A 72,089-nucleotide genomic window follows, 5' to 3' on the forward strand; every position below is an offset into this window, starting at 1 on the left:
TTTTATTACATGCATGATATCTCTCTGGCAAAGACACAAACCTACCTCAATCCAGTTTTCTGTCATTCTGAACACTCCTAAGGAAATCACTCAACTGGGCACATTTGAGACACTGGAAATGGCTAGTCTCCCACTTTGACTGGGCCCTCTGGGCTGCTCAGCAATACATCTATGTTTTCCTAGCAAGGTCTTTCTCAGCTTTCCAAAGTGACAATTTCAGGTCCCCCATTCTTCCCCAACTTCTGACGCTATGACTTCCACTTCACTCACAGCATCTAATCTTGCCTCTTAACTGACAGAAACAGTAGAAGACATCAGATTAGAATTCTCTCGACTTCTTTCAATTACAATGGCAAAATTACCTCTACCTATCTACCTTCTTCCCTTCGCTTTGGCCATTTTACGAAGAAAGTAGCATGATTCCTCTTGTCCAAGTGGAACTCCCTGTGCTCTGGCTCCTGACTTCTCCAACTATTTTGGTAAGTTGGTTCACTCAATCACCAACTCTGCCGCCACCACTCATCCTTTTTATATCTCTAGATTTTTTTGTTGTAATGGATCCTTCTCTTGAGTGTTTGAAGATAAGCATCTTTGAAAAATATCTCTTATTTTTCATTCTCACATTTCTCTTTCAGCTAATGTTAACTTGCCTATCCATTGAGAATCACATTTCTTGAAATAGTCCTCTGCATTCTCTGATTCCCCAACTCTCACTCTTTATCTCATATTTCTCATCATTTTTTGGTCTTCTACTCAGATTTTCTTTCTCTCTCCTTATCCTAAACATAAGCTTCTTGAACTCCTGTCCTTGGTTCTTTTCTTTCTCTCCACTCTATACACTATGCCTGTGTGATCTCTTCTTTCAGTAACCATTTAAATAGAGATTATTCAGATAGAGTCTGTTCAAAATTGAATATCTGCTCCAGCAAAGCTGACTTTTTTCTCTCTGGGAATGAATATCACACTAACCAGTTATCCAGGCAAGAAAACACCCTACATCTCTACAACCATTTACTAGTACGAGTCATTGCAGTTTTCTGCCAGGATTATTGCTAAAGCCCTTGGCTCATCTTTATGAATTTAGTATTGCTCTTCTTAAGATGTTCACCCTGAAACCAGAGTCATCCTCTAAAGAGCACATCTACTCCCATCACGTTCCCAACCGAAACCCTTAAATGGCTCTCCACGGATCCCTGATATAAACCCAACTCTTTTTCAGAGTTTACGAAGTCCTGAATGATGTGATTCAGGCAGGAAGGCCAGCTTCCTCTCATGTCACCTTCTCTTTATAGACTAAAAAAACTTAATTTTTCATTTCTGAGGTATATAATTCATCCTTTACTTCTGAAGCTTTCTAAACTATTCTTCTGGGTGGAGTAAGTTTTCCTCTGTGACCCACAGAAAACTGGCCTTCTCTAAAAGCACATATTGCATTGTGGAATTGCCTGTTTTCTTGCCTCTGGTCTCTGATAAAATTCCTGGGACAGAAGCTGGGCAAAGTTTGTTTAACTTTATATTCCTAGCACCTAGCAGAGTGCTGGACACAGCGAAGGCAACTCAATATAAATGACATCTAATTTCATTGTAAAATGATATCTAACCGGTCTGGTTCTTTCTACAATACCACATTCCTGAGTTTAAATGCACATATTAGGTGTTAAATGATTATTGAATGGATGCTTACTGAAAATTCTTAGTCCACCTCTGGTTGAAATAATTTACACTTCTCCTCTTTTTCCTTTTTGTTTTTATTTGCTAGGAATATTAGCTTCATTTCAGGTTAGGGTCATATGTTTTTCTATCCCCAATTCAAACTCTGCCAAATGCCTCTTTCTTTTCTTTCCCCGTGACCACAAAGAAAAAATATATACACCTTGTTATGTCAAAAATCTGTGTAATTAAATGCAGCTGCTCTCCTTTTTTTCCGGGATCTTTCTTTCTTAACTATATCCATTAATTCATTCAGACTTATTCTTTCTAATCAGTTTTTTATATGCTGTCGTTAATTTACCTATATCCAAGTTCTACCCCTGATTTAGATAATTAGAAAATAAACTACTTGGATCAATCTGAAGAAGAGAAAAAAGATCAGAGACAATACAAACTCTGAGCTTTTCTTTACAATATTGTGAATTTCTTAGAACAAAAGTTATGCCTTATATATCTTTATATCCTTAGGACCCCAGCTTTGTCAGGCCTATAATAGTTGTTAAATAAATCCTTGTTGAGTGAATATCAGTTTAGTGTCCTTGAATTTAGACCACATTTTGTCCCCAGCTAGCTTTGTGACCCTAATCAAATCATCTTCCAAATGAAACAAGACTAATTCATTTTTTAAGTCCTTCCAAGTTCTAAACTCTAAAATTCCATTTAAAAAATTTTCTACAGTAGGGCCTTCCCTGCTTTACCATTTAACATTCTCTCTTTGTACAGCACCAATTGAGGAATCGTTCATCAAACAAGTGTGGCAGTAAAATTAATCTATTAAAACTTAACCACAGATTAACTTAGCAGACTTTTTTTTTGACTAAAATTTAATCTTTGTGGGATGGAGTTAGTGTATTGGAAAATAATGATGATGGTGATGGTCATTTGCACTGGCTTACTAATTGTGATGAGTTCATGTGATTTTGTGATATTTGGTGAACAATTTAACACATTTAAAGACAGAAAAAATGAATACTGAAGTTTTCATATACAATATACATTAAATGTCAAAAATCTTCAATACATAATACAACTTAATTTGGAAAAAACTTGTTTTCCCACATAAAATATAACAATACAAGGGGCTCTGAATTATTACATTTATTTTAGGTAGATATTTGCTTTGCAGTTTACTCCAAGAGTAGAAGGGTGTATCCATGGGAAGTGCCTTCTCTTGTTGGCAGGGCGACAAAATCACCAAGGTACTAGTTGACACTTGTGAGCTCAAAAAAATAGTAGGGACATTCATATTCTGCGGAATCCCCAGGGTAACCATGGATATCTTGAATATACAGACAACCACAGAGTTGCTAGGTGTGTTCGGTGGAAAATTCATCTTCATGTCATTTCTATGGCAATCATAAATAAATCTAACTACTCAGAAATCAATACAGCAGCTGCACATAAAATGGATATGTTCAGCAAAATCTGGAGAGTTTTAGTGTACGTCAGTAGTTTGGCTCTAGGCCTGCTTGTTTACAATAACAGAATGAGTTGTTGGGTAACTCTTACTTCCTATGTCAACTACCAGAGCTTCATTTTAGACTTGACTTTGTTCATGTTCAATAAATATTTTGAAAAGAGGACTGATGAGTTTAATTTTCCATGTAGAAAGACTGGCTTAATAATGTCTCCATTTATCAATGTAAGAAATAGTTAAAAAAAAAAAAAAAGAAAAGAAAAAAAATTGGGTTCTTTGGAAAAAATGGTCATTGGTCCAGCACTCATTTCATTCAACAACAAAACAACTTATTATTCTCTTGTTAGTATAAGATAAACATTATGCTAAATACACTAAAGCTATTATCTTATTTAGTCCTCCCCAAACCCTATGAATTAGATGGTATTGTTACTCCATTTCACAGAGAAGGAATAGGCTCAGAGGAATTAAATTATTTGTCTAGATTACACAGCTAGTTAGAGGAAAACCTGGAATTTGAACACAAGCAAGCTTTGATTATTTTTGATTGAGAAAGTTTTTTCTAAGTAATATACAAAAAGCTAATGCCAGAAACCAGAAGGTAATACATTTGTTAACATAAGACATTTAAAAAAAAATGTTTGTATGATAAAAAAACATAGTAGAGTTAAAGAAAACAATAAATCATGAACAAATACTTACAGCTCACAATGAAGCATTTATTTCCCTAATACATAGAGAGTGCTTATAAGTCACTAATAGAAAGATCACACGTTCAGTGGAAAAATAGGCAACAGATATGGAGTATGTACAAAAGGAAATACACTTAGCTTTGAAATATACAAAAGAATGCAAACATCGCTCTCAATAAGAGAAATGTAAATTAAAAAACAATACCAAATGATTCTCACTTATCAGATTGGCAAAGATCAAAAAGGGATAAGAACATGAATTGACAAAGGTGTGTGAAAAAAGGCACTGGTATATCGTTGGTGAGACTATAAATAGGTACCAACCATATGGAGGATGATCTGGTAATAACTATCAAAATTACAAATTCACTAACACTTTGACCAAGCAATTCTCCTCTAGGAATTTATAGCAAATATACACATTTGAAATGAAGTGTACATACGTTTCTTGTTGCAGTAATAGAAAAATACTGGAAGCAGCCTGAAGGCCTGTCAGTAGGGGACTGGTTAGGTGAATTGTTGTAGACAATGAGGTGGGTTATTTGTTACTTCGTAACCCCTAAGGAATCCCCATTTACTGGGACCCTAAGGCTGGGTACTGACTTGACCTCATTCTATAGTTTCCTCATTTACCAGCTCATCTCCTGCTTCTCATAGGACAAGAGCCTCCATCCACATGACCAGACCTTGATACTCTGTCCATTTCTTTTCCTCAGAAGATACATCATGTCCTAAGTTAAAGACACCTTCATGGATGTGGGAAAAACATGCACACCATCTTGAAATGGTGTTCCAGGGGCAACCCATACCCTAGGCTCCCCATTTGACAAATAGGACTGTAGTGTCTTTTTAGGACACTGTGTACCACAAATCTCCAAATATTCCTTTGTAATATTTTCTTCCTGGGTGCAAAGTTTTAGGCCTTTTAAATATATTGTGCTATATCTTTTATTTTTTCATTTTAACATCTTTATTGGAGTATAATTGCTTTACAATGGTATGTTAGTTTCAGCTTCACAACAAAATGAATCAGTTATATATATACATATGTTCCCATATCTCTTCCCACTTGCGTCTCCCTCCCTCCCACCCTCCCTATCCCACCCCTCCAGGCGGTCACAAAGCACCGAGCTGATCTCCCTGTGCTATGCGGCTGCTTCCCACTAGCTATCTACCTTACGTTTGGTAGTGTATATATGTCCATGTCTCTCTCTCGCTTTGTCACCGTTTACCCTTCCCCCTCCCCATAGCCTCAAGTCCATTCTCTAGTAAGTCTGTGTCTTTATTCCTGTTTCACCCCTAGGTTTTTCATGACATTTTTTCCCTTAAATTCCATATATATGTGTTAGCATACGGTATTTGTCTCTCTCTTTCTGACTTACTTCACTCTGTATGACAGACTCTAGGTCTATCCACCTCATTACAAATAGCTCAATTTCGTTTCTTTTTATGGCTAAGTAATATTCCATTGTATATATGTGCCACATCTTCTTTGTCCATTCTATATCTTTTTTTTGAGAGTATTATTTTAGCTCCCATTTTAAATGGGTAGGAAATCTTGATTTTATATTCACGTGTTCAGTAAACATTTATTGCACACTTGAATACAGCACATGTTAAGCATGGTGTTAATTGGGGAATACAAAGAAGAATAACATGGAGGTTCCTGGTTCAATGACCTAACAGTCCAATGGGGAGTCAGGATAAGACAATAGGTGCCGTAATCAAGGTGGTCCAGGACAGTGGGAAAGGGCGCATAATTTAGCTTAGCAGGCGGGAGGTGAGGCACTCAAGGTTTTGAAGACAAAGTGAAAGTCAGGCAGGAATTGGGAGCAGAAAGCTAAGTGGATAAGAGAGATTCAAGTGAACTTCTAAGATAATTTCATATAAATGACTTCACAGGATGTTTAAAGGGCTGAGAGATTTCTTGTTACTTAAAGTTCACTAGCTGATGACATATAGTAAATGTTATCTGCTTAGTTATTTCAGACTTTGAGAACATCCACATTGGAGCAAAATGAAACCTTTGTTCTTTTTAGAGCATAATACCATGTTTGTTGATTTTGTGTCTCTGTGCTTAAAACTGATGACAATCATGAATAAGTTCTCTTGCTGAAACTACATTATCAATTTTATGTAGACAGAAATGTAATTACTGAAGATGGATTTTAGCCAGGCCACCTGAATTAATAACCAGCCCGAATCTTCTTGCTCTGGGAGAGAGTGGAACAGAACTTTATTGACCACAGATGGTCATGACCTTTGCTATCTTCCGCACTCAGAATACCACAGGAGGAAGTCATCTAAAACACCATGACATTTAAACCAAGTGAGAAATACGTGTGTAAAATTTATGAGGACAAACTAACACTTTTCTTAATTTGCACCACTGTTTTTTAGGTACCATGATTAAAATATGCCTATTTAATACCTCCAGAAAAATACTATAAATTTTTTTCTTTTTGATATATTGCTACTACCTTTAATCTATTTTTGCCCCACATGAAAATTTACCTTCTTTTGTTTTGTATGACTTTTTATGCCAGGTGGATGTAAAAGAAAATACTCAAATTCTCACTTTGCAGTCATGCATAGTGGCTATTCAGTCTTGGCTGGAAAAATGCATTCTCAATAGGCATATTCAGCCAATAGTCTAGTCATAGCTTTGATTGTATTTGCTATAGCTGAAGCCTAAATAGCCAAGGTGAATATGCTCTAGGGCTTCACTTAACTCTATTTTGATTGCAACAATAGAAATACAATTCAAAGTAGCTCAAGTAATTAATAAAGTAATTTACAGTTCACTTTACCAAACCATTACAAGAACGAAGAGTAGCTGGTCTTGCGGGGAGTAAAAACCAGAAATTCAAATACCATAAGGACTTCTTCTTGGTCTCTCGATTGTATTTCCCTTTGTGTTTCATCTTTGTCATTCATCCTGGCACCTCCATGTGGCTGAGACTTGGTGCATGGGTAGAAAAACACCTGTCCCTCAGCTTTGTTTAGAAATATACCAAGAAAGGGTATTGTTAAGCCCAAATTAGCTCATAACTACCATAACATTAGGTCAGAAGACTAGGGCTGAAACAAACAGGGAAAAATAATTTCCAAACAGACAGAGATGCTGTTTTCATGAGAAGCAAGAGTACTGGGCAGACAAAACTGTCAACAGTCTTTATGACTGTTAACGCATCAAAATTGCATTTGTTCAGGCTGTAAACATAACTCTCAAGGATTATTTATTTTTCATTTTTATACACAAAATAATCACTAAGGCAGCAGAATTGCTTGAGGACAGATGTATCATTAAGGGTAAAATCTGTTGATTTGCTGTTTATGAGGGATATTAACTCCTCTTCAAAGCATAACAGTGTGTATTAGTGTGAACATCAAAAAATTTCAGAAAACCATAAGTTGTACTCACATTTTCAGCCTTCTGGTAGTTATTATCCTTGAAAGCAAACGCATTTGAAAATAAATATACAGGAAAGAATCAAATTACTGGAGAAAAAAAATGGTCATGAAGAACTTAGGGGCAGGATGGGAATAAAGACACAGACGTACTAGAAAATGGACTTGAGGACACGGGGAGGGGGAGGGGTAAGCTGGGACGAAGTGAGAGAGTGGCATGGACATGTATACACTCCCAAACGTAAGGTAGATAGCTAGTGGGAAGCAGCCGCATAGCACAGGGAGATCAGCTCGGTGTTTTGTGACCACCTAGAGGGGTGGGATCGGGAGGGTGGGAGGGAGGGAGACATAAGAAGGAAGAGTTATGGGGATATATGTACATGTATAGCTGATTCACTTTGTTATAAAGCAGAAACTAACACACCATTGTAAAGCAATTATACTCCAATAAAGATGTTAAAAAAAAATTACTGGAGAAAGAACTGATATTAAAACAAAACTCATTATGATGAGTCATTCTTTGCAAAGTCCCTTTCAATCCAAAAAATCAATTTCATAAACAAATAATCCAGTCTATGGCCATACCACCTTGAACACACCCAATCTCATCTGATCTCAAAAGCTAAGTAGGGTCGGATAGTACTTGGATGGGAGACCGCCTGGCAATCCTGGGTACTGTAGGTTAAAACAAAACAAAATGAACAAATAATCCTATGCCTTATTTGCTGGGAAAAATCAATTCAGCATCCATTCATTTATAATAGAGCAATATTTGTTGAGTGCCTTATTAATAGTAAAGTACTGTGCTGGAGGACAGCTAGTATCTGTCCTTGAGGAGTATATAGTAATTTAGGGACAGTAAGACGTGATCAGAAAGAGATATAACTTTAAAAAGTAAAAAAAAATTGCCAAAAAGGGCATATGGAAAGATAAGGACAATTGAAATTTAAAAGAGAATGAAACATATTTCCAGATAAAAGAATAGAGGATGACTTTCATGGAAGAAGAATATCACAGTTTGTTGTCCATGGTAATTTTTTTTTTTTTGCAGTACTCAGGCCTCTCACTGCTGTGGCCTCTCCCGTTGTGGAGCACAGGCTCTGGACGTGCAGCTCAGCGGCCATGGCTCACGGGCCCAGCCGCTCCGCGGCATGTGGGATCCTCCCGGACTGGGGCACAAATCCGTGTCCCCTGCATCGGCAGGCGGACTCTCAACCACTGCGCCACCAGGGAAGCCCCATGGTAAGTTTTATTGCTATGAATCTCCTTGTATTTAATCTTGAAGGAATTGCCCACCAAAGCAGAAGACAGTGCTGTGGGCATCGTTGTGGCACCCAAGGCATCTTGGACAGTCCAGCTGTTCATCTTTCTCTTTAACTTCCACTCTTGAAGATTTGTCATTTGGTGGTAAAGAGTGAGGGTGGGAATATTTTCTATATATACTTGAAATATATATATTTTTTAACTTTCAGGTTTAATGCACACGAGCATACATATGAATGTAAATATGTGTTAGCATTCATTGTTGAAGTAATTATTGAGAAAAGTACTGTATTCATTCATTCATTTATTCATTCAGTGAATATTTAGTGAGGATTGAGGACATGCTGGTAAACAAGGCAAGGTTTCTGCTCTCATGAAGATTACAGTGTTGTGGGAGAGACTGGCATAGTCCTATGGGATGACAAACCATAAGTAAATACAATACAATAAATAAACACAATTGGAGATGGTTAAAAGTCCTTTGAAAATAATAAAACACAGTAGAGGGATAAGGAGTAACAAGAGGAAAAGGCTCTAGGATGAACCATATAAACAGAAATGTCTTAATGATGAAACAGAAAAAGGACAAGACTGTGTATGTGCAGTGTAATATCATAAGGCACTATGCTAGTTGCTGAGATGTATAACAATATATGTTTGGCATGATGTTTACTTTAGCAACCAGAAGTTCTAAATTAAATTGGAGAAACAGAGCACATGTGTAGTAAAAAAAAAAAAATGGAATAGTACACATGACTATGAACCTGCGTATGAAGTATGAGAGTTTATGCAATCATGCAGTTATAAGGCTGTGAAACATAATTCATTATTTCGTGAACATATTTGATATGAGTGAATGAACTACCAAATTAGTATCTAAGCAAACATTCCTTCCAGTTAAACCCAATATCAGTATTTTTGCCAGTGGGTCTCTCACATGTTGTTGAAGATATACGGATGCAGAAGTATGTCTTCCTCCATGAGTGCCTGTCTCAGAAATCACCCAAATGCCTCAGCTAGAACAGCAGAGCTTAATGTTAACACATCTGCACTTACCCCCCATATTGGGTGCATCACTGAGGGCTTCTACTTGCTGAATTTCCCCCTAGTATTATTCTCTGCATCTTCACAAACTTTCCCAGCAACTTCTTTTATGAGCTGTTATGAAAACTAGTGCAATGTTCTTCCTATTATTCTCCTAGCATCCTCTCTTCCCCATTCCATTTTTCTTTCCTAGGCAGCCAATGTGAGCTTAAAAAACTGAAATCTAATTGTATCTACACCCTTTCATCACTTCCCTTTGTTCATTGTACTGAGACCAAATTCTTTTTTTTTTTTTCTTTTTTTTTTCTTTTTTGCGGTACGCGGGCCTCTCACTGCTGTGGCCTCTCCCGTTGTGGAGCACAGGCTCTGGATGCGCAGGCTCAGCGGCCATGGCTCACGGGCCCAGCCGCCCTGAGGCATGTGGGATCCTCCCGGGCTGGGGCATGAACCCACGTCCCCTGCATCGGCAGGTGGACTCTCAACCACTGCGCCACCAGGGAAGCCCCCTGGACCAAATTCTTTATCGCAGACTACAAGCCCTTTGGTCTGACCCTTTCCTGCTCACATATATGCCTGTTCTCTGCATTCCAGCCACACTGAGTTTCTTCCAGGTCCTAGAATATGTGATGCTACTGAAGCTGAATCTGACCCCTGTACCCAGACACCAAATTAAATCTAGGAGACAGAGTCTTGCGTGAAGTAGAAAAGAACAGCTTTATTGCTTTGCCAGGCAAAGGGGGCCACAGTGGGCTAATGCCCTCAAAACTGTGTGTCACAACTTGGAGAGGGTAGTGAGGAGTTTTATAGTAATGGTTCAAAGAGGGCGTGATCAGCTCGTGGACTGATTGGTTGGTGGCGAGGTAAGTGGGAGTCAACATCATCAACCTTCAGGTTCCAACCGGTCTGGGGCCTACGTGCTTGTGGACAGCATGCCGCCGTTAACCATTAGCTTTTTCCACCTAGTCGTGGTTTCAGTATCTGCAGAACAGCTCAAAGATATTGTTGTGTGTATCCCTTGATAGGGAACCAGGACGCAGCCCCAAGTCTGCACTATTGTTTCTCTTGACTGTTTATTTCTCCCTTGTCTTGCATCCCCTCCCTTCCCTAATTAACAACTGCTTGAATCTGCCCGTTGGAACTCAGGGAAGGTCATAGAGGCTGAATGAAGCCTATTTCCTGTAATCAAAGAAATGGGGGCACAGAAAGGCTTTTGTGCCCAGGAGCCCCACAGGGCCCTGCTTGGTATTGCTACCTCTTGCTTCAGGACTGTGCCAGGCTCTCTTGATTTTTTTACCCATTTCTGCTGCCTCACCTTGCTTGCTTTTAATGCTTGCTCATCTTTCATATCCCAGGTTGTTTCTTTTCCTCTGGGAAATCATCCTCAACACCCCCAAGAGGTGCTGTGTAGCTTCCCCCAAAGCTGTTATTATAATTTTATTTTTTTGTGTGATTGTTTTAGTAATATCTGACTATTAGGATGTAAGATCTAATGAGGATGGGAACTGCTTGTTTTGTTAACTTAACACAGTGCCTCTCATACTGTTTGTTGAACAATTGACAGTATTTGAAGGTATTTGTTGAATGATTAAAAATCATTAATTTAAATTCTTTAAAGCTGTGTTCAACTTTGCCACCTCCTGCATTCTAAGGGTATAGTAGTGAATACACAAAATAATAAACTTTTCAAAACTATTGGGATACTGAGTTAATATGATTGAGAGATCTATATTTATTGGGGGTGAGAAAATGATAACCTTTCAGCATGATGTTTCTCTAATGAAGAAGACATTTTATTTCCTCCAATGTCTTTTCATTGACTTTGAAGAAAACTGAATAAGATGTCAAATCACCATAACAGGTTGTATCTTACTTCAAATATATGACTTTCTACTTGCTAGAATGAATCCAGATTAGCGTTTCTGAATGACTAGACTTAAACGGTCATACCATTTTTTTTCACCTGTAGAAACAAATGATGCCTGATATATTGCCAAAGATATCTCATTTATCTTTAAACCTCTCATAAGCTGGAAAAGACACTAGAAATGCAATATATTTATATAATTCAGACAAGTAGAGTGGATTCCAGGAGTTCCAGCTATTTCCACCTCAAAGATTTCTGTCCCCCAACCTGCAGGCTCCTTCCCAGCTGCTCAGTTATTATGTTTGTACTCATTCTACATATGACCTCAAGGATTTAACAAAAGCCCTTCTGATAAGGACCCAAGTGTATATAAATAAATTCTATTTCTCCTGAAGTCATGTAGATCAACTACCCTATTATAACTTGAACAATACAAAATCAAGGATGACTGTTTTTTCCAATTTTACCTTTTAAGAACTCATTAGCAACACAAATTGGAGATCCCGGTAATTCTTCTCTTTGCTGGAGATTTTGTTTGTTTTTTTTTTTTTTTCTATAGATATCTTAGAATAAACAAGCATACCAAAAGCATCTCCTGGTTACTTTTTTAAAAAAAATGTAATGACTAAATGGACAGAGCAGTTGTTGATTCCAGGAGGGTACTGTTAATCAAAAGTAGTGTTTTCATTTAATTTTTAATATATTTATATCTCACCTGGTTTCACAAAAGATTTGGGGGTGTTTATTTATGTTCAAATTATTCAATCTTCCTAAACACACCCTAAAACTTAGTGGCTTAGAAGAAAAACTATCGTTGTTTTGCTCATGGATCTGCAGTTCGCCTAACGGGATGGTTTGATTTGCTTCTTATGGCATCAGCTGAGGATTATGTATATATTAGGGGAATATGTGTATATTAGGGACTGGAATATCTACTTCACATGGTTGGGAAGCTAGTACTGGCTGCTGACTAGGAAGACTGTAGACTTGGAGCTTTTGTTCCCCCCTACATGGTTTTGCTTAGGTTTCTTCACAGTATAGCATCTGAGTTCCAAGAATAAGTATCTTTTTTTTTTTTTTTTTTTTTGCGGTATGTGGGTCTCTCACTGTTGTAGCCTCTCCTGTTGCGGAGCACAGGCTCCGGACGTGCAGGCTCCACGGCACGCGGGATCCTCCCAGACCGGGGCACGAACCCATGTCCCCTGCATCGGCAGGCGGACTCTCAACCACTGCGCCACCAGGGAAGCCCAAGAATAAGTATCTTAAGAGAGCAAGTCAGATATGCATGGCATCTTTATAATCTAACATCAGATGTTACATGGAATCATTTTTGTCACATTCTGTTGAATAATAATTAAATCCCACCCAAGCTCATGGAATGGTGGCATGGATCCCATCTTTTGATGGGAGCAGTGTCAATGTCAAATCCTCAGAAGAACATATAGAGTGGAAAATGTTGTGTCTACCTTTGGAAAATACACACTTTCATCTTTGTCCACACAATTTATATCCCTCCCACATGAAAAATACAGCTATCACTCTCTCAAGAGTCTTGAAGTCTCATCACATTATGGCCTCCACTAGAAGTCCAACATGTCATCATGTAAATCAGAATTAGTCACAGATGAGAATTCTTAGGTACAGCTCCTTGGATAGTATTTTCTCAATCTAAAAATCCATAATCTAACAAGACAAGTTATTTGACCATCAACACTCTTTATACTATGGTGCAAAAGGATTGAATTACTGCTATAGACAAGTCCATTCCAAAAAGACAGAAAAATGATATGCACACAGCAGACATTGGTCCACAGCAATTCTGAAACCCATCTGGGTATCTGTTGCCACCTTCTTAAATATGGCTCACTCCTACTTCCTGAGGATTGTTTTCCCCAGTCTTTGGCTCTGCCCTTTGAGTTCCTGTTGCCATCCTGAGTCATCTTTCCTTTTCCATACAAAATAGGTCTTCTTTGTAGCTGAGTAAATTTCTTACAATGCCTCATTCTTAGGGAATTTTAAGCTTCCTAGTCTTCAGTTCATTTTGTATTCTCCCTGTACTCTTCAGTCAGAATTGGCATAATTGTTTTTAAATCTGTGTTTCTTTTGTATAAATTTATAATTCACTCCATTAGAAAAAAATGGATTTCTTCCATACCTTAACCTCCTTGTGAAATTGCTGTATAATATCATTCTCATGATTTCTAAAATCTCATTATTAAATAGAGAGAATTTGTGATACATATTGAAGCTTCTTAGAGGACTTATTTGTGTGTCTGGAAGTTTCTATGAGGTATTGCCTTCAAATTTTCTGATGTCTTAACAGAGAATTTTATAGTCCAATCCTGGATTTGATCTTTGCTCTGAAGCAAAGATTTCTTAATTTGAGAATTGCTTGTCATACAGAATGGCTGAGAATGAGAAGTAGTTTTATTTTTGAACTCAGAAGCTCCCAGTATCTTATATTTTACAGCTTTTTTTAAAATTTAGTTCATTTCTCTTGTGCTTTATTCATAGGTAGCAAGATCAAGTCAGAGGTCACTTTTTCTCCCCCACAAGGCACATTTCTTTTTTTTTAAATTTCTTTATTTTTAAAAAAATCTTTATTGGAGTATAATTGCTTTACAATGGTGTGTTAGTTTCTGCTGTATAACACAGTGAATCAGCTATATGTATACATGTATCCCTGTATCCCCTCCCTCTTGCATCTCCCTCCCACCCTCCCTATCCCACCCCTCAAGGTGGTCACAAAGCACCGAGCTGATCTCCCTGTGCTATGAGGCTGCTTCCCACCAAATATCTGTTTTACATTTGGTAGTGTATATATGTCCATGCCACTCTCTCACTTCGTCCCAGCTTCCCCTTCCCCGTGTCCTCAAGTCCATTCTCTACATCTGCATCTTTAGTACATGACTCTTTTTTTTTTTTTTAACAGCTTTCTTGGAGTATAATTGCTTCACAATAGTGTGTCAGCTTCTGCTGTATAACAAAGTGAATGAGCTATAGGTATACTTATATCCCCGTATCCTCTCCCTCTTGTGCCTCCCTCCCAGCCTCCCATTCTGCCCTTTTAATATTCTGCGGGATTCTCTCTTGCGATGTCACTGAGTTGGCTCCCTCCTTTCCACCTTACTGCAGGGACAGTATGGCCAGCCTTTCTACCTCCACACAACGTCACACTTTCCTGCTAGTACTAAAAGCATCCCTCTGGCTCTCCTTTAACATCTTACCATCAGCTTTCTCAAGTCTTTTTAGGCATCCATTCACACCATCCTCAAAGACTCTTAGTCTTTTCTTAACAGTATCCTCAAAGTCCTCCCAGCTTCCATGAATCTCTTGATCTCCAAGCCAAGACTGCAAATTTCTTTTCTTTTCTTTTTCATCCTTGCACTTTTATTTGTTCTTATCAAAGTTGCCTTATTTTCTCAGGTCTGTTTCCATAATCTGTCAATCTTTTAAAAAAATAATTTATTTATTTTTTGGCTGTGTTGTGTCTTTGTTGCTGCATGTGGGCTTTCTCTAGTTGCGGCGAGAGTGGGCTACTCTTCGTTGTGGTGTGTAGGCTTCTTGTTGCAGTGGCATCACTTGTTGCGGAGCTAGGGCTCTAGGCGTGCAGGCTTCAGTAGTTGTGTCACATGGGCTCAGTAGTTGTGGCTCATGGGTTTTAGAGTGCAGGCTCAGTAGTTGTGGCACATGGGCTTAGTTGCTCCAAGGCATAGACCAGAGCTTGCACCTGTGTCCCCTGCATTGGCCGGCAGATTCTTAACCACTGCACCACCAGGGAAGCCCATAATTTGTCGTCTTCATGTAGACTAAAATCAATTTCAACATCTTCAAATTAGGCTCTTCTTCTCGAGACCAAAGCATTAGTTCTTTATTGGCTGAGCACCTGTAGTTTGGATGGGGCTGAGTTTTCCTTTTCCCCTACCTTATAATCAATCAGTGCTTAAAACTTTATTGCTTCTCAGAAGTAAGCTATGCTACCCAATACTGAACTAGATCTATCTTATCAGGATTATTCTGCTTTCAATGACTCTGTTAGAAAACCTGGGAAGTTGGATTGATACTATATGCTAGGTACTATTTTAGGTGCTGGAGATAAACAGGTAAATAAAGAAAATGTAGTGGGCATGAATCTCAATTTAGGGCTCTCCCTTTTAGCTTTTTACTTTCCTCAATTTTCTTGCTCAGTTTCCAGCCACTCTAGCAGGCAACATGAAACTCTGACCTCTAACTTCTCAACCAAATAAGACTACTGATTTCTGCCTGATCTTTACTCTCTGTGGAATACAGAAGACGATTATCTTCAGGTCAAAGCTGTTTTCATGTGGATCTCACTCACTGTATTTGCTTCTTTCAAGGGCCTTATCCATCCAGTTTCTGTCTGTGTTTGGTGCTATCTAGTTGCTTCAAGCTATAGTTGATTATATATATACATATATATATAATCAATAACTATTATATGTATAATTATATATATGTAATTATAACTATTAAATTATTATTAGGATCATCTGATACTAGGTACTCTGCCTTTACTAGAACTCCTATCTGTATTAATGTTTAAAAATAAAGTCTCATCAGTGACACTAACAGACCCATATTAATAAATTTAAATATCAACTACTTCACTTCTTGCAGGTATTGTGGTGAAGGAGTTGACAAGAAGCAAATTAGCCAATTTTCCAAATGTAGGAAGGAATAAAACGGGTTAATACCAATGAGATCCTTGGCCAACAGGCTAGTGATGTCAAGAGTGTAGATTCATTCATTAAAACACTGACTATAAATAGTTCTTTTAATTTATTGTCTCCGTTAGGGATTCCCCCCCTCTTGCCAAAAAACATGTTTCTCTGACATTTGACTCATATTTTGCCAAGCCTGTTAATGAAAAATTTTGTCAAGAAGCATAGTTTTTCAAAATTCTTAAAATTCTCTAGGCAAGTTTTTATTTAAGATCTGTTTCCACAAGAATTGCATGATGCATATGAACATGAGTTTTGGGGTGGAGCCATAACTGATAAGAAATAAAAGAGTTCCTTTGCTATTTAGATATTGAGTTATTAACATACTTCTTGCAGTCAAAAGCAAATATCTAAACCAGAACTCACCATTACACTTAAAGAAAACTCCTGTTTTTTTATGATCTGTTTAAATGAAATTAGCACCCAGGTGAAAGATCTGTTGAGACTTCCATGTTCTGAAAGTTTAGCCCTGAAGTTTAATTTTTCTCTTTATGAAGGATTGGAACTGTAGTTGAAGCACTAACTTTCTAGAAAGAGAGGTCCCTGAGACATGCCCAGATGGATGTTGGTGTATACATGCATAGGCCCATGTGGGAGGTGGATTTGGTGGATAAAAGTTAGCCATCAACTGAAGATATTATTTTTCATATTTTACATAAGACTGATGAAACTTCAGCTATTCATAGAAACATATGGATGAAGATGAATGTTGGGGCTATAACCATGTGTATGTGCCAATTTTTTATGCTATCAATGTTGATAAGATCACAATCTACGGGCACAAGACCAATATCTCATGGGAGGATAGAGAACTGAGATCTTCCTGAAAAAAAAATATAACATAACCCATAAGAAAGATTATTATGGTCAGACTTGGGGACTTCTTGTTCCACTTCTAGTTCTGTCACTAACTGGTAAATCATTCACATGGCAAATTTTAACATCTTTCAATACTTGAGGGTTTTTGGTTTTGTTTTCTTTTAATAAAAGGAGGAAATTAGAATGGAAGGCATCTAAAACCTACTTCATCTCTATAAATTTTTTGAGTGAAGAAACGTAAAATATTAAAAATAAATTGTCCCAGGAACTTTCTACCTTAGGTTTTTTGAGTATTGACAGCCACTGAGCAAAGATAAAACAAAACCAGGGATGATCAAAAGCTCGTGAGTCTTTACTTAACAGGGCCAAGTATTGCTTTTAGAGGGTTTTAACACTTATAAGGCTTGATTAATATCCTTAAGCATCTCAAAAATCTAAAAAGAAACATTTAAACATAATTATTCTTTAACACATCTATTACCTGGTCTAATCTTTCTAATTTTTGTTAACATGGCAAATCACCTATTGAGAGACACATTATTTTTTCTCATTTTAACACCACTGAAATCGAAATGGGCCAAATAATAAAAGATGTCTTAACATTGTATCATTGTTTATTTGCTGGTATTTTTTTTTCCTTCTTGGTGTTACATAAAATAATGATGCATCTTAAAAATCGATGGTATTGGGCTTCCCTGGTGGTGCACTGGTTGAGAATCTGCCAATGCAGGGGACATGGGCTCGAGCCCTAGTCCAGGAAGATCCCACATGCCGCAGAGCAACTAAGCCCGTGCTCCACAACTACTGAGCCTGCGTGCCACAACTACTGAAGACCGTGCACCTAGAGCCCGTGCTCCGCAACAAGTGAAGCCACTGCAATGAGAAGCCCACGCACTGCAACGAAAAGTAGCCCCCACTCACTGCAACTAGAGAAAGCCCACGTGCAGCAACAAAGACTCAAAACAGCCAAAATTAAATAAAATAATAAATAAATTTAGTAAAAAAAATCGTTGATATCTTAGATTAGGTGAAGTACAGCATATGCATCTACCTTGAAATCCACTTTAAAAAAATTTTTTTAAATGGATAATCTATAAAATGCCCAATAAATTCTCATTCAGATATTCATTATGAAAAACCTAGCAGATAGGCTCAGATCTGTGATACCTTGACCTTATGCTTCCCACCAGTGCCATCCAATGTCAAATGTCAGCGATGCCAGAAAGGAACAAATACCTCCATGATTCTGATTGGATCACTGAGTCCTTCTCAGAGTTTAATACTCAATGTTTTACCAAATGAGGTCCGAAAACCTTTATAACTGAAAAGCTGAAGTTAATATTTACAATAATTATAATGATTGTTATATATATAAATAAAAGAAATTAGTACTTCTGTAGAAGTTAGTAAACTAGTCAATGTGCCAGGCACAACTACTGTGATATTTTTTGTTTTATATTGCACAATAACCTTATGAAAGAAGTATTACTGATACCCCTACCTTACAAATAAGTGAACTGAAGCATAAACTGAGTAACTTATTTAAAGTCCCAGAGTGAAGAGTGGGGAGAGCAGAATTCAAAGCCAGACCTCTGCCCCTTAACACAGCATGTTACTTTCTCCCAGAAACATACAGAGGAAAACAAATAAATATAAGCACTAAGATAATGGAACCGGTAGAAAATAATTAACTATTAGATTGTTTGCTCCAAGAGGGAATTAATTTCAAACAGATTATTCAATCAATAATCCCTCCTGATTTAAAAAATGAATTCAGCAGTGTGGAGATTAAGGGCAGATCCAAATGGCATGGTAGGGTCAACCACTCATAGAAATCTATCCAACTGGAAAATTAATGGAAACAAACCTGTAATTAATGAAGATGACATGTCCCTTAGAGCTGCCAGAAATGATATCCCAACTCTGAGTGCTCTAATGGAAAAAGTAAACAAAGGGCGAGGAGCCACCAACAAAACTCATGGCCTTATGTATGTCCTTAAAAGCCCTTTGCTTCCTGATGTTTCAGTGACTTTAGAGAAGTTTTCACTGAGATGGCATGAAATTGAAGGCAGGGAACTCAAATAGACTACTTTTTCTACTTGGCAGAGTGTCAAAAACAATTTCCAATATCTTGTTTGTCTTAGTTTAAGATAGACTTTTTTAAAAGGTTTACACACTAAAAGATACAATGGGGCATCTTATGTTGCTATTGGTCAAATATACATGTTAGTTTCTATTTCTTTTAAAGGTATATTATTGTTATTTGGATTTGAAAAGAAAACCATAAAGCTCTTGATATTTGAAACTGCTAAAAATAATCAGGCTCCTTCTGTCAGATGACAGAAGGTCATATTTGTGACGCAAACCTTACAATTACATGCAATTCAAACTTTACAAATGGAAGGGTCGTTGAAATCAGTGATTAAACTTTTATTTATGCAAAAATATTAACTAATATGTCAGGTAGTCTTCCCCAGTCTTTTTCAAACAAGTTGTTAAATATACTGAACCTTAACGTATAAATCCTTGGGATTTTAGCAAAAAGAATATTTTGTTGTTAGTATATTTAGCCATTTTCCGGGTTAAAATTTTTTTTGATTTGAGTGCGTAAAAGCTGAATTTTCTTTTTACTCACGAAGCCATTACTGTTTCAGAAGGATTCCCCTTTAAAACTATTAATATATTTGATTTCCACTTAAAACCATAAAGGAATTCTAAAGATTTAAGAAAAGTCTAGATTCCAGCTAGGCTGAATGTATATGTTCTTAGGCTGCATTTAAATGTCTGAATTTATTCTGAAACACATTGTCATTAGAGAAATGTATTATAACAGTATGTCTATTTATTTCATTGTTTATTCACTATAGCTTCATGTGTGCACAGTATCATTCATATAGTGGACCATTACAGCATTCTGCAGAGTGTCAAAACAAATGAAATCCCTGTAGAATATTTTTTGACAGAGAGCAAAAGATTTTACATGGTCTTATGTTAAGGCAATGAATGAATGAATGAATGTTCTGTCATTCCCATGTAAAAGTGAATTGCTTTTGATTTTCCTTATTGATATATTTTTTGAGAACTCATTCACCATGTTAATAACTGCATAAAGAGTTTCAGAAGCTGGGATCATTCCAGTAAACATGACTTATCTTGTATGGCAACTGCAATTAGGGCTAGCATTATACAGACTTATGATAGTCTACCATCACTCACCATAATCAGTCTGGGTTTTGCAGATTTTAACAAAGAAATGGTAGAAATCATCCCCTCTACATTCTTTAAGATTTTGATAATCCCTCCTACAATTTTATTTTATCTTAACTGAGGGTTAGGAGAGGTTTTATATTTATAAATTCTGTATCCATTCATCTGTCGATGGACTCTTAGGTTGTTATTTCCATGTCTTGGCTATTGTAAATAATACTGCAGTGAAAATGAGGTTACAGGTATTTTTCCACATACTGATTTCACTTCCTTTGGTTATATATCCTGAAGTAAGATTGCTGGACCATATGGTAGCTCTATTTTTATTTTTATTTTTTATTTTTATTTTTTTGCGGTACGCGGGCCTCTCACTGTTGCGGCCTCTCCCGTTGCGGAGCACAGGCTCTGGACGCGCAGGCTCAGCGACCATGGCTCACGGGCCTAGCCACTCCGCGGCATGTGGGATCTTCCCGGACCAGGGCACGAACCCGTGTCCCCTGCTTCGGCAGGCGGACTCTCAACCACTGCGCCAGCAGGGAAGCACTATTTTTAATTTTTTGAGGAAGCTCTATACTGTTTTTCATAATAGTTGTACCAATTTACATTCTCTCCCACAGTGCACTAGAATTCCCTTTTCTCTACATTCTCACTAGCACTTGTTAATGCTTGTCTTTTTCATGATAGCCATTCTGACAGGTGTGAGATGATATTTCATTGTGGTTTTGATTTGCATTTCCCTGATAATTAGTGATATTGAACATCTTTTCTTGTACCTGTTGGCCATTTGTATGTCTTTTTTGGAAAAATGTCTATTCAGATCCTCTGCTCATTTTTAAATTGGCTTCTATTTATTTGGCTGATTGTTTCTTTTGCTGTGCAAAAACTTTTCAGTTTGATGTAGTCCCACTCGTTTATTTTTGCTTTTGTTGCTGTGCTTTTGTTGTCATATCCAAAAAATTGTCTCAAAGACCAATGTCAAGGAGCCTTCTTTCCTATGTTTTCTTTTTGAAGTTTTATGATTTTATATTTTAATCATTTTGAGGTGATTTTTGTGAGTGGTATAAGATAGAGGTTCAAGTTCTTTCTTTTGCATGTGAATACCCATTTTCCCAAACACCATTTATTGAAAAGACTAATGTTTGAATGTTCTTGGCACCCTTTCCAAATATTAGTTGACCTTCTTTGCATGGGTTTATTTCTAGGCTCTCTATTCTGTTCCATCGATCTATGTGTGGTATATCTCTCCATTTGTTTGTGTCGTCTTTGATTTTTTCATCAGGGTCTTATAGTTTTCTGAGTACAGGTCTTTTGCATCCTTAAGTAGGTTTATTCCTAGGTATTTTATTCTTTTTGTTGCAATGGTGAATGAGATTGTTTCCTTAATTCTCTTTCTAATCTTTCATTGTTAGTGTATAGGGATGCAAGAGATTTCTGTGTATTAATTTTGTATCCTGTGACTTTACTAAATTCATTGATTAGCTCTAGTAGTTTTTTTTTTCTGGTGGCATCTTTTAGGATTTTCTATGTATAGTATCATGTCATCTACCAACAGTGACAGTTTTAGTTCTTCTTTTCCAATTTGGATTCCTTTTATTTCTTTTTCTTCTTTGATTGCTGTGGCTAGGACTTCCAAAACTATGTTGAATAATAGTGGTGGGAGTGGGCACCTTTGTCTTGTTCCTGATCTTCCAGGAAATGCTTTCATTTTTCACCATTGAGAATAATGTTTGCTGTGGGTTTGTCATATGTGGCCTTTATTATGTTGAGGTAGGTTGCCTCTATGCCCACATTCTGGAGAGTTTTTTTCATAAATAGGTGTTGAAGTTTTTTGAAAGCTTTTTCTGCGTCAATTGAGATGATCATATGTTTTTTATCCTTCCATTTGTTAATATGGTGTATCACACTGATTGATTTGCATATATTGAAGAATCCCTGCATCCCTGGGATAAATCCCACTGCATCATGATGTATGATCCATCTAATGTGTTGTTAGTTTCATTTTGCTAGTATTTTTTGAGGATTTTTGGTCTATGTTCATCAATGATATTGGCCTATAGTTTTCTTTCTTTGTGACATCTTCGTCTGATTTTGGTTTCAGGGTGATGGTGGTCTTATAGAATGAGTTTGGGAGTGTTCCTCCTTCTGCAATTTTTTGGAAGAGTTTGAGAAGGACAGGTGCTACCTCTTCTCTAAATGTTTGGTAAATTCACCTGTGAAGACATCTAGTCCTGAACAGTTTTGCAGTTTCAACTTCAGTGCTTGTGACTGGTCTGTTCATATTTTCTCTTTATTCCTGGTTCAGTCTTGGGAGATTGTACCTTTCTAAGAATGTGTCCATTTCTTCCAGGTTGTCCATTTTATTGGCATACAGTTGCTTGTAGTAGTCTCTTATGATCTTTTGTATTTCTGTGGTGTCCATTGTAACTTCTCCTTTTTCATTTCTAAGTTTTTGAATTTGAGTCCTCTCCCTTTTTTTCCTTGATGAGTCTAGGTAAAGGTTTATCAGTTTTGTTTATCTTTTCAAAGACCAAGCTTTTCGTTTCATTGATCTTTGCTATTATTTCCTTCATTTCTTTTTCATTTATTTCTTATCTGATCTTTATGATTTCTTTCCTTCTATTAACTTTAGGTTTTGTTTGTTCTTCTTTATCTAGTTGCTTTTGGTGTAAGGTTAGGTTGTTTATTTGAGCTTTTTCTTGTTTCTTGATGTAGGATTGTATTGCTATAAACGTCCCTCTAAGACCTGCTTTTGCTGCATCCCATAGGTTTTGGGTCGACACTTTGTAGATACTCATTTTCAGTCAAGGAATAAAGCTTTAGTTAGCTTAACAGTTGCTTTTGGATTTAAATTATGTACTGAAAGATAATACACTGATTTAATAAATGAAAATTTCTTCAGTCATAAATTATTCTATCATTTTTAGAAAATTGGTACCTTTTAAGTGTACTTTTTATCTGTAAGTGTGGACTTGGTCAAATATTATTTGAAAAATAAGTTTTATGTAAGTTAAAAAATTCAATTCTTTTTTCAATTCTATGAAATAGTTTTTCTCTGATTTAATTTCCTTTTCAAATGCTTGAAAAATTATCAAGGTAACATGTACATAATTTAAAATTAAAAGAGCACATCAGATTCATAATGAAAAACAGCTTTTCAGTGTTTATTTCATGACTCATAAGACCAATTTCTTAGAGGTAACCCATTTCAAATAATTTAACTCTTCATTCTAGAATTTCTATCCATAAAATGCCTGTAATGGTATTTTTGATCCATAGATTATTTATTATTGGGTTATACATTAGCCAATATTATCTATTGCTTTTTCATTATGTAAATAGTTTTTATTTCCATTTCTTCATGGAGTTTTATACCTACCATTTTAATTTGCTAGGTTGTATTTATAGCTAGGGCCATACTATTCACTTTGATAGCCTCTGATATAATTTTCCACTAGTGGAACCTCTCAGTTCCATTGTCCCTCCCACACAGCCTGCCTCCTGAGCCCTTGATGTTGGTACTCTTTCTCAGTTTTGGTTTGCTTCATAGCTATGAGGTCCTGGAATTTGCTTTCACTATTATCCTAAGTATTATTCATCTTTTTCTTTCAGTGCCTATGTTTTGGATCATACCTTTTTCTTCCTTGGTGTATTCTATTTTTTTTTTTTTTTTTTTTTTTTTTTGTGGAATACAATCTCAATGGGTTTCCCAGGGAAGTTGCATGGGAGGAAAATTTTTGTAATACATGAAAATAATCTCCTCCCTCTTGATTAATTTTTTGGGTGGCTATAGGCTCCTAGCTTGAAAATAAATTTTACTCTAAATTCTGAGGGCATTTGCCTCATTGTTTCCTGGATGTCTTCTGTTGATCTTGAGAAACACGATGCCATTCTGATGTCTGATCTTCTATATAGGACATGTTTTTTTCACCCATTCTTTGGCCTTTCTGCATATTTCCTAGTGGTGTGATTTGATAATGATCCCTTATACAGAATTTCTACTCATCTCTTTTCATCTCATACATCACCCTTTTCTGAGGAAATAAGTGTCTTCAATGTTTAAATCTATCCAGGGTTCTGTAGCATACATAGGCTTGCTGCTTGGTAATATTCCCTCTGCAGTCACTTGGAATTTGTTTGCTCAGTTGGGTAAAAATCTCACCAGATTTCTATTGCTCCCAAATTATTCATGCACCTTGTCCTTTATTTTGCTTTTCGTCCTTGTACAATTATAACTTTTTCTCATTTAAGTGAACCTCAGTAAGGGAGAAGACGTAAATGTATGACTTCAAACTGCTACTTTCAATTCCAAGTTTATTAATCACCTTTAAATGTATTTTACTAATATAGATGTTATTATAGGAAGTTCAATTAAGTTATTTTTCATATCTCCTGTTAATAATTATTTTTCTGTTTTTCATTTTACCTTTGTCTTAAACAAATAAATTGACTCCAAGTTTGGGCCTTTCATATGTAAACAATATACTTATTAACATATATGATAGCAATCATTAATCTGGTAAGATCAAGCAATTAAGTTACTTTGAAAAACAAATTATTGTAGAAAATTGAAGTTTACATTTCAACTTATTGAAAATCGGTTCACTATTTTTGGGTGAAAATCTTCCTAAATACAGTGCTTACTTTCTATCTTAAACTGGATCACATATACTAAATATTCTTTCAGCTACTGTCAATAATCTTTATTTTTGATATATAAAAATTATATATAATAAAAATTATATAATAAATTATATATATATATAATTCAATAGCAAGAGTAATTCAGGTGCAGTTGAGATATGCAGGGAAGCTTGTTACGAAAGTATTACCAGATCACCATTAAGTTGATATTTTTCCTCTTGTCTTTGCTATCTACTCTTATAGTGATCATCTGATTTTCACCCTTTAGGCTCCTTTTTTAATCCCTTACTGTCTACTGGAGTCTATCAACTAAGGAAAAATCAAATAACAGATTTTTAAGTAAAGACATATATTTTGCTCACAATTGAAACCTATTATTCTTGGACTAAGGGCTCATGTTTATATAAAATAATAGGCTGTATAATAGATGTTTTCCTCAGAGATTTTTTCCCCCATTTTTCTGGGTTCCCAGATGGGTTTTGACTGCTTTTTAACAGGGTTTACCTTCAGCTCTATTTCTTGTCTGGATATTGTAATTATCAATACATCCTCATTGAATTAAAGTTGAATTATGATAGACAGGATTTCTCTTAGTGATAAAATAAAACATTAAAATAATTTTAATAATTTATAGAGCACTTACTACAAAATATTAGTTAAAAGCACAGACTTTGAGTTAGATGTCTGTCTCAGCTCCATGTCTCACTGGCTGTGTGGTTTATTGCAAGACATTTAACCTTTCTAAATTTTGGTTTCCTCATTTTTAAAAACACAGGATTTTAGTAAAGATCAAATCAAATAGCCCACAGCAAACTGCCTCATGTGTAGTAGTATCTCCTTAATCATCAGCTGTTATTTTATTGTTGTTTTATACCAAGAATCAAACTAGGTGTTGGTGATGAATAAAACAGTGTCAGCCAATGCCTTAATGGGATATTTCTTCTGCATTTCATGATAATGATATTTAATCAGAGTCTCTGGTAGTATAAGAGATCCTAGGACAGAGGTGGTAGATGCAAGCGGCTTGCATACAGACTGATCTCGATTTGGCATTAATATTTATGCCCATAACTAAATGTAAAATTTAATTAGTTAATGCTGTGTGTACTAACCATGATTTGTCATTTGAAAATTATATATACAGAAATTTGATTTCATGTACACACTTTATGAAAAATATATCAAGTTTAAATGTTTACTATAATTATCTCTGGCTTCGCATCATATCTTTTGAGAGCTGTCTCTTTGGGGGAATGTTTTGAATAACATGAAGGGATTCTATTTGTAGAATAGAATTCAAGAGGTAATTCCTCTTTCTGAGGAGGAATTCAAGAGGTATCTCCTCTTTCTGAGGAGAAAGCCACGTAGCAACTTTTAGTATGGATTCTGCTTTTTCTCTGAGATACAGATTTTGTTTTCTTTTCTAACAGAATGTTAGAGTTGCCAATTTCTCCTTCTCATCCCAAGTCTCCTGGATGTGGGTGTCCAAATTAGTCTCTAGGATCCTACAATGAAATTGGTGCAAACCTTTTTTTGTTGCGATGAATCATAACAATCTAAAGCTTACTGGTAATATCTAAACAAAACCATGTTATTTAAATAATGTGAAATTATTCCTTACATCTCTTCCTCTGCGAGTAAACATGTCCAAAATTTCTGCATAGTTTTCTACATGGTATTGATACAAGCAATTCAGTGAATTGGGAGCTTTAAGAAACTTAGATTAATGATACCACATTTTGACGACCAGATAATTGATTAATTTAATTGTCACTTTTTTATAACATATTTTTGTGGCATTACCTAGACAGAAACCTAATAGAAACAATCATATTTTTTATTTATCGGACATTTTAATAGAATTTTGCAACAGAAGAACATTTCTTTGCAAATGCAAGTTATCATTACTTTCCATGTCTAAAACAGTATATGATTTAGGATTAAGTCAAATAAGCAGGATTTTACCAAATAACCCAGGACTTATATGAGAATTAATACATATAATAAAAACTGGAGAATTTGTTTAAATGTTCTAAATTTGGGTCATTTCCCATCTAGAGAAATAACATATTAGTTCATATAATAAAAAGGAACACAAAAATAATACTTAGTGAGATGGGAGTGAGAGACCCACAATAGACAGAAATCTGTGAACAAACATACATACAAGTAGGAATGTAAAATAATAGTAATGGGGAAAAAAGTAAACAACATGTAAATACTAAGGAGGAATATGTAAAACTGTTACAAGTTTCCCCTTATATTATCTTGAACATTTTTGACACAGCTGATGTTTTGTCAAGTTTTCACAAGTAGTGAATTTTCCCTAATAGCAAGTAAGGATTATACAAACTATATTTCTTATTTGTTGAAACTTTAAAAAAGTTGCAATGTTAAAATAATTGCTGTATGCAGAAGTCAGTGAAGTAAATTTAAAGGTCATTTGTTGAACTATCTTATTTTATGGATGAGCAAACAAACCAGCTGGGTTAATTGAAGTCGTGGAGATCATCATGTGAGTTACTGGCTGATCTGGAGACGGAACATATGTGCTCAAGCTTTGCTGCCTGCATCACCCTGTAGCCACATTACAGCAAAATGCTTCCATCTATCTGTGCTTCTTCAACAAACTTTTAAAATCTCTTTCCTTCTCTACCAACCTATTTCCTTCAATCAATAGCAAAACATATTAAAGAAGTCATGTGTACCACCTGTCTCTCCACTAGGGTGAATGAAACTCGGAGCGTGTGCAAGACTAGTCACTACAGTACACAATAAATTAATTAATTAATTAATTTAAAAAAATGAGCACTTCCACTTACATTTACTTTTATTATAAGAAAACAAAGAATTAAATTTCCTGAAAAATTTATGTCAAATATCACAGTCAGATACTTTGGAGGACAATCCCTCTTAGTTTGTTCAGAGTAATTTTAGTTTGTTCCTGTCCTCTTTCACTTTCATAATTGGTCCAGTTTGGACAATAAGTTATATGGTCCACATATAATTTGCATCTGTGGGTATATAAAAAGACTCTGATAGACCAGTGGGAGTTTGAGAGCCTGGAAGTGTCCACTTGATCACTGTTTCTCATTTGAGCATATCAGTGTATTTCAACACATTATTATTAATGAAACATAACAAAAATGGCAAGTGGCTGAAAAATATTACTACCAAAAAAAAGTCTGTAGTTCTACATTTGCAATCATAATGTAAACATGAAGAAACCCCCAGAAAATGTCAGAGGGGATACTTTCAACCTTAAAACGACTAAAGCCATTTGTCAGCCCCACTATATGATGAAAGCTGAAAAGAAATAAACCAGGGAAATTATTAAGATTTCTTGAAATATTAATTTACATCATTATTATTAATTTTGAATCTTGCCCTAGGAATTTATATTAACAATTTGAGGTATAAACTGTCATGATTGGCAAGATATTTAAAATTAAAAATCCATAAAATAAACTTATCTTCCAATTGTTTTGCAAAAATGTTTAGCAAGTCAATGCTTAACCCAAGTATTTTACAAATATCACAAATTTCATTAAGCTTTAGAATAGTAATAAATAGTTAGAATTTTTGAACACTTATTATGTCCCAGGGAATGTTTGAATATTTAGCATATATTAACTCATTTGGTCTTTAAAACAACTCTAGAGGGTAGAAATGACTATTATCCATGCTTTAACTGATGATGAAACTGAATAACAAAGATTTTTAAATAACTTTCCCAAGGCCCACAGATATTCTTTGTTGAAGGCAGTCTGGGGGATTTTTTTAAAAATTATATTATTAGTGTAATATTTTAATATAATTCAAATAAAAGCATTTATAGTATAAGACATTTCAGATTGACTGTGTTTTTGGTCCATAAAAATGAAAAATAAGAACAACCACCTCTATTTTTGAAGTTTAATCTCCAGATTTATTTGCAGACATATGAAATAAACATATCTAAGTTTTTTCATTGCAGCATTGTTAGTAATGGCAACATTTGGAAATAACCCTAATGTTCATTATTTGAAGATTAAACAAATTACAGCAAAAATATTTTTTAAAAGTCAGCTATACAAAAGAATTAGGACATGTCCTATACAACTATATTAAGTGGTGAAAAGCAAGATACAAACAATGTGTATAGTAGACTGCCTTTTTTATAAAATATGGAAATAATTTATATTTATATTGGTATGTACTTTCATAAAGACATTATGGAAGTTTTAAAAAAAGGGAGGGAAAGGGAGGAATTAATAAGTGTTTACTTTGGGCAGCCTTGAAGTACAGGGCTGGTAGGCTAGGGAACTGGGATGAAAGGGAGATTTTTCACTTTATATTTTTGGCTTATTAACTATGGTCTTATATTGCCTACCAAAATTAAATTAGCTTAAAATTTAAAAGGCTATTAAACTACTGTATCACAACTGATCATGTTGGCAAAGAGAGGTAAACACATTTCAGAAAATAAATAGCTATGGTAGAAAATTAATAATGAGACATATGGGATGTAAATGACATTTTTCCTGTTCAAGTGACTCAAGTGTCAGGACCCCTGAAGGCAAAGTAGAGGAATGGAATGTGTCTTGTCACGAAGCAACAGATTTAGCTAGATTTTTTTGACAAAAGGTAATAACAGTGGAAGAATCAAACTCTTTCCTTTTAAGTTCATTTTTCATGTGATGATAATGACTACTCTAAAATTAAGTAAAAATAGTTCTGTTTGTAAGATAGTATGATCTCGAAATGACCAAAATGATACTTAGTGTTAATTTGGAGCAAAAGGGATTTCGAATGAGTTGCAGAATTTTTCCTGGCATATTAGGATCTACCTTGTCAGTGTTAATTATAAAGGGAGCTTACATCAACTCTGAAAATAATCACGGACTTCACAAAACATGTTATTATATTTCTGAAAAGATTCCAAAATGAATGCAAGTGATACGTCTCCCAATGATTCCAATGAAAAAGGAGCATCACTATTCTAAGAGTGTTCACATATTGGTTAAGGGTAAATTGTTAGTGTGGACAAACTCTTTGTTTAGGAAAAGCATTTAAAAATTATTTTCTTCTAATGTGTCTTTGAAACTGTAATAATGTCCTAGAGGGATTCCTTGGTATAATAAAAATCAGCTTTAATTTTAGCTTAAATTTAATCTTAATTTAATCTAAGGAGGAAGTGTATCACCTGAACGAAAATCTGGGCAAATTCCATGAACTCTTTGCTTTCTCTTAGGCCATAAGATGGCCTTAAAAGGTACTATTGGTTAAAAAATTCAGATGCCCAGTTCCATTATTAATAAAAACTTGAAAATTCACTTAAACATATTCTTTTAATCTCAATTTATGGATAACTGAAGTGGAAAAGGGACATATTTGGCATCTTCTTATTTTCCCTGCTTGGGTTTCTATCTGTTCTTCTTCACTGTATTAACTGTGGGTGAAGGGGTAGAGGAAGAGTGGTATCAGGAGAGGCCTTATTGACCAGCATCACCCAAGATGGCATGGCTCACCCACCTAGCCCCGGGCAACAATCTGAAATTGCTGCTTCTTCTCATGAGTATCTCCTTGGTCTCTTGAAAAGGTTCACTCTTTCTGGGCATCTTTTAACTGCAGGTCCCTGTTTTGATCTGGACAAATGGATCTTCTTCAGTTTGGTATTTATAGCCTTGTTCTCAGCCTCTGGAAACACAGAGCTCTTCCTCCAGCATTAGTTCAGTGTTTCCCTCCACGTATCCTCTGGATAACATCTAAAAGTAACTCATTCCAGCTTGCTGTTGCTGGTAGCCCATGTAAGACATTGGGAAATATTCAAATTTGCTCCAACAAATTCTGGGAGACTCCCAGGGCAGCACTCTTTCTGTGTTCGCCATCAGAGGATCCAGTCAGTCTCTGGCCCTTTCAACTTCAGACTGTGTTCACCACGTCTACAAAATTATGAGGCCATATGTTAAGCTCTCTGACTGGTTGCACTAAGTCCCATTGAAGCCCCCTTTTGTAGGCTGATGAGAGGAGAAGCATTTCCTATATTACCTCTTAGAATGGATGTGTTAGGGGACCATTGACCAAAACCACCCCCCCTGGCCAGGTATAATAATAACTGCTTGTATGAGTGGTCTCACAACAGGAGGTTCCAATAAGGAATATGGTGCTGCCACTGAAAGCCAACCGGGAGAATTCGGGAGGGGCCAAAAGGCAAGAGGAGATGCCAGCCTGTAATATGTCCTGCCAACCTCCCAGAAACCCTCACACTGGAATCCGTCTTGGCTGAGAGATGCACCTGCCACCAGGAAGGACCCTGACTCAGACCAAATATGGGCACGAGCAAGATGATTGGCCAGAGACACCAGAAAGCTAATCCCACTAGCATAAACCCTGAGATTAAGAGCCATGGCAGAGCAGTTCTCTTGGGTTCCCTTACCCCTCTGCTCTCTGCCAGAGTGCCCCTTCCCAATAAAGTCTTTTGCTTTGTCAGTACGTGTGTCTCCTCAGACAATTCATTCCCAAGTGTTAGACAAGAGCCTGCCTTCCAGTAACATAAGAGGTGAGTGGTAGGGTAAAAAAACTTACCAACTCTCTCCAAAATCTTCTCCTAAATTCCAATTATGTTCTCGTTCTCTCCAAACCTCCTATATAGGCTGAAGGCGGTGGTCAGCAATGTTTCACATACCTAGTTGCTTCCATCATTTTTACCAAGTCTTGCATGATGGCCTCCCTTTCAACTCCTTTCTATTGCCATGGAGCCTAAACTGAAAATGAGGCAATCATAGTTCTATTTTTATATCCTGTCACCCTTGCTAAGCTTAAGGGCATGCAAATCAAACACACAGAGCTCTGATTTTGGTTAATGACTGGAATTTCACAGGGTAACCTTGAGAAGACAGCGTGTTCCACCATAATTCCAGATATTTCTGGTATGTTTTATAGGAATATTTGTGTGATATATTTTTTATCTGTTGCTAATAAATTATAAAATAATATATAAATAAATATTTTAACATATAAAATAGAGATATTTAAAGTGAAGTAACACATTTTACTTCTGTAATTAGAAGAGCATTACTGTATAGGAAAATAAGATAATGTAGCTTTTAAAGTATTTATCTGAAATCCATTCAAATTATTTTAGTGGGATTTAGTTAGATTATCCACCCGTAAGAGACCACTAAGTGTTATTCTGAACACAAATGAAAGATTGGCTCCTTGCCAGCCTTCTTGACTGACGTTGATGGAATGATAAAACAGTCAGCATCTGCCTGTTCTTCTATAGGACATTGTTACCATTGCATCTGGGTCACAATCCCTTGGAGTTTATTATCACTGTTTCTAATCCTAGGTAAAGACTCCTGACAGCACCAGAGTAGTTCAAACATTTTAGACTTTTCTACTGTGAGATAAAGGATTAATGTCAGGTAAGGATACATTTTCCAAGGTACCTTAGGGATTGGTTAGTTGGACAAGTTGTGCCTGTAAAAAGAGAAAGTTAGAAGTACTGTAATGAAAACCATTTGGGCAGATACTGGATTGAATGCCAGATTCAGGACTTCAAAGAAATGCAAATCAGCCAAGCCTGAAGCTTCATTGTAAAATAAATGCTGCTTTGGGGAAAGCCCAGTCCTCTAAAGAGAGAAGAGAATGGAGAGCGCTGAGCATAGACCTACCACTTAGGTTTTTTCCTAGGTCCATCCTCTTCCTACTCTCACGTCTTTTTGATCCTCCTTATTACTCAGCATGAAATTTATCTTTATTATACATTTCTTTTTATGAATTTAACCATATTAATGTTCTCTCTAAACCCACCACATGCATTCCTAAACTTCTTCTATGCTTAACAAATCATACACTGATATATAATCTCTGAAGAATTTAAGAATAGGCAAGAATTTAAGACCCTGCCCTTTGACAAGCTTGGTCACTTCCACATTTGATGAGATAGATAAACTGGATAGGGTTCTTAACCTACTGAAATCTCCAGTAAGGAATTTAGACCTAAAATTATAAAGAACAAATAACTGTTAAGGGTTTTTGTACGAAATGTTCAGGGTTGTGCTTCATGATGAAAATCCAGCAATAGTATATTTAGAGTGAAAAGAAGTTGATTAGAAGAAATGGATTATGAGTCTTTAGGAGAAGCCATATAGGAAGTAAATAAGAAGGATGGATCTGAAAGGCTCTGGTGAAAAGGATGGAGTAGTGGCTACTAGAGATTCAAGGAAGGAAGCATCATAGAGATTTTCCCTACCCATAAAGGAAACAAAATGGCATAACTAGCATACACGGAAATTTGATAATGAATCACTGCTTTGTGGCATTGCCCAAACATTGTGTACTTTTCTTTTAGATGTCATGCCTAATAATATAGGGTGAAAGGTTTAATATTTATTGCACAGGAGATGTACCAAGAATCTAGCATTTGATATATAATCATCTTTCTTAGAGATGATTAGTTCTAACTCTTATGCACTTGGCATTTAATTTTTTTTTAAACATCTTTATTGGAGTATAATTGCTTTACAATGTTGTATTAATTTCTGCTGTATAAAAAAGTGAATCAGCTATATGCATACATATATCCCCATATCCCCTCCCTCTTGTGTCTCCCTCCGACCCTCCTTATCCCCCCACTCTAGGTGGTCACAAAGCACTGAGCTGATTTCCCTGTGCTATGCAGCTGCTTCTCACTAGCTATCTATTTTACATCTGGTAGTACATATATATCAATGTTACTCTCTCGCTTCATCCCAGTTTACCCTTCCCCTTCCCCGTGTCCTCAAGTCCATTCTCTACATCTGTGTCTTTATTCCTGTCCTGCCCCTAAGTTCATAAGAACCATTGTTTTTTTGATTCCATAGTATGTGTCATCTACCTCACCACAAATAACTCAATTTCATTTCTTTTTATGGCTGAGTAATACTCCAATGTATATATGTGTCACATCTTCTTTATCCATTCATCTGTCAATGGACACTTAGGTTGCTTCCATGTCCTGGCTATTGTAAATAGAGCTGCAATAAACATTGTGGTACATGACACTTTTTGAATTATGGTTTTTTCAGGGTATATGCCCAGTAGTGGGATTGCTGGGTCATATGGTAGTTCTATTTTTAGGTTTTTAAAAAACCACCATACTGTTCTCCATAGTGGCTGTATCAATTTACATTCCTACCAATAGTGCAAGAGGGTTCCCTTTTCTCCACACCCTCTCCAGCATTTATTGTTTGTAGGTTTTTTGATGATGTCCATTCTGACTGGTGTGAGGTGATACTTCATTGTAGTTTTGATTTGCATTTCTCTAAAGATTAGTGATGTTGAGCAGCTTTTCATGTGTTTGTTGGCAATCAGTATATCTTATTTGGAGAAATATCTATTTAGGTCTGCCCATTTTTGGATTGGGTTGTTTGTTTTCTTGATATTGAGCTACATGAGCTGCTTGTATATTTTGGAGATTATTCCTTTGTCAGTTGCTTCGTTTGCAAATATTTTCTCCCATACTGAGGGTTGTCTTTTCTTCCTGTTTGTGGTTTCCTTTGCTGTGCAAAAGCTTTGAAGTTTCACTAGGTCCCATTTGTTTATTTTTATTTCCATTTCTCTAGCAGGTAGGATCTTGCTGTGATTGATGTCATAGAGTGTTCTGCCTATGTTTTCCTCTAAGAGTTTTTATAGTATCTGGCCTTACATTAAGTCTTTAATCCATTTTGAGTTTATTTTTGTGTATGGTGTTAAGGAGTGTTCTAATTTCATTCTTTTACATGTAGCTGTCCAGTTTTCCCAGCACCACTTATTGAGAGGCTGTCTTTTCTCTATTGTATACTCTTGCCTCTTTTATCAAAGATAAGGTGACCATATGTGTGTGGGTTCAACTCTGGGCTTTCTATCCTGTTCCATTGATCTATATTCTGTTTTTGTGCCATTACCATACTGTCTTCATTACTGTAGGTTTGTACTATAGTCTGAAGTCCAGGAGCCTGATTCCTCCAGCTCCAAGATTGCTTTGGCTATTCGTGGTCTTTTGTGTTTCCATGCAAATTGTGCAATTTTTTGTTCTAGTTCTGTGAAAAATGCCATTGGTAGTTTGATAGGGATTGCACTGAATCTGTAGATTGCTTTGGGTAGTAGAGTCATTTTCAAAATGTTGATTCTTCCATTCCAAGAACATGGTATATCTCTCCATCTGTTTGTATCATCTTTAATTTCTTTCATCAGTGTCATAGTTTTCTGCATACAGGTATTTTGTCTCCTTAGGTAGTTTTATTCCTAGGTATTTTATTCTTTTTGTTGCAGTGGTAAATGGGAGTGTTTCCTTAATTTCTCTTTCAGATTTTTCATCATTTTTGTATAGGAATGCAAGAAATTTCTATGCATTAATTTTCTATCCTACTACTCTGTCAAATTCATTGATTAGCTCTAGTAGTTTTCTGGTAGCATCTTTAGGTTTCTCTAGGTATAATATCATGTCATCTGCAAACAGTGAGAGTTTTACTGCTCTTTTTCAGATTAGGATTCTTTTATTTCTTTTTCTTCTCTGATGCCATGGCTAAAATGTCCACAACTATATTGAATAATAGGAGTGAGAGTGGGCAACCTTGTCTTGTTCCTGATCTTAGAGGAAATGGTTTCAGTTTTTCCCCACTGAGAACGATCTTGGCTGTGGGTTTGTCATATATGGCCTTTATTATGTTGAGGTAGGTTCCCTCTATGCCTTTCTGCAGAGTTTATATCATAAACAGGTGTTGAATTTTGTTGAAAGCTTTTTATGCATCTATTGAGATTATCATATGGTTTTTGCCCTTACGTTTGTTACTGTGGTGTATCATATTGATTGATTTGCGTATATTGAAGAATCCTTGCATTTCTGGGATAAATCCCACTTGATCATGGTGTATGATCCTTTTAATTTGCTGTTGGATTCTGTTTGCTAGTATTTTGTTGAGGATTTTTACATCTATGTTCATCAGAGATATTGGCCTGTTGTTTTGTTTTTTTGTAACATCTTTGTCTGGTTTTAGTATCAGGGTGATGGTGGCCTCGTAGAATGAGTTTCGGAGTGTTCCTGTCTCTGCTATATTTTTGAAGAGTCTGAGAAGGAAAGGTGTTCATTCTTCTCTAAATGTTTGGTATAATTCACCTGTGAAGCCACCTTGTCCTGGACTTTGTTTGTTGGTAGATTTTTAATCACAGTTTCAATTTCAGTGTTTGTGATTGGTCTGTTTATATTTTCTGTTTCTTCCTGGTTCAGTCTCGGAAGGTTGTGCTTTTCTAAGAATTTGTCCATTTCTTCCAGGTTGTCCCTTTTATTGGCATATACTTACTTTTAGTAATCTCTCATGATCTTTTGTACTTCTGCAGTGTTGGTTGTTACTTCTCCTTTTTTATTTCTAATTCTGTTGATTTGAGTTTTCTCCTGTTTTTTTCTTGATGAGTCTGGCTAATGGTTTATCAATTTTATTTATCTTCTCAAAGAATCAGCTTTTAATTTTATTGATCTTTGCTATTGCTTCCTTCATTTCTTTTTCATTTATTTCTGATCTGATCTTAATGATTCCTTTCCTTCTGCTCACTTTGGGATTTCTTTGTTCCTCTTTCTCTGATTGCTTTAGGTGTAAGTTTAGGTTGTTTATTTTAGTTTTTTCTTGTTTTTTCAGGTAGTATTGTATTGCTATAAACTTCCCACTTAGAACTGTTTTTGCTGGATCCCACAGGTTTTTAGTCATCGTGTTTTCATTGTCATTTGTTTCTAGGTATTTTTTGATTTCCTCTTTGAGTTCTTCAGTGATCTCTTGGTTATTTAGTAGTGTATTGTTTAGCCTCCATGTGTTTGTATTTTTCACAGTTGTTTCCCTGTCTTAACAGCGTTGTGGTCAGAAAAGATGCTTGATACGATTTCAATTTTCTTAAATTTACTAAGCCTTGACTTGTGACCCAAGATATGTTCTATCCTGGAGAGCACTTGAGAAGAAATTGTATTTTGTTTTTTTTTGGATCGAATGTCCTATAAATATCAATTAAGTCCATCTTGTTTAATGTGTCATTTAAAGCTTGTGTTTCCTTCTTTATTGTCATTTCCCCTTATATGGCTGTTAGCATTTGCCTTATGCATTGAGGTGCTCCTATATTGGCTGCATAAATATTTACAATTGTTATATCTTCTTCTTGGATTCATCCCTTGATCATTATGTAGTGTCCTTCTCTGTCTCCTATAATAGTCTTTATTTTAAAGTCTGTTTTTTCTGATATGAGAATTGCTACTCCAGCTTTCTTCTGATTTCCATTTGCATGGAATATCTTTTTCCATCCTCTCACTTTCAGTCTGTATGTGTCCCTAGGTCTGAAGTGAGTCTCTTGCAGACAGCATATATACGGGTCTTGTTTTTTATCTATTCATCCAGTCTTTGTCTTTTGGTTGGAGGATTTAATCCATTTACATTTAAGGTAATTATTGATATGTACGTTCCTATTACCATTTTCTTAATTGTTTTGGGTTTGTTTTTGTAAGTCTTTTCCTTCCCTTTTGTTTCCTGCCTAGAGAAGTTCCTTTAGCATTTGTTTTAAAGCTGGTTTGGTGTTGCTGAATTCTCTTCACTTTTGCTTGTCTCTAAAGGTTTTAATTTCTCCATCGAATCTGAATGATATGCTTGCTGGTTAGAGTAATCTTGGTTGTAGGTTTTACCCTTTCATCACTTTAAATATATCCTGCCACTCCCTTCTGGCTTGCAGAGTTTCTCCTGAAAGATCACCTATTAACCTTATGGCGATTCCCTTGTATGTTATTTGTTGCTTTTCCCTTGCTGCTTTTAATATTTTTTCTTTGTGTTTAATTTTTGATAGTTTGATTAATATGTGTCTTGGCATGTTTGTCCTTGGATTTATCCTGTATGGGACTCTCTGTGCTTCCTGGAGTTGTTTGAGTATTTCCTTTGCCATGTTAGGGAAGTTTTTGACTATAATCTCTTCAAGTATTCTCTCAGATCCTTCTTTTTCTCTTGGACCCGTATAATTCGAATGTTGGTGCATTTAATGTTGTCCCAGAGGTCTCTGAGACTGTCCTCAATTCTTTTCATTCTTTTTTTAAATTCTGCTCCCTGGCAGTTATTTTCACCATCTTATCTTCCAGCTCACTTATCTGCTCTTCTGCCTTAGTTTTTCTGCTATTGATTCCTTCTAGAGTATTTTTAATTTCAGTAATTTTGTTGTTCATCACTGTTTGTTTGCTCTTTAGTTCTTCTAGATCCTTTTTAATGTTTCCTGTGTTTTCTCCATTCAGTTTCCAAGATTTTGGATCATCTTTACTACCATTACTCTGAATTCTTTTTCAAGTAGGTTCCTTATTTCCTCTTCATTTATTTGGTCTTGTAGGTTTTTACCTTGCTCCTTTGTCTGTAACATAATTTTTTGTCATTTCATTTTTTTTTTTTTGATTGGTGGTGCTGTATTCCTATCTTACTGGTTGTTTAGCCTGAGATGTTCAGCACTGGTGTTTGCAGGTTCCAGGAGGCCTCACTCTGATTAATATTCCCTGGGGTATGAGGTCCACAAAAGGAAGGAAGGAAGGAAGGAAGGAAAGAAAGAAAGAAAGAAAGAAGCAGTACAATGTCAAAGTATAAAAAACAAAATAAAATTAGAAGGATAAAAAATATATTAAGAAAAATAAAAGTATAATTGAAACAACTGCAACAAGTTAAAATAAAAACAACAGAAAAAGAAAAAAAAGTGGTGATGGTGATCAAGCCAAAAAGAGAGAACGATAACAAACTATAATGAATATAATAAAATTAGAAAAATAAAGGATTTATTAAGAAAAATAAAAATATAAAAGAATCAACAACAATGAATCAAAAAGGGAAAACAGAACCCTATTCTAAAAGAGGAAAAAAGAAAACAACAAAAAATGCCTTGGCTATGGGGGCAGAGTTAGGCAGGGGTGGAACTTGGGCAGGGGTGGGGTTTATGGTGGGGTGGGACCTAGGCAGGTGGGGGGGGTGAGGTTTGAGTGTGGGGTGGGGCCTAGGTTCAGGACCCACATAGCCGGAAAAGGCTCTGGGGGTGGGGCCTAGGCCGGGTGACGTTCAAGCGTGGGGCGGGGCCTCTGCTTAAGACCTTCGTGGAAGGGGAGAGGCAGCACGTTGAAAGGAGGGCCTCTCATTTAGAGGAGATTATATAGAATCCTTCATTCTATCAACTGGATATGTGTTCCATTGGCAATAAATAATAATTGATTAACAGTGTTCAATAAGAGTTTTCCCCACTGAAAATATCTCATCTTGCTAAATTTAAGGTAAAAATAATGTTTTGAATTTTTAAGAGTGAACTTTCACGCTGAGATTTTTTATATATATAAAATAGAACACTTGGCTTGAATAATCAGTGCGATAGTATTTTCACTGGCAGTGTGCCAATTTGTAATTATATATCAAATTTTTATTTTAAAATTTGTTTCTAAAATGTTTTATCCCTAAGAATGCTATTTTTCATACCAAATGTTCTTGATTAATTGACAAATGATTCTCTCTTATCTCTCTACAAATAATCATACTTATTTTAAATTCCTATCTGCATTGCTCAAGTATCTCCCTGTCTTAAATATAAATTTTTCCATTTGCTTTATCTCAAATTGAACTGAGTTCCTTTACATATTTTTGTTTTCTAATTTCTGATCCCTGAAATGTCCACTTTTTGTTTGAGAGAGTGGCGGTGGTGGTAGTTATTATTATGTCTTTTCCATTATCCCTATGGATTTGCTCCACGAGGAAACCATTGCCCATACCTGATCCTTGTGAAAGCTAGGGTTATGGGTACATTGCTATTCACAATTGCCCACACTATAGATAGAATAAAATAACTAGGTTCCTCTTTTGAAATACTTCTGGGTGAAGTATTTTACACAGATCTTGTTTACACAGATCTTCTCATGAATCTGTAAGACACCAATTTTCAGATTGTATGCCAAAAAAGACGTCATTCTTCCTACTGAGATAGAATGTACAGTAGCTAAGAAAATGGATTCTGGAGCCAGACTACCTGGGTTGAAGTGTAGGCTCTCCTCCATAATATCTGTGGTTTTGGCTGAGTTAATCTCCCTCTGCTGAAGGTTTTTTTTTGTTTTTTTAATCTGAACAAGTATATTAAACCCTACCTCACAGAATTCTGCAAGAATTAAGTGAATTAATAACCTTATAATTCTTAGAAATATAAAGTTCTATGTAAATGTTTTGCTATGCTCAGCCACAAGAGAGAACTTCTAGACTTTAGACTATCAGAATTAAGAAAATGAAAGGTATTTCATGGATTTTTCAAGGATAACAAGAATTTGGACACCAGTGACTTCAGAATGTTTTTCCACATTAAATGTATTTACTATAAGTTCTTGCTTTGATTGCATTGTTGTGGCTATGATCTAATAGATAGATTGTGCATGTTTTTTAGTATTTCAGATCAATTAAGTATATGCTATCTGGGAACGTAGGATACTGATGAACAAGTCTAAGATTATTTTATGTTAAATATAGTACTTTCTGGATTTGACATAAGACCGCTAATGTTAGCATACATGCACAACATTTATTAGTGGTTAATACATGTCATCATAGTACTTATTTGATTAGTATCAAAAAATGCTGGTTTCTGGAATGAAACACTCAATGGCAAAAAAAAGTGAAGCCATTTTACAATAGGTCTACTTCTTGCCTTGTGAGCCCATTTTAAGGTGAGTCATTATAACCAGTTTACATGAAGAAACCCCAAACCAGAAATTAGTGCAAAATATTTTTAAGTTTCCTAATTTAAAATCTTTACTTCCAAGACTACTGAAACTTAGCATATGTCTTTCTCTTGGTGCAATCGTTCTAAGATTTTCAGGCTTTTCTAGGAAAGGGAGAGTACTTTTCTTTTGTTTTCTATCTCCTCCAGTAATTAGAACAATTACCAATGACAGAGAACATTTAAAATATTCCTGTTTGTGATTTTAGTCCCCTCATGATTTCATTTCAGGGTTCTGATTTGAATTCATCATCTCTATCCAATCTTGCTACCCCAGTTGTGGTTCTTCTCTCATTCAGTTATACCAGGAATTAATCATTTGCCTAAGCCACATATATCCACATGTGTGGTACCGTTCTTTATTCCTATCTTTCACATGTTTATCCTATTAATTGCCAAGTCCTCTGGTTTCTACCTCCTACGTATGTTTTAAAGTGATCTACAAATGAAAAAATGCGATTGGCCTCTGATTTCTCATACATAACTTCAGAAGGTAGAATATAGTCAATAGCATCAACAAATTCCTGACTATGCCCCAAGATATTATTCAAAAAATGAATTGAAAGAATTCAAGAAAATTATCTTCCACTTATCCTATCCGAAGTAAATAGTTGAGAAAACACTGTCATGTAATACTAATCAGCCAGAACAGAGAATTCAAGATGGAAAAAGGCAAGGAGTAGAAAAAAAGGTAGAAAGCTTAGGAGAATGCAGACTCCATGAGGGCAAAAAAAAAAAAAAAAAAAATTCATAACCATAGTCTAGTGCCTAGAACAGTCACATATAATGAACATTCCATTATTATTTGATGAACGAATGATTAATTATGTGTAGTATATCTCATTGAGTCTGCATAATATATAATTAAATATGAATGGATAATGCTAGATTTTTTGCTAGCATGATGTATAACATGACGAATCACTGCTATAGAGTAGATAAAGTACAAGAAAACTTTATACCTTAGAGTTGGATAAAATGAGATTGGTAACTGTGTTCCTAAATTCTGTCTCATGGATGAGAGGAGGGGAGGAAGTTATGCACTAAAGATTATTCTAAAAGTTTTATCTTATTATTATATCTTATTAGGATGTGTGGGAAAGCAGTAGGAGAGCAAAGTATTAGGTGAAGCAAAACAGTGTGATGTTATTTTGATATAAAAATGAGTAAGGTATATTTCATTATAAATTCTGAGGAAGGGGAATTAAATAAACTCCTAAATTTATAATAGAAAAAGTAGAATGATAGAGCAAGTAATATAAAAATATATAAACATGATAGAATAAAAAGAAGTCAAAATCAGAAAAATATTCCTCATACTAAAAATAGATTTTACCATTAGAAGATAAGATGGCGGGATTGTGTTGAAAGACCAATTATTTGTGCTATTTACAGAAATGTTAAAAAATAATGTAATTAAATATGTGAAAATAAAGCATTGGGCAAAGAGGAATGAGGAAATGCTCATAAAGTGGAAGTAGCAGCGGTCATACTAATACCAAACAAGATAGAATTTAAACAGGATATCATTATGTAATGGTATGAGTCTATGTGAAAGGTATCACAGTTAAAAATCTGTAACATGAATTTGCAGCTAAATATAAAGAGTAAAAGCTTATAAATACACAGAGAATATTGCAACTTATACAATTATATAGGAAGACTTCAATTCTACATGTTAGATAGACTAGAAGCTAAAATACAAGTGAGGCTATAAGAAAGTGAATAATCATTCAACAGACGTGTATATGTGTATAACATTGCATCTTTCAAAAAGAAAGGATGCAGGGCTTCCCTGGTGGCACAGTGGTTGAGAGTCCGCCTGCCAGTGCAGGGGACACGGGTTCATGCCCCGGTCCGGGAGTATCCCATGCCGCGGAGCGGCTGGGCCCGTGAGCTGTGGCCACCGGGCCTGTGCATCCGGAGCCTGTGCTCCGCAGCAGGAGAGGCCACAACAGTGAGAGGCCCGCGTACAGCAAAAAAAAAAAAAAAAAAAAAAAGGATGCATATTTTTCTTACGCTGTGGAACATTTACACAAATTCAATTAGCTACTTGGCTACCACGAAAACATTAACTTATAGTATATAGTGGAGGTCTGGCAACTTGCATTTTCTGATTAGAATCTAATATCATTAGAAATAAATAAAATAAGGTTGACAAAATATATTACATGTAAAAATTAAGAAACACACTACTGAACAACCCTTGATTCAATCAGGACATTAAGAGAGAAATCATGCACAACATAGGAAGCAATGGAAAGGAGAGCAATTTATATTAAAACCTAATGACTATAGACAATTCAGAAGAAAAAAGTGTAGAACTTTTGATGCCGTAATTATTATAGAAGGAAAATGTTTTAAAGGCACAGAGTAGGTAACTAAAAAATTGAAAATAAAACCAAAATACATCAGAAGATTAAACAGGGTTAAAATATAAAATTAATGAAATAGTAACTACACACACACACAAATTAGACAAGATAAGTAAATCCAAAAGCTGGTTTTTTAAGAAGACCAATAAAACTAACACTACACAATCCTGATTATAGAAAAAGATGAACACAAAACTAAGTAAAAAAAAAAAAAACTATATAAAATTAGTACAAAGGAAAGTGATATACTTAAAGCCACAAGAAACCTTACAGGGTTTTTGAGATGATTATACACTAGTCCATAAATACATATTTGAAAACCTTTGGTAAATTATATTTCCTAGAAAGATTTTTCTAGGAAATATAATTACTAAAAATGTCCAAGATTAAGTGGAAATTTGAATAATTTAATAATTATAGAAGCGATTAGAAAATTGATTAAAGTTCTGTAATCAAAAAGGCACAGATTAGATGAAGGTCAGAGCAGAATTTTATCTAACATTAAAAACATTCAATAGTATTTAAAGAATTCCAGGCTATGGGAAAGTCTCCAGTTTATGGTATGATGCCACAGTAAATTTCATGCTAAACCCCACTTAAAGTAATTTAAAGAAAACTATAGTTCATTTATGAATATAGAATCAAATATTTTAAAGAAACTCATTACAACAATAAACCAGTACTAGTTGCTACTTGCCTCTCCCAACCTTGTTGACAGCTAATGGAAATTATCAAGATAAATATATAAAATTAACATATATTTTTGAATGTCACCCTTAGGGTTGTACAGTGCAAAGACTGCATAATCTGATGGAGTAAATCTGCCCCATTGATACCTTATTCAAAACTCTATTCCAGTTGAATTAGAATTTACAAGACAACATTAAGCAGTAAATTGTTGCAGAAGAATCTAGGAGATCTCATGTGAAATTTAAGGATATGGCAGAATTCTTAACAAAGACTAGAAACTCAAAAGCTTAAAAAAAACCCCTAAAATTTAAAACTTTTATGGTAAAAATATCTTATAAACGTCAACAGAATAGAGTAAGTTTGGAAAAAAAGTCTTGTAACCCAAATGAAATAAACCCAAATTTATATCTAGAATATGCAAAGAGTGTCTCAGAAATTGAAAAGGGTAAATAACCAACCCAAATAAAAATCGGCAGCAAATATACCCATTTATGAAAGAGGAAATCCGAAAGCTAAAAAAAAAATAAGTTTAAAAAGTAAATCCAGGGGCTTCCCTGGTGGTGCAGTGGTTGGGAGTCTGCCTTCCAGAGCAGGGGGTGCGGGTTCGAGCCCTGGTGCGGGAGGATCCCACATGCCATGGAGCAACTAAGCCCCTGCGCCACAACAACTGAGCCTGTGCTCTAGAGCCCGTGAGCCACAACTACTGAGCCCACGTGCCACAACTGCTGAGGCCCATATGCCTGGAGCCTGTGCTCTGCAGCGGAGGAGGCCGCCGCGGTGAGAGGCCTGTGCACCACCACAGGGAGTAGACCCCCACTTGCCACGGCTGGGGAGAGTCCACGCGCAGAGGCGAGGACACAACACAGCGAAAAATAAAAATAAATAAAATAAGTAAATTTATTTTTAAAAAAAAGTAAATCCAAATGGCAAAAAGCAACACATGATAGCTGTTTTTACTTTTCATTTTGCTAATTGATAATAATAAAATTAAACTGTGATACTCTATCGTTCCAAAATCATTATATTAGCAACCATTAGGGAGAGCTATAATACCTATTTCATGATGGAGGGGGGAAGGGCTGTGAGGAAAGAGTGGTTTCACATATGCCTGATGGAAATGTAAAGTGTTACAGCCTTTTTTGGAAAGCAGTCTGACAGTATCTCTTAATATTCAAAATATATTAAGGTCTTTGACTCAGGTATCCCATTCCTAGGAATTCATCACATGGAAACCAAAGCATTAATAAGTAAAAAAAATCTTTACATAAGTACGCTTACCTTGTAATTGATAAAGATAAATCAGCAAGAAGTGACTACATATATAGAAATGGATGATAAATTAAGGCACAGATACTCCATGACATGTTTTGCATTTATTAAAAAAATAAATTCAAGTTGTACAAGCTAATGTGAAAGGTTTTCACAATACATTGCTAGAAGATCAGATAAAGAAAAGTATATTAAGTAATACCATTTTGTTATTAATGACTAAAACCTCCTCTATATATGCTAATTTGTATATCTGAATTTGGAAGAAAATATAGAAAGAGAAAAATTAGCTGTAAACATGAGTTGCCCCCTTGTGTTGGAGTGCAGAGTGGTCTGATGTAAGAAATCTGAAGAGCAGAAGAAGGAGGAAGACAGTAAAGAAAGAGGAGAAAAGAAAACTAAAGTTGACTGTATTAAATAAGTAAAACACAGAGAATGTAATTTCTTGAGAAGAGAAAGGACCTGCTTTCAAAACAGGTCCTAAAAAACTGGTTAGCTTTATCAAATTTTACAGTCACATATATTCTTGTGGAATAAATTTACATTTTCTCAACATATATCAGTTGTTTGACTAAATCAAACTAAACTCATTGGTGATGGCCTGGAACTTTTTGAATTGAAATCCATGGAGACATATTCAAGTATTGGAAAAGCGTCTTTGCACAGTAATGTGTTTTAGGATACTGCTGTAAGAAAAATGTCCTGAAGTATGACCACCAAGGACTTTCAGTGTTCTCCCATGGACAGTCCTACTCAATGGACTTTCCATGTGGTCTGACAGTTATTGCAAAGACCATCTGAATTACAGGTATTCTTTGCCTTTTGGATGATAAAAACAGCTTTGTGGTTGTATTTTGGAACTATTTTAAAAAGTCCTTATTTTTAAGGCATCATCTGCTGAATACAGTGAACTAATAAATCTTTCTTTCTTTCTCCGGAGAGGACCTCTTGGGTCACAACTGATCACATCAGCAAGTGAGTCAAGACTGTGATATTTTCCACTAATAAGATTTTCATCAATCAAATGCCTCTGGAAATGAAATTAGGCCAGAATGGAGATATTCCAATACCTGAAACAGTTTCCTGGTAACAGTCAGTATATAGTAGAAACGCCTCTTAACGTGTTTCCTAGAATGAATTCATTCTACAAGGGGACTCAGAAAGAAATTTCTTATTCTCAATTAAAAAAACTGTGTTCTGTGTGGTAACTGTGGTAACTGTGTGGTAACTCCTGGTAGGAATTCCTTGGCCACCATTCAAGATGAGGACCAGGTTGCGAAGATGCCCTATTCAGTGAAACAGGCGCCTGCATTAGGAATTAGCTCATCAATAAATAACTAGAAGGAATATTTCCTTTCTGTCACTTGGGAGCCACATACGAATTCAGCTTCTGCCTACTGCTTGTTCACGGGGAGGCCCAGACCTATTGGGGAGCGGGGAAGCCCAGGCACAATGACTCATTCAGGCCTGAAAACAAGGAAGGAAATGCTCAATGGTCAAATGCTATGTGGAGTTCCACTCAGAGCACCGCACATTTCCCTGAAACTTGCTTAGGAAAATATTCTAATGCTGTTTTTAGTGTGTTCTATTTGTCATTCTGAAACACAACACATTAGCTGCTTTGAACTCCTGGGCACTAAAATATTTAAGTTACATAAGCAGATGGAGGGAAAGTCTAAACGGAGCTTTTAACTCAAAACACTCAAAAGCATCTCCTTATTGCCCTAATGAATAGTGCACCTCTTGTAAGCGACTGTGGAAAGCCTCAGACAGCCAGCCCGTATTGGACAGTGCAGAGGAGCAGTGAAACCAAGATAAACAGCCATGCATATTTTCTCCTGCCGGAATGAAAAGCAATGTTTTGCAAAAATATATACTCTTTTTCCTATTCCTATTACAGTTCTTGCATAACTTTCATGTCCAATGGTTGGCTCGCCCAGACTTCCAAAATGTTTGAGGGTAGAAGGAAAGCAGAAAGAAGAGATATTGCTTTTGTGCCCTATTTTGTCCCATACATATTTGAAAAGCAGACACTACGTAAATATAAAAAGAAACACTTCAAATTTACTAGTCCTTTAAATTTTTTTTGCCTTCATCTGTGTTTTCTTTTGTATCTTACCTCTGTTAGTGTAGGGTTTTTCTTTATCTTTTGTACTCCTTTCTAAGGCAGCCTCTGCCTATGGGTAGGACTGTACCATTGCCAGTGAATCTAGGATTTTTTTAAAGATGGATATTGTCTATGTGTACGATGTTATATGTGGAATATATTATATAAGTGTGATGAGAGAATCTTTATAGGGGCTCCTGTTGTACACAAGCTTTATTATGCATGTAAAAGTAAATGGAATAATGAGGAAAAGCAGAATAAATAGTATAAATATTCACCGTATAATTCTTTTTTAAGCACTACTGAAAATAAACGTGACACGCTTCAACACACACACACACACACACACACATCAATTAAAGAGAGGTTAATAACCTGGTAACCGATTCTTTGCAGGACTGACTGAAGTACTTTACTGGAAAAAAGGGGAAAGACTTGGTGGTGGTAGTATACAACTCACAAAAGTCAAAACCAAAAGAATTTTTAAATTAAACTGTATTCCTTGATTTTTGATTTAGCATTTGGGTCAAAGGTGTGCAAAATTCAAAAGCAAGCTATATTGAAATTTGTCTTAAAATATTTATCCCTAAGTAAATAAGACAAGTGTCTGTTACCTTGCTCTAAATATAAACCCAACTTCACTTCATAGTAGTTTCCGAAAGAAAGACCTCAAAATTATCTTACTCTAGGAAGAAAAAAATATCAAGGCAGTCAAATTAACCTGTGGAGCAATGAAAAAATAATTGTGCAACAGATATTTCTCAGAGGGAAATATTTTCTAAAGCCTCTATATTTGAATAATAACAATAATAAAAGAGATGGTATTAATTAGTGACAAACACAGATGTGAAATAAAATGAGGGGTGGCACAGGATATAGGAAACTATTTGAACTATTTTAGCACTTGAAAATGTCAGACAATTTGTTGAGGATTTATTCACTTGGTTTGGAATGTCTTAGAGACTAGCCATAAAAACATCTAAGAACTGGTGGGGTTGTAACCGAGTCAAACACCGGTGCGAACACAGAGAAACTTTTTAGGTTATCTCATTACACTAGTAAATGAAAGGAACAAATTAATTACTGTTCTTTTAACTTTAATCCCATAGATAAGAGACAAATCATTAAGAAAGGAAGGCAAAAGTTAAATCAGAAAAAAGTTCATTTTGGAAAAAAATAATTACACTACCTTCTTTTCATACGTCAACCCCAAAGGAAGATCATCCTCCAATTAACTTCTTTCCTGTATCAGCTTTAACTTCAGTGAAATTTTGCATACATTTGTGATCCTTCGGTTTTTAAAAGTAAAGCAAATCTCATAAGTACTAGCCTATTTCACAGGAATATTTTCACAATCTATGAGATAATTTATATGTAACTACTTGGAGTTCTGACGAAACAAAGAGGTAATTTTTTAAATTGATACAGACATTTAAAATATGGAGTCATTTATAGGAATTGTTATTCAGCTAATTAAATACATTTACATTCAACCTCTCCTCCAGGCTTTATGATAGATATTATATTTCTTCTTACAAGAAGACAGGACAGCGAGCGAATTGTAAAGTCATAAATAACCCGAGCCACAGGTTCTGAATTCCGACTCCGTTACTACTTGTATAACGTCCTAGCCTTAATATCATCCATTAGCTCATCCACCAAAGTCAGTTGAAAGGAAGCATATTTTAAAACAAAGCCAACCTTTGCCTCAGAAGGAAACCTATTTTCAATGCAAATTTCTGGATTTTTCAGTTCCTGCAACACAGTAACCAAGAAGTCATTTCACATTATTGGGCGTGGGATGCAAGAGAAGTCAATACTCTTTTCCTTATAAAACCTGGCAAATGTTTACACAAACCTTTTATAAAATTTATTAATTAATCTTGTGGTGTTCTCTGTAGACACTGATGTTTTTTTGCCCCCCTGCCCAATGACGAGCGGGGAGTCTCAGAGAAGGAAAGAGAACCCACATTTTGAAAACCAAAAATATTATTTTAGGTTTTTTTTCCCCCCTTGGGTACTCTTGGATTACCACTGGGAGTTACTTGCTGCCTTTGTGCTGAATGTTCCTGTTGGCTCTCTGTGTAGAAAGTGAATCATCTCAGGTGTTGAATGTTTCTTCATAGCTTCAAATTTCAGAACAGTAATTGTGCACCGTTCAATGGGGTGTGTGTAGAATTGGTAAAGGAGTATTCAAATAAGACATATTTCAAATCCCACGTTTTCTTTTCTCTCATATTACAAACAAAATAAAATAAATGTTGTTAATGATCCTTTTAAAGCTAAGAAGGACTCCCTTTCTTTATGAATGTAAGTTTCATGATATCTCACAGAAGCCAAGGCCAGGAAGCTTTTCCATCCCCTTATCCTACTTTTAGAATTTTTTTTTCTTTTTCACTTGGTGATTCAGAGAAAAATGAATGGCTGTAATCAAGTAACTTTATCCAGGTCACTGGAGCGCCCTCCCTTCCTTCTTTCCTAAGTCTTCCCACTGCCACACACACACTGGAATGTAGTTATGAGCATCATTTTCCTTTGCTCTAAAGACATCACAAAAGCAATTGGATAAGTGTGAACGGTGGCCAACTTTTCTTTTCCTTTCGGTAAATACTGTTCCCAAGGCTTCCACTCTACTTCTGAAGCCTCAGTCACTCTTGCTGTAACCGCCGCAGGCTGCCAGGGCAAGTACACAATCAGAGAAAAAGTGCAAAGAAATAAAGGACAGCTGTGTGAGAGGGAGATACACATGAAATGGATGAGATGATGCTTTTTTCCAAAGTAGTTTCCATTACGTGTTACTTTTACTAGGATTTTGTAGAGAAAAACGAGGCGAAACATTATAAAATGACACAAAGTTGGGCTTTTTTAGGGATAAAGTATGGCTGGTTCCTATCATATCTGGTCAACTGTCCCACGAACCCCTTGAATTTAATTTAACTCAATGAGAAAAAGCCAAAGCTCTTTGCTATTAAAGTAATGTAGATGTCTACTGGTTTCATTATTATTTTAAACAATCTTTTCCAACTCCCAGCAAATGAACTTAATGTGATTCAATTTGAGGAGTTCAAAGTTTACAATACAAAGTCACAGACCTCTGTATCTGCAAAGAATATTTGCATCAAATATTCACAAGCCCCGTTCAAATTTACCAATATCTTTCAGTACATTTTTTAAGTACACCCACTACTGCTTAGAGCAAACTAAGGGAATAAATGTCATTTAACCTTGTAATCAATATATTCAGACTTAATGCAAAAAAAAAAAAAAAAAAAGAAATGTGAATGCAAGCTTTAAAGACAGTGAGCTAGAAACAGAACTGAAAGAGGAAAAGTGCAGAAACTGAGAACATAAATGAAGAAGAAAGAAAGTGTAGATTATAAAGTAATTATATTCACTGTCTTCAGATGATAATATGACTGTCTTCAGATTATCATCTCAGTGGACAGTTTCCAAACCACCCTCTAAACTCTACCTTACCTACCTCTATTTTTTCACAATTCTTCTTGACAAGTTTTTCCCAGACATATATTTGAAACAATTCAGTGTATTCATGTTTAAATAGTATAATGAATAATGCCACCGAATTATTCATTTTAAGAACTATCTAGGATGATTAAGCCTCATTCCAAAAAAGCCTTACCTCTGTAAAATTTCATCTACCCTTAAATATAACTTCTGAGATTTGCTTAATTCTGTTTGATTTTTAGAATTAAAAAATAAAAATGGGGTGAGTACTTCACATGCCCTGATAGGTCAACCTGCTTGTGGTCGGGGGTAAACCAGTAACAGAGAGGATAATAAACATCGGTCAAATTTGGAGGTGGTTTGATTTCTATTTTTGTCTAAATAATGTAATTAGATGAGTTGAGGGAACGATAATTGGTAGATAGTATATACCCAGTCTAAACAACAAAAAAAATCTTATCTTGCAAAAGAAGTGTTTTGAAAGAATGTGTAAAGAAAAGAATGTATAAAGAACGCCTTGAAGGATCATATACTTTATTTATTAGAATGAATCAGGGTCTCAAATATCACATTGTGGGCTTTTTTCTCTCTTGTTTTAAGCTTCCAGAGAAGAGAAAATCTTTATTCCACTTCAGATGCAACACTTAGACACCTATCTGTTCTCTATAAAGACTGATCCTAGAAATGATCAGACCATTTCAGGTGTAGTTAGTGATTTTAATGTTTGAGCTAGAGGTCTTACCAGTGTGACAGATGTATATCAGTACTTTCCAAAATTGTTGTCCTGAGTATAAGTTTGTGAATGAAAAATGTTGCCTGCCAAATTGGTAAACAAAGGACGTTGCAGCATCAAGCCACTGCAACCGCCCCTGACAGTGACCCTGAGGGAACTCAGGATGGAAACAAACAGGATGCCCATCATCAAGCCCTCAGCCACTGCAGCCTCCCCCAACCATCTACGTTGAGGGTGTTCAGGATGGGAAAGCACAGGACACTGGCCCTGGATAATTATGGCGCATATCAAAGGAATGATTTTGATGAGCCCAAATTCTTGCATCTTCCCATACATAGAAAAATGCTTAATTCCTTAACTTGAGATATCTGGCTTTCTTTAATGAACAGTAATCTTTTGATGTTCCAACTACTTGGTGTTTGTTGCAAAACTCCTATATATCCTGGTTCCTCCCTTACCTCTTCAGGGCAGTCCCTCAGAGCTGTCTGAGAGGCTCTCTCTCCGGGCTTGAAGTCCTCAGAAAGTCCACCGAATAAAACATAAAACTCCACTTTTAGGTTGTACATGTTTTTCAGTGGACAATTTCTAAGGCAAATCTTATTATATTTTACATATTTAATGGAACAATTTAAAAGGCAAGGTATCCAATGGCCAGTAAGTGTGAAAAGCTAAAATGATATAGTGCTATTAATACTAGTAAAAATGACTAATTATCAATCGGCTTCTTTGTGTGTCCCTTGTACTTTGTTCACGTATTCATTTGTGTATTTACGCAACAGATATAATGTAACAATTATTCCTACTTTAGAGATGAAGATACTGATGCTCAGAAACACTAAGGGACCCCCAAGTGACATGGGAACTGACTGTCAGGGCCAGAGTCAGAGCTGGTCTCATTCTATTTTATGCTGTCAAGATGAAAATAAGGGCTGTTTTGAAAAATTTTGGAGTTGAATTAAAATGCAAGATCAGGATTGTGAGTATTAACCAGTCTGATCATCTGAACAGTCATCTGAATCCAAATAAATAATCAAGTTCTGAATAATTTTTCTGGTTTTCCTTCCACTTTCCCCTTTTGATATACCATGCAAATAAATTGTAACAATATTTTTACTTGGCTGAAATACATTTATAAGCCATATTCAAGAGAGTCAGACATAAAACATCCAAGGTTTCTGCAATCTGCAAGATTAAAATCCTGGTAGCAGCTTTCATCCCACTCTGTACTTGAACCTGTCTGTGCCGACTGAGCTAGCAGACTGTTTAAAGTTCCTGTGGTTTGGGCAAAGGCCAGTCTTTACAGACACAGTTTCATAGAAGAGAAACTTTTTTCCCCTTACGACTGGCCAAGTTTTAAACCCTTCCTCGAGTCTGATTAGGGAGGTAACTCTGCAGGAAGGTACCATGGAGTGTGAGAATCTGTTTGTTGAGGAGAATGTATATTTTATTAAAAAGTAATAATAATAGAAAGCCATCAGCTGCAAAAAAGGCATAATGGCACAGATATTTTCAGTTTATATCAGAAACTAAAAGAGGGGCTATTTGTAAGTCCCTCTTTTGTCTCTAGGCTCACAGCTGCCTGGATGTAAATAAAGCCATCCACTCCCTCAGCATCTTAGTGTCATTGCCATTTTCCTTGGCTGACTCTGAAGAGGTTTTTCATTTATTCACTCGCTCGCTCATTCACTCATGCATTCCTTTATTTTTCACTTGTGCCTTCAATAAACCATACCACTGTTTTAAATTCTAAGTTTAGCTCTTTAGGTCCATCTCGCTCTACTCTGTAATGATTTAGTCTCAAAACTATTAAAATTTCTTTCTTTTTAACCCAGTGTAGCCTAAAATAGGACAGTCTTTCAAAGATCTGTAACATGACATTTTTTTGTGGCAGAGAAATATGTGTCACATATTCACATATCTTCAATTCAAAAATTTGAATGTAAATATTTATACTTCATCTATCATGCTAGAATAATGTAACAATTACTTTCATGTTCATGGAAAGACACAACGATCACCAGTAACTAAGGCAGAGACTCTTAACCAAGGGTCCTTGTAGTCCCTAATTAAACGAGCTTTGATGAGTTTGTGAATACCTGAAATTATATTATAATTTTTTATATGTGTGTGTGTTTATATGTATATATAACATATAAAGTATCCAGTGAAGACTTTCGATATTTTTATCAAATTCTCAAAGTAGTCTGATACACACACACACACACACACACACACACGAAACTGTATATCACTTCTGTGTACATACTTTTATTAAAATCAGTAGTGAAATACATTTTTTTTTGTTATTTGGCAATGATTATACTTATCAATTCAGGAAATGTTCTACCAAAATCACTTCTCTAAGCCTTCTTTCTCTCATGAAACTACCAGTGACAAATCTTTAGACATGATATTACACTCTAGTATATCGGAGACAAAAGTTAAAAACCAAAAATAAACAAAGCCTAAAATACTTCACTTGATCCTATTTTCTTAACCACATCCTGTGCTTTGCTTTCCTTCCAAATTTAAAGTTCTTCGGGAAAATTCTACAGTCATCCTTATATCATTCACGCATCATTTCATCTTAATCTCTGAGGTCTGAGTTCCACCTAAATTTAACTAACAAAAAGTTTTATTTCTTTATGCACAAATTAACTGTTCTTTCTCTTCCTCCAAGATTAACTTAAAATTCAGATTTTCAACAGTAGCTGTTATTTCTTCAGAACTCCAACTTTAAATTTTATATTTATGCTCCTCTAGGGCAGTGATCTGAAAAGATCAATCTCTAGATATGGAGGAAAAAGAAGTTTTAATCATTTTAGTGTGTAGATGTAATGACTTGTCTTGAGGAGATACATTGATACTGTTTTGCTTACTACTCCCTGAACATATCTTTAATTTTCTCCACTCTTCACTTTTGAAAAGAATACCCTAACTCTGTTCTCTACTTGTCTAAACCTTACACATTATATAATATTTAGTACCAATTTTAATTCTTCTGTGAAGTGCTTCTTTCACATTGCAGCCTAAAGTTAATTCATGATCCTCTAAATACTATAACAAATATTTTATTAATTCATTGCAACTAATCATAGGAGATTAAGGAGAACAAAATTCATCGAGGGAGAGCCAAATCTTTATCACTGTTTCTTTGAATTCTTGCACAGTTATTTCATTATGGTATTTTTCAGCATTGTTGATTTGTTTCCACAACAATGTAGTCAACTCATGGGAAAGGAATCTGTCTCTTTGATCTGCTACAGTACTTGATGAATTTTGAGCACTCAACAAAAAAACGATTCAAGTTTACTCTGATTTGCTAAATCCAGAGGAAAAAAATAATCCAAGAGACTGAACATTAAGAGTCTAATAAGAGTTATTTGGTAAGGAGGAGAATCTCATTTTACTTCAGGTGCATTTTATAGAAAATTCCTTCATTATTTCCTAGATTCAATCCCTTTTAGAACACCAAGCATAAACCAATGGAAATGATCAAATTTACTTTTTGGTAAATTAGGTGAAAACATGCTTATGGAATAATGGACAGGTCTTAAGTGTACAATTAAATGAACTCTCATAAACGAAACCCACGCTTCAGTCAAGGTATAGAACATTATGATCACCTCAGGAAGTTCCCTCATGCACCCTTTCAATAAACCCCACTACCTCATGAGAAGACATTATTCTAGTTTCCATTACAAATAATTTTTTTTCCTGTTCTTGAACTTCAATTAAACGAAATCATACGAAATATATACTCTGTGTTGGATTCTTTGGTAAACTTGAGGATTTTGCAATTCTTCCCCATATCTGCATGTATTAGTAGCTCATTCTTTTATATTCCTGAGTAGTATTCCTTATTGACCTATAATTTTCTTTACTTGTAATGTTTTTATTAGGTTTTGGTATCAGTATTATTCTGGCCTCATAAAACAAGAAGAGGTATCTTCCCTCCTTTCCTATTTTCTGAAAGGGTTTGTACCTAATTGTTGTAGCTTTCTTAAATATTTGATAGGATCAACTTGGGAAGAAATATCTGGTACTGGAGTTTTCCTTGTTCTGGATTTTTTATGAAAAAATCAATTTTTAAAATAAATGAAGGGCTATTAAGTTTACTATTCTTTTCATGTTAGTTTTGTTAGCTTATGTTTTTCACAAAATATGTCCATTTTGCCTATATACTGTAATATATTTACATAAATTTGTACATAATATTCCTTCTTATCATTGCAATATCTATTAAACCTGTGACATCTCTTTCATTTCTATACAGATAGTTTGTTTTTCTCTTTTATTCTTAATTACCCTTACCAGGTTTTTAAAATCAATTCTATTAACCCTTTAGAAAAACCAACTTTAGCCTTTAAAAGATTTTTCTATTGATTGTTTTCTATTTCAGTAATTTCTTCCCATATATTTATTACATTCTTATTTTTTTCTTTTTTGTATCTTTAATGGTTTGGTTTTTTTGTTTTATTTGAATTTAATTTTATTTTTTATACAGCAGGTTCTTATTAGTTATCCATTTTATACATATTAGTGTATATATGTCAATCCCAATCTCCCAATTCATCACACACACACACACCCGCCACTTCCCCCCTTGGTGTCCTCATGTTTGTTCTCTACATCTGTGTTTCAATTTCTGCCCTGCAAACTGGTTCATCTGTACCATTTTTCTAGGTTTCACATATATGCATTAATATATGATATTGGTTTTTCTCTTTCTGACTTACTTCACTCTGTGTGACAGTCTCTGGATTCATCCACGTCTCTACAAATGACCCAATTCAGTTCCTTTTTATGGCTGGGTAATATTCCATTGTATATATGTACCATGTCTTCTTTATCTGTTCATCTGTTGATGGGCATTTAGGTTGCTCCCATGACCTGGCTATTGTAAATAGTGCTGCAATGAACATTGGGGTGCATGTTTCTTTTTGAATTACTGTTTTCTCTGGATATATGTCCAGTACTGGAATTGCTGGGTCATACGGTAGTTCTATTTTTAGTGTTTTAAGGAACCTCCATACTGTTCTCCATAGTGGCTGTATCAATTTACATTCCCACCAACAGTGCAAGAGGGTTCCCTTTTCTCCACACCCTCTCCAGTATTTGTTGTTTGTAGATTTTCTGATGATGCCCATTCTGACTGGTGTGAGGTGATACCTCATTGTAGTTTTGACTTGCATTTCTCTAATAATTAGTGATGTTGAGCAGGTTTTCATGTGCTTCTTGGCCAACTCTATGTCTTCTTTGGAGAAATGTCTATTTAGGTCTTCTGCCCATTTTTGGATTGGGTTGTTTGCTTTTTGATATTGAGCTACATGAGCTGTTTATATATTTCGGAGATTAATCCTTTGTCCATTGATTCGTTTGCAAATATTTTCTCTCATTCTGAGCATTGTCTTTTCGTCTGGTTTGTAGTTTCCTTTGCCTTGCTGAAGCTTTTAAATTTCATTAGGTCCCATTCATTTATTTTTGTTTTTATTTCCATTTCCCTAGGAGGCGGGTCCCAAAGGATGTTGCTGTGATTTATGTCATAGAGTGTTCTGCCTGTGTTTTCCTCTAAGAGTTTTATCATGTCCAGTCTTATATTTAGGTCTTTAATCCATTTTGAGTTTATTTTTGTGTATGGTGTTAGGGAGTGTTCTAAATTCATTCTTTTACATGTAGCTGTCCAGATTTTTGTAAGTTTGAGAAGGATGGATGTTAGCTCTTCTCTAAATGTTTGATAGAATTCACCTGTGAAACAATCTGGTCCTGGGCTTTTGTTTGTTGGAAGATTTTTAATCACAGTTTCAATTGCATTACTTGCAGTTGGTCTGTTCATATTTTCTATTTCTTCCTGGTTCAGTCTTGGAGGGTTATACCTTTCTAAGAATTTGTCCATTTCTTCCAGGTTGTCCATTTTATTGGCATAGAGTTGCTTGTAGTTGTCTCTTAGGATGCTTTGTATTCCTGCAGTGTCTGTTGTTACTTCTCCTTTTTCATTTCTAATTTTATTGATTTCAGTCCTCTCACTCTTTTTCTTGATGAGTCTGGCTAATGGTTTATCAATTTTATTTATCTTCTCAAAGAAATAGCTTTTAGTTTTATTGATCTTTGCTATTGTTTTCTTTGTTTCTATTTCATTTATTTCTGTTCTGACCTTTATGATTTCCTTCCTTCTGCTAACTTTGGGTTTTGTTTCTTTTTCTTTCTCTAGTTCCTTTAGGTATAAGGTTAGGTTGTTTATTTCAGATTTTTCTTGTTTCTTGAGGTAGGATTGTATTGCTATAAACTTCCCTTTTAGAACTGCTTTTGCTGCATCCTGTAGGATTTGGATTGTCATGTTTCCATTGTCATTTTTCTCTGGTATTTTCTGATTTCCTCTTTGATTTCTTTAGTGATCTCTTGGTTATTTAGTGACGTATTGTTCAGCCTCTATGTGTTTATGTTTTAATGTTTCATTCCCTGTAGTTGATTTCTAATCTCATAGCGTTGTGGTCAGGAAAGATGCTTGATATGATTTCAATTTTCTTAAATTTACTGAGGCTTGATTTGTGACCTATCCTGGAGAATGTTCCATGTGCACTTGAGAAGAAAGTGTAATCTGTTGTTTTTGGATGGAATGTCCTATAAATATCTATTAAATCTATCTGGTCTATTGTGTCATTAAATCTTGTGTTTCCTTATTAATATTCTGTCTGGATGATCTGTTCTTTGGTGTAAGTGAGGTGTTAAAGTCCTCCACTATTTTTGTGTTACTGTCAATTTCCTCTTTTAGAGATGTTAGCATTTGCCTTATGTATTGAGATTCTCCTATATTGGGTGCATATATATTTACAATTATTATATCTTCTTCTTGGATTGATCCCTTGATCATTATGTAGTGTCCTTCCTTGTCTCTTGTAATAGTCTTTATGTTAAAGTCTATTTTGTCTTATGTGAGTATTGCTACTCCAGCTTTCTTTTGATTTCCATTTGCCTGGAATATCTTTTTCCATCCTCTCACTTTTAGTCTGTATGTGTCCCTAGGTCTGAAGTGGATCTCTTGTAGACAGCATATATATAGGTTTTGCCTTTCTGTCCATTCAGAGAGCCTGTGTCTTTTGGTTGGAGCATTTAGTCAATTCACATTTAAGGTAATTATCAATATATATTTTCCTATTACCATTTTCTTAATTGTTTTGGGTTTGTTTTTGTAGGTCCTTTTCTTCTCTTTTGTTTCCCACTTAGAGAAGTTCCTTTAGGATTTGTTGTAGAGCTGGTATGGTGGTGCTTAATTCTCTAAGCTTTTGCTTTTCTGTAAAGCTTTTGATTTCTCTGTCGAATCTGAATGAGATCTTTGCTGGGTACAGTAATCTTGGTTGTAGGTTCTTCCCTTTCATCACTTTAAATATATCATGCCACTCCCTTCTGGCTTGTACAGTTTCTGTTGTGAAATCAGCTGTTAACCTTATGGGCATTCCCTTGTTTGTTATTTTTCCCTTGTTGCTTTTAATAATTTTTCTTTGTCTTTAATTTTTGTCAGTTTGGTTACTATGTGTCTCAGCATGTTTCACCTTGGGTTTATCCTGTCTGGGACTCTCTGTGCTTCCTGGACTTGGGTGGTTTATCCTGTCTGGGACTCTCTGTGCTTCCTGGACTTACTTCCTTTCCCATGTGAGGGAAGTTTTTGACTATAATCTCTTCAAATATTTTCTCGGGCCCTTTCTCTCTTCTTCTTCTGGGACCCATATAATGCGAATGTTGGCGCATTTAATATTGCCCCAGAGGTCTCTTAGGCTGTTTTCATTCCTTTTCATTCTTTTATCCTTATTCTGTTCTGTGGCAGTGAATTCCACCATTCTGTCTTCCAGGTCACTTAACATTTCTTCTGCCTCACTTATTCTGCTATTGATTCCTTCTAGTGTATTTTTTCATTTCAGTTATTGTTCATCTCTGTTTGTTTGTTCTTTAATTCTTCTAGGTCTTTGTTAAACATTTTTTGCATCTTCTCTACCTTTACCTCCATTCTTTTTTCAAGGTCCTGGATAATCTTCTCTATCATTATTCTGAATTCTTTTCTGGAAGGCTGCCCATCTCCACTTCATTTAGTTGTTTTTCTGGGGTTTTATCTTGTTCCTTCATCTGCTACATAATCCTCTGCCTTTTCATTTTGTCTATCTTTCTGTGAAGGTGTTTTTTGATCCACAGGCTGCAGCATTGTAGTTCTTCTTGCTTCTGTTGTCTGCCCTCTGATCATATTATGATTTAAATGTGGAGTTGATGTCACTAAACTTCTATAATATTCTGGAGATGAATGCAAGATTTTTAGCATGAAATGGAAAACAAAAACTAGGAGTGGAGTTAAATATCAAAATGCACAAGAAGGGGCAAAAATTAGCCATTTAAGAAATCTATCCAAGTACTGTCAGCTTTCTTATGAATTCTGTAATGACAGCATTATGTGAGAGAAAAGAGGTCAGGAATGAAGTCATACAAGCAGACATTATGCATGAACTAGAGATTACACATGCGTGAAGAATGGAAACAGTGTCTGTCATCTGCGTCCAGCAGTAATGGAACCCCACGCACAGGTTGGTCTCTTAGTCTTTGTCTGGATTTTTGTTTTTCAGTAGGTCAGTGATGGACAGAGAAAAGGGAGGCTCAAGTGGTTTCCTGGCAACAGGTAGAGAGCCCAAGGATCCCTGGTTGCAGAGGACACAGCTGGATTTAGGTAGTAGTATCCAAAAGTGACACCATTACAATACACCTTGTGTCCATTTACACTTCAATCCATTCCAAACCAATGAACAGCCATGCAGCCAGCAGCCCAAGCTGCAAAAATTGTATTTACAATGATTGCTTAATATCTTCCACATTCGTTCTGTTCTGTCTTCATGCACAGTTTCCAGCCATCACATCAAATTTCCTCTTCTGGAGCTTCCCCAAAGACGGATTTGACTTGCCTTGCGCCATGCTCCTGGTTGTCCCATGATGTCTCAAATAGGAACTTTTATTTTAGCTCTGACCAGATGGACCTAAACAAGAACATGGACCATTTGACAGTGCCCTGGCCGGACTAACTTAATCCTACCTCCACCATCCATCCTACCATACCATAACATGCTGGAAAATGACTGTTTAGAATTTCCCTGAGGACGTGTACTATTATGGTTTAAGAATAACCCAATCTTCAACAGTTTAGCATACTTGTTTACTGTTCTCTAGGGCAAATTTTGTCAAGGCACACCTGTTCTGATGTTTCTGAGACCCTGTGTTGTAAACACATATCCCTACACACATATGGGAATATTTCATGTCCTGCAAATTCAAAGGAAAACAGATGAACTCACCATAATTATAAACAAATAATTCTTTGAGTGGTTTGTTATGTCATGAGATAATTAGGGTTTAGTGCATCAACCCCAAATGATACAGTTATAACAGCCTGCTCTAAAAGATGTCAGAATTCCAAATTTGCATTTGAAAAAGTTGTATTAAAAATTAGATTCATTCTTTTATGAAACTTGTCATTCTTGATGGCAAGTTTAGCATTCTTCAATAGTGAGCAATATTATTTTCTAATTTTTTTTTTTTACTTTATATAAACAATAGAAAGGTTCATGGTGGGCATGGATTTGGAAAGGAAGAATACACTAGCTAATACTCTCTTCCCAGTACTTGGGAGTACAATAGAATATTTAGGGAAATATATTTTAGATCACTGAAATACCATTTCTTTCAAATAATGTACATAATATATTAAAATAATATATTAACATTTGACTCATATCCCAAATGGACCGAATAAATCAAAGAAGTGTCCAGTCATTAAAATAGCTTACTATCAAGTGAGGAGAGGGGAATGGTGTATATAAAATCAAGAAACAGAGGGCAACCTATCATTTTTACATGTAAATAAGCTTAATTAAATGGTGCAAAAAACAAGAACTAAGTGATAGTGGGAGATTCTCAGATATTTCAAGCCCACAGTTAGGGCTTTAGATCTATTCTGAAAGACATACACTTTCATTTACAGAGTAATTCCATCTCTGTAGAAAGACATAACATTTTAAAAATTACTAATGAGGATAAAAATTTAGAGGAAAAGGATTAATTGTTGGCTTGTTTTTCTAAAAGGTAATCCTTCTAAGAAACTAAATAAAAATTCACTGGCAAGAGTTGAACCAACCTGAGTATGTGTTCTTGAATCTCTGTGACCTTGATCAAGTGAGATGACCTCTTGAACACGTAGTCTTCTAATCTGTTAAGAGCAAATAATTCTGATCTAATAAACTTATATAAAATGCATGATAATTCTAATGAAATAATATTTTAAAAGTTCCATGTCTGCAGATAGATACCAGATATTTCTTTTTCCTCCCTGCAGAACCCCATTGTGTACATAATTGTTTTTTATGTGTTGGTCTTCTCTGCTAGACCACATGTGCTGAGAGACCAGAAGCTCTGTATTGTGTAAATACCTGAAGAGATATTTTTCTGGAACATAAGTAAAAGTTAATAAATGCTTGTTGATATGTTATTGACTCATATAGCACAAAAGTTGAAATTTCTTGAAAGATAATATATCTCATACATAAACTTAAAGCCATAGTTCATGTTATTAAGAGAAGTGAAGTCTCTATTCAGCTGCATATATAATAATTTTATGAAATAAAAACTATTTTTCAAGTTACCTAATATAAAACTACAGTTGGACTCTATTTTATTTAACATGAGATTTCTAAGAATTAGTTCAAGAGGGATATTTTCAGTGGTGAAATAATAGCCTTTGGGATCTCACAGTAGTTTTATATTGTTGATCTTGCTGAATTATATATACATATATACATCTCAGTATTTATGAAAATGACAATGGCATTAAGCAGAGATGTGTTAGACATCTTAGGACCTTATGAATGGCCCCAAATAAGAAGATATTGTGAAAATAAGAATGATTCACATATTTGGAAAGTGAAATAATTCTTAGATATATTGTTTATATGAGATTTTAAAATATCATGAAGAAAATGACAAACATTCTTGTGATTGAAACAACTTGGGCAGAAAGTAAATAGGAATAAGTTACATGCAGATCTCCTCTGTTATCTTGACTCCTAGGATTTGAGTTGGGATTTATACCCGTATGTCACATGAACTAGTTCACGTGCAAATCCAAGAAGTCAGACACATAATTTAAAAAGTGAATAGATAGAGGATAACTAACTCTTTAAAAATCATGTGGCTTAAGAGAAGACAATTTAACATTCAAGAAATATTTATTCATTGCTTATTTATTAAAGTCTAGGTAACGTACTAATTTCTCAGCATACGATAGTAAATAAAATAGCTCGTTCCTGCCAAAATTTGTCTTAGATTGTGTTATCCAAAGACTCAGTATCGTTGAACAGAACTTTTTCTTCTGTGTGTTATGTGCTATGAGAAAAGAACTAGCACAGGTTTAAAAACGTCAGGGAAAACAAAAAGGAATGCCTAGGAGGAAAAGTACAGGAACTGGGTTTAAAGCTTTGATGGTGAATGTGATAATTAGAAATCTAGGGGAATCCAGTAAATATCACCCTTCTTCTATCTCTGAGTTCAAAGCCAACTGAAAATTAAGAGAACCCATGACATTATCTTTGTTAGAGATAAAGGCTGATATTGGAGAACATTGCTTATATTTTCAATTTAGTAAACTTTCTCACAATAAAAAACACTAAAAATACAACTAGAGTGACCTAACTAGGGTTTTGCCTGGGACTGAAGGAGTTCCTGGGACATAGGACGTTGAGTACTGCAACTAGCATTCAACCGAGCGGTCCTGTACTTTCGGTTGCATGGTGCATGGATGCCCCCATGACCATCTTAGGGCTGAAATTTGAATGTAGTCCTATTCTTTATCCAACCACTTTCTCATTAAAAGTAGTTTTTAAAAATTGAATCATATAAAATCATTGATATTTTACTGTTTTTGACTCATAAAAACAGACATTTCACATATTTCAGCAGAATACTACTTCCTCAGCCAGCAGCTTCCTCTTCTCTCCTCTGCTTCATGATTTCTCCTTAGTCATTATTCCTGTTGTCTTCCAACTTCTAGTTCCTTACAGCTTCTGCTTGTTGATTTCTGTGTCTGGTGGCTTGTGTGACACGAAACCATTTGTCTCTATTTGTTAACTGATGACATACTTTGCAAGAGGTGATCTGATTGGCTTGACCAGTCCTCACTCAGAGCAGAGCACACTCTTTGGGTAAAGTTCTCACAATGGGCCTTTCTGTATTCCCTAGTATTCCCTGTCCAGCCTGCAGTTACCTATCTCTGGGACTGACACCATACCTGTTTACATGGTATAAAATTTGATTATTGATGAAGAATAAGCATGTATGAAGGGGATCATTGAAAGTAGTAGGCATTAGAGACAATCAATATAGTTTCTCTCTCTCTCTCTCTCTTTTTTTTTTAGCTCTTGTTATACTTGGAGAAAAATATACACTCATTTCCCAAGCACTCAAACCACATTTCTCCAGAGGCAGTCATGTTACTTTGATTCTTTTTTTTTTCTCTCTCTCTCTCTGTGAATCATTGGGGCACATATTCAAGTGACCCCACTAAAAACACATGAAATAAAGAACCCCTGACAATCTGCTAGGCCATAGAATCAATTATGGTCATCTCTAACCTCACAAATGTAATCTATCTTGAAGATGACTTATGCACTTCCCTTTCATTTTCTTCTCCCCAAAATGGGGTTTCCCTATATTTAAATTCCATCCTGATCAGTCTTTGTATATTTAAGATCAATAACTTATATGTAAATAATCTTTGAAAACTGTATCCAGACTGAAGCAGTTTAGAATGGCCCTCAGCTTTTTGTTACTTTGACACAAAAAAATAGGTCAAGTTTTCTCCAACTGAACCATGTCTAAGTCTAGTTCTCTCCCTCATTTTACTGTTTGGCAAGCTGAGGGCCCCAAGGTCAAGACCCGCCTTTCCAAAGTATGATGGAGCCTGAAGTTGGCCTCTTCTTCACTCCCTTCCAGATTGTTTCTTTTTTTTTTTCCCCCAGTGTGGCCAGATGGATTTTTTTATATCCTGTACACAGCACTAAGGTTGGATTCAGTTTTTCAAGATGAATCCAAGTTTAACCTCTCCGTGTTACGGAATCTTTCCAAGGGAAAATTTTTCCAGCCACTCTTGTGCATTTAAAATGTCTAAATAATTGCATTAAAAAATGATTGCTCAATACAAACTTCCTTCTAGCTTCATATCTATATCTAGTGGACATTAATTTAGCACATACAGGGATAGAATTGTACATGGTTTCAACTCATTCTTAGTTAAAATTGTAGGAAAAGTCAATTAGAATAATATATTTTACATAAGGAACATACAAGAGCAATTGCAGGAAAACAGAACAAAAGATTATTTTCTCAGCTACGGTTCATTTTTCTCAATTATGGTATAAAAATCTTAGTACTTTCTTATTCACTCCTAACCAAAAATGAATAGATCTCATCCTTTTTCTTCCTCAAATCTGGAGATAGGGCATCTGATCTTTGTGACATACTATATCTGTAAAGTAGCTCACTGGGATTGTCTTTGAATGAAAGCAAGCTGTATGCAATTTCAAATGTTAACTGCAGGTTGACCCTGTTTTGTTTCACTGCTTGAAGGTTGGAATCAGGACTTATTCTATAGGTGAGAAACATCAAAATCTTAAGCAACCATCTAGGGTGTTCGGGTAAGGGGAATGGGGCGCTGTGTCTGGAATACGGACTTTCTGGCTCCCCGCTATTGTTTTCCTCCAGGTAACTTCATCAACGTGGACCTTGGATGGAACCTTATGGACTGCCTTTATTTAGGGCACACAGGAGGTGAAAATTCACTTCTTTCATGTCCAAACCGTCACGTTTCAGCCAATCCCAAGCTATATCTAAAAGGAAAACATCATGTTTGTTTAGCATCTTGAAGGTCTCGGTTAAATTTTGAATATCCTTTTCTCACATTTTAAAAATCTGAGCAGAAGGAAGAAATCAACTTTGGTTATTTTGGTTACTTATGTTGATGATTTAAACTTGTTAATAGTTCCAGGAAAACATGGATTTTAGACTTTATTTCCAATCATGGATTGAAAGACATTGTTCCTTAATAAAACAAGTTAATAAATCAGAAGCTAGGTAGTAGAAGTATCTGAAGGCAGAGACCTTCCTGCCAAAGCACTAAGCCTGCTAGGACCTATGCTCTCCAGAATGATAGAACCCCTTCAGTTTTGGATTGACACATATTCATTACAAATAAATTAGTGTTCCCATCTGGTCTGACTCATTTGATGGGAACAAGAAGTTCCTTTAAAAGTGCAAATTGACAGGGGGAAAGGATTGAAAATGAAGGGACGCATGGGACTGGCCTTGTGCAATTTTCCTAGGTCTAAGGACCATGAACGTAATTTTGATGTATAATTAAAATACTCTGAGCAGGGTATCAGCAAGTCCACCTATATGTAGAGATATTTATTGCCCTGAATTACCCCTCAGATCAATTGAATTTTCAATCTTTAACAACTTTCTCTTAATCAGTGTTCAAAATTAGCTTCTGTTCTACTATCAAGTGTTAGATTATTGAGGGTTGGAAGTATAGGTGTTCTGCGTTCATTCTTGTTTACTTTTACGAAAGCAGTGGTGGCATTCATAAATAACTTAATTGAAATGTAAATTCCTTAAGCAGGGCCTCTTGAAACAAGTAGCTCTGAACATATTCCATCTTCTAAGCCCTCTGTAGGTTGCTTGTTACAATCTAAAGTGAGGGAGGGGGGCTTCCCTGGTGGCGCAGTTGTTGAGAGTCCGCCTGCCGATGCAGGGGATGCGGGTTCGTGCCCCAGTCCAGGAAGATCCCACATGCCGCGGAGTGGCTAGGCCCGTGAGCCATGACCCCGGAGCCTGTGCTCCGCAATGGGAGAGGCCACAACAGTGAGAGGCCCGTGTACCGTAAAAAAAAAAAATAGATAAAATAAAGTTAGGGAGGGGAGGAGGGCATGGAGAAAGATAAAAAATGTATACATATATACATATCCAAAGCACTCAATCACCATGGGAGACTCAGAATACTGTAAATCAAGGTTAATTATTACACTCCTTTTGGCAAGGCAAGGATTTTCTCGATTTTTTGTCAGGAAATCAAAATTCTCTTTTACTTTTCGAGTTCTTAAATTACATTTTATTCCCATCTTAATCTCTTCAGCCTTTATAGACTGATAAAATATAGTTGTCTTGGCAGAATTAATACAAATTATTTTCTGTTTAAGTACTTCATGCAGAAATTAAATTTTCAAAAGCATACATAAATGCGATCAATTAAATTGACACAGAAGTATCGTATATTTAGCTCTATACATCAAACTACCTTGATTATTATGGGCAATCTTAAACTGTCATGTAAAGTAAGATTTCCATTGAGTCATGTTTTTAATTCTCTCTGTCATCATATTGCAAGGGAAAAAGTTCATGAATGATAAGCCAGAGAGGTTTGCCAATTCCAACAATGTATTTTTCTTCTTTCATAGATATACTGGAAAAGAATTGTTCACTTATATTACTTATTTTTTGGAAACCTGATAATGTCTTTTTCAGAGAAGGACCATATGGAAGAGCCACAAAGATAATGTGTGAAAGGAAGTAAGGGTATGTTATCAAGGAAAAAAAAAAGTGGAAAATATAGACAAATTAGTTTTCAAATGTAATTTTATCCAAATACACTGATTTTTTTTACGCTGTTCTGAATTTGGAAACTAGACTTAAACTTGGCTTGCATTAGTACTGATTCTTGGGTGATAGGAGAGTAAGTTCAAGATGTCTAATAATCTTTCACTCTGAGGATCAAGCATTTTATCACATGAAAGTAGAGCCAGGTTACAGTTGATAAGGAAAATAGTCTTATTTAATTTTGGCCCCAGGCTTTCTTCACTATAGAGAGCCAATATTTCCTTCCAAGGTGCTTCTAGGATACAGCAGTCCTAATGTTTTATAACATGGCTACATGTCTATATGTATAGTTTAGAATCCACAGAGACATGACTGTTGGTTTTAAGTCAAGGTTCCTGAAATAGACTCAGAAAGAAAAAAAAAAAGAATGTTTATAGATGTTTGACTGGCTGCTTAGGGTCTTCTGGGGTAATACTTTAATTGAGTATCACCACCAAGATCTAGTCATCTACTTAAGACATTTACAAACTCAATATTGTAAATACAGTGTGAGATAATCGGTCTCCCTAGGACTGATTCATGTGACTCCAATTCATAAGAGAGACTTATGGGCTATATTTAATCTCCCTCTCTATGCTCTAAGCACTGTGGACATCTTCCTGCCAAGTATAATCCTTCCTCACATCTTTTAAACTAGATCCTTCCTATGTCTGAAATGCTGTATCATCATATCTCTGCTTCATTGGGTCTCAACAGAAACATCACTGCCTCAGAGAAGCCCTCTTTGACTACTGTCTAGAGTAACCTCTCCCTGGATTTCTCTGTTCTAACTTACTGTACTTTTTCACATAGCTCTTAGTGCTACCTGAAACACTATTATTCATTTAATTTTGTACCAAATTATCCTCACCTCCCACAAGTCCATGAGTCCCAGGAGGAGAGCCTTTGTCTATTCACTGCTGCCCCAGCACCAAGAACAGCAGAGAGCTTGTACTTAACATATTTACAGGGGGGAGGAGGAAATAGGGCAGCAGCAATGTCGTAACACTTGAATTTCCCTGTGTCAATGCATAAAAACAACACAGCAATTAAGATAGCAAAACATTAACACACACACACACACACACACACACACACACACACCCCAAATAGCACATGTAGGTTAAAAGGTGATCCCCCTTCAAACTTCAAAATATGAGTAGCCATATGCTGCCACAAGACCTGTGGGGTATCAGCAACTGTTGAAAAATGCAGAGGGAAGTAAAAGAGACTTCTGCCGTCCTGAAAGCCAGAGAACCCAGAAAATGCCAACAGATACTTGGTCCCATAAGAAAGACTGCTCACTCTGTGTGCAAAGTCTGGTGGGCCAATGGGAGAATACCATCCCAAACCAGAAGGGGGCATTGTAGGCTCTGGTGTAAGGGTACAAGGACACTTCAGGAAAGCTAGGTTGTTCTGAGCCAAATGAACACTAGAAAATAATCAAAGTCCCTGTGATGGTTAATTTTATGTGTCAATTTGACTGGGCTATGGAGTGTCCAGATATTTGGTCATTTAGTATTCTGAGTGTTTTTGTGAAGGCATTTTTGGATGAGATTAACATTTAAACCCGTAGACTGAGCCAAGCAGATTGCTCTCCCTTATGCAGGTGGGCCTCATCTGAACACATGAAGGCCTGAATAGAACAAAAAGATGACCCTTCCTTGAGCAAGAGGGTGCTCCTCCTGCCTGACTAACTTCAAACTGGGACATCAACTTTTTCCTACCTTTGGACTTGAACACAGTGGCTCTTCCTGGGTCTCCAGTCTTCTGACCTTCAGACTAGAAAGAACTACACCATCAACTCTCTTGTGTCATCAGCTTGCCAGATCTTTAGACCCCTAAAGATCTGGGGTCTAGTCAGCCTCCATAATCGTGTGAGCCAAATCTTTATAATCAATATATTTAGATAGATAGATACACAGATCTCATATTAGTTCTGTTACCCTAACTGATACAGTCCTTTTCAGAACAAAGCTTCACTGAGGAGAAACTGCTAGGAATAAAATCCAAATTGAGCTTTAAGAGGCACTAAAGACAAGAGAAGGAGAAGTAACTAGATGAAATTGTAAGAAGGGAATAATAAAGGTAAAATTCAAAGAAGTAGAGCTAACCAACAGAAAAGACAATCTATAACCCTGTAGCTAGAAAAGCTATTCTGACCTATTCTCTTTCCTTAGAACACACACAAAAAACACATCTTAAATATAAGAAACATAGGGTTATAATTTACATCGCATATGAAGCTATTGTAATAAAAAGTGCTATTACAATTTTTTAAATTATCTGTACAGAAAAAGAAGGCTGGTTAGAAAAACATTCCCACAAAACAGAAGAAAACTATAATCTTATTTTAAGAGGGGCTAAAAGATAATTAACGTGATTATATAAGATATGAAAGAAGGTCATATATCAGAGGCAGAAAAATTAGGAATGAGACAATTGGACTAAATGTAGATTTTAAAAAGGAGCTCACAGACCTCAGGGAAAAGTTAAAAAGAAAAGAAAAAAAGTGCTGTCAAAATGAAAAATCAACTAGAGTAAATATTGGGTTGGCCAAATAGTTCGTTCAGGTTTTTTGAACCCGATGTTACGGAAAACCGGAACAAACTTTTTGGCCAACCCAATACGTACCATGAAAAATATTGTAAGGGTGAGGATAGGGAGAAGAAGAAGAAGGAGGAGGAGGAGGAAGAGAGGAAGGGGGAGGGGGGAGGGGGTCAACTTAAAAATATACTCACGGGGCTTCCCTGGTGGCGCAGTGGTTGAGAGTCCACCTGCCGATGCAGGGGACACGGGTTCGTGCCCCGGTCCGGGAAGATCCCACATGCCGCGGAGCGGCTGGGCCCGTGAGCCACGGCCGCTGAGCCTGCGCGTCCGGAGCCTGTGCTCCGCAATGGGAGAGGCCCGCGTACCGCAAAAAAAGAAAAAAAAAAAATCAAACAAAAACTGAATTTGCATTGGATTAAGTCTTTCAAATCAGTCTGGGTCTATTCGAGAGACAGAAACCGTATAGTGATTTGAGCAGAAAATGTTTAATATAAAGAATTATTAACTATACCTCATTACTGCAATAATGAGAGATGAGATACTACGGGATAAAAATAATTCTAGAAGTAGCAGAGATAAGGAGCAGACACTGCCTCTAGGGCTAAAACAGAAAACTCAAAAAAGGAACACATCTGGAGAAGACGACTCCCAATCAGGGATGAGATCTAGATCTCATTGGGGAGGGTGTGGTCAGGTACATTGAATGGCAGTCACTGGAGTACAGGTTGAGGGATTTGCTGAGAATCCACCCTCTGGGGTCTCAGAGGAAGTTATCAAAAAGGACACTCCACTAGGGGAACTCCCTGGGAAACCACTCTCTGGGGTGGTTGAGAAACTGCCCCAGGAAAGGTGCTGTGTCTTGGAACTTACTGCCAAACTGCCCAAACGGTGCCAGGGAAATCATCCCCAGAGAGGTGTCTTGTGCTGCTGGCCACCACCATGCACTGCGGAAGTTGGCCAAAAGAGCATCCCACGACCAGGAAGCAGAACATCTTTCCTCTTTTAGGATCCCTTTGGCGACCTCTAACTGATAAATCATCATGCCCTCTTGGAAAGGAAAATACATTCCAGTATCACAGGCCAGGCAATGAAGGGTGGATTGGGAACTGAGGGGCAATAGATCGATAACTGGTAAACTTCTGCCTCTAACTCCTCATATATTGAAATACGAGGGATACAAGGGGTGTTTTAGTTGGCTCAACCTGCATTAACAAAATACCACAGACCAGGTGGCTTTAAACGACACCAATCTTTTAAATAAAAGATTAATAATTGTAAAAGAATATTATATACAACTCTATGTGAATTCCTTTAAAGAAATGTCTATATTTTAGGAGACTATAAATTAAGAATACAAATTATTGATTGTCTTGAGAATTGGAAAACGAGAACCAACTGAAATGCTAAATATTAAAACATATTGTCAAATTCCCTTCAAAAGAGGTACCACAACTAAATGGCTTTATAGGAAAAATCTTTCAAACTGTCAAGGATCAGAATATATCATATTTTAGAATTTTCATATCATGCTGGCCAGTAAAGTCCACAACTTGATATCACCTTGTACCCAAAAGCTGCTTGAAAAGACAAACCATTTTGAAATATTAAAACAAGATCAATAATAGTATTAGGAAAAGAATTTAGTGGTCTTATCAAGAGTGAATTTTTTGAGAATTTTCTGGATGATAAAGAGAAGATGATATTGGAATGATAGAGGAAAAAAACAAAGTTGAGAACCTCCAGACTATCAAGGATTACGAAGGGGCTTTTGGAGAATTAAGTGTTCCTGAAAACTGAAACAAAGCTAGTGGTAGAGTGAGCCAGAAAGGCAAAAAACTAATTTAAGGAGTTCAGGAGGCTTGGGTACATCCCTGCCTTTGGACTCTGTAGTGTTTGTGGTGACCACGTAAGGGGTTCAGATGTGGCCTACGGAGCTGTGGATGGAAACCTGAAGGGCTCCTCGATGGCAGCAAAGATTTCCATGGTACTGAATTTCATGGGTTATTCTTAAACTTCACTTTGGCAAACCAAATTAGTAGGCTGAGAATAATTGTGTGTGAAAGTAGGGGTTTCAAAGAAAGAGGCTTCCAATTAGTTTTCTAGACTGACCAAGGGTAACCAGCAACCCTTTGGTGAGGGAGAGCTGTCATGTCCTATCTGAATTTCATTTTACAGTGATTAAAAGTTGATGAATATATTTACACTTTATTATGGAAGCAAAGTGTATGAATTTCTTAACCCATAGAATGGGTTCATTTCTTTTAACACTTTTGCCATATTCATAAATTCTGGCTTAAATAAATACTGCTAGGCAGTTGCTAGGAATGCATACAATACACCCATGTATTTTATTATTTATTTATTTACTTTTAATACATCTTTATTGGAGTATAATTGCTTTACATTGTTGTGTTAGTTGCTGCTGTATAACAAAGTGAATCAGCTATACGTATACATGTATCCCCATATCCCCTCCCTCTTGCATCTCCCTCCTGCCCTCCGTATCCCACCCCTCTAGGTGAACACAGAGCACCGAGCTGATCTCCCTGTGCTATGCTGCTGCTTCCCACTAGCTAGCTATTTTACATTTGGTAGTGAATATATGTTAATGCTACTCTCACTTCGCCCC

This window comes from Delphinus delphis, chromosome 14 (assembly GCF_949987515.2).
Source record: "Delphinus delphis chromosome 14, mDelDel1.2, whole genome shotgun sequence".
In the NCBI taxonomy this organism is placed as follows: domain Eukaryota; kingdom Metazoa; phylum Chordata; class Mammalia; order Artiodactyla; family Delphinidae; genus Delphinus; species Delphinus delphis.